The sequence below is a fragment of the Mixophyes fleayi genome, chromosome 4, assembly GCF_038048845.1.
Source record: "Mixophyes fleayi isolate aMixFle1 chromosome 4, aMixFle1.hap1, whole genome shotgun sequence".
Lineage (NCBI taxonomy): Eukaryota > Metazoa > Chordata > Amphibia > Anura > Limnodynastidae > Mixophyes > Mixophyes fleayi.
Window position 1 is genome coordinate 9,478,515 of NC_134405.1, and position 72,089 is coordinate 9,550,603.

Here is a 72,089-nt window from a genome sequence, read left to right on the forward strand (position 1 = left end):
AACAATTTTATTTAGTGTACACAAAGCTCCAATCAAAAACTCAAATTATGTTTTAAAATTTTGTTTGCAAAATTTATGAAATGATCAGAACTTATGAGATGACATTTTTTAAACTTAGTCTGTAAATCTGTGCTCCGATTATAAATGTTTTCTCCACTTTCTTTTTTTATCATTGCTAAAAGAATCCTATGAAGCATCTCTTACTTAGAGAACGTTAAATATATGTGAGATCAGGTATCAGTACACACCTTAAATTCTATATATAGGTGCATGGAAAAATTAAAAAATAGATTATATACATAATACATAATTACAGTATCTGTCTTTGGTGCGGATGCCTCTTCTCTCTATCTATAGAAAAAAAAACCTCAAACATCTATCTCACACTCACTTTTTAAAAACAATATTATTTCCAGCGCCAAGGATTGATACCAGAGCTAACACTCTTAGGAAGCCGTCAGCTACTCCCAAACATGCCAAAATGCAGTTAAAACACAATTTATCCAAATTTACCATCATTGCAACATTACTTGGAAAAAATATAGAATTATAAACAGAAAGACTCTTTGAAACATGAATGATTGCAAGAACTAAGCCAAAATGTTATTAAATGTAATTTAATGCAACAACAATTAGTCATAATAATCCCTGGTAACATGGTAATTAGACTGTGACATACTGGAATAGTAAAAATATACCTAAAATAAAATAGAAATTAAAACACAGGAATTGAAGAATTGGACCCACATTCTTTCTGCCGTAATCTGTGGCATAGTTAAAGGCTTGAAAAATTGTACAAATTCTCAGGTGAAAAATTAATACCCAAAATGACAATTTTAACAGGTAAAAATGTAACATTTACTGTGTAAAGTACAAAGGCCTCAGGGGATTTTTTCATTTTCAATGCATAAGACAGAACAAAGTATCAATATTCGTTATTGCACAATTCAGTTGTACAAATAATCTAGTTACTCATCAACAAAAAATTCACCTGTAACTGTTCAATCAGGTCTCATTGTCTCAATAATTTCATTCCCAACATAGTATTGATTATTCTCACCAATGTAATATTGTTTACATGATCTATCAACCTTTGGAGTTTTCTGTATCTGCACATTTCAGGTACAATGGTTAATCCCTTTTGCTTGCACCTCTGTGGTAAAAATAAATGGTTGAAAAATAAGAATTGTATATCCCTTGATTGAAAGCTATATGATACACAGAGATAACTAGTTTATAATACATATGCTACATTCAGATCCTCAGAGTGACTCTCGTCTATGAATCCTCTGCTGAGTGACAAGTGCTTTCCTTTCAATTAAACACTTGCTGAATTCAGCATATTTAAATGGTCTTTCTCCTGTAAAAATCCTCTTGTGTTCAACAAGAGCTGAACTTTCTGTAAAACACTTGCTACGTTCAGAGCATTTAAATGGTTTCTCTCCTGTGTGAATCCTCTGATGTCTAAGAAGATATGATTTTTGGGTAAAACACTTGCTACATTCACAGCAGTTAAATGGTTTCTGCCCTGTGTGGACCCTCTTATGTGCAACAAAATTTTACTTTTTGGTAAAAAACTTGCAACATTCAGCACATTTATATGGTTTCTCTCCTGTGTGAATCCTCTTATGTGCAACAAAATGTGTATTATGGGTGAAACACTTGCTATATTCAGAGCATTTAAATGGTTTCTCTCCTGTGTGAATTCTAAGATGTGTAACAAGATTTGACTTTTTGGCAAAACACTTGAAACATTCAGAGCAGTTATATGATTTCTCTCCTGTGAATGGCTTCATTCTTGTGTGAGTCCTCTGATGTATGATCAGTTATTATTTATAAAAAAAACATTTGTATCATTCAGAGCACAGATAGGGCTTTCATATTATTCTTGAGCAACAACTTACTTGTAGGTTTTTTCAATTCAAATATTAAATAAGATTGTGTGAATTTGAAAGAGATTATGAAGAACTGATGATTGTATTCTGTATGACTTGTAGATGAGGGTATATTTTTGGAACACTCAGATGTTCAGAGTACAAGGTGCTTTCCGTAATGTCTTCTGTTTTAGTGTGATCCTGATCAATTCACCTGTGATAATAAAATATGGTGATATTTAGAAGTCTAACTATTACATTAATGAATTTACTTTAACAGTAGTAAAGTTAAATTGCACAGGGAACATAAATATATTTAATAGACAAATAAATATAAATCAATCATTATCCATTGTTTTTACTTTTGTGTACGTTGCCACACAAACATACATACTAAAACAAAACTATGAAGTCTTACCTCTATGCTCACACAAGACAAGAAGCTGTGATAAATCCCCATATTAGTTTAAGTACTCACCACCCAATAGCTATTAAATTAAGTATTTTACATATTTTGTTGCAGGTGTTGCTCATGTGATCAAAACTCACAATAAGTACTCTATAGAAGAAAAAGTGTTCAAAATGTGGAAGGAAATCATGTGGCCAAAACTTAAGGTTGGTCCTACTCAGTACTAGAAAGATATATCTGTTAAACTGGTCTCAGAGTGTATTTTTATTTATAGAATTAATGACAAAATAACATACTAAATTCGGTTGGCTCATTAAACTATTTGGGCCTTAATCATAAGCAATTGTGCAACAAAAGATGGCCTTTAAGATTATGGGGGAACTAAATTATTCCTGTAATTACATATATGATTTATACAATTTAGGAGAAAATCTACACATTTTCATCAATATATTTGCAAATATATTATATGTATGTAAATATTTATAATGCCTTATTTTGATATAAAAATTTACTAATGACAACAGAAAGTACAGAATGGAAAATTCACAATAGTGTAACTTAATAATTATAATTCTGTTAGGTTGTAATACTAACTGTATAAAGATTGTAAAGACAAAGACACACCAAACATGTATAACAATACAATATCTACAACATAATAATTTATACAATTTTGTTAATGTATAATTATATTCTTATGTATAATATAATTACCTTACTCTGAAGATTTCTCCTTCTATCTCTTTCCTTCCTGATCCTTCTTACTGTTCCATCCTTCCAGCTCTCCAGCCACCAACTCACTAACACTGGGCTGATACTGCCTATTTATAGTCATTCCTCCCCATCTCTCTTCAATAGTTCCCAGGATGACCAGAAGGTTCTCAGACTGTTTGTCTCCAGGTCTCTCATGTAAATCTCACTGACATGTAAATGAGATATAAACATTCTTAAGGTCACTGAATACAAAGGGAAATTCTAATTAGACCTCAGCAGGTGGTAAAATCTTCTAATTAGATCATCACAGTCTCTGCCATTCTGTTATGTCAACAAATGGACCTTTTGTTTAGGATTTATATATTATCTAGACAGATATTGAGAGCAGAAATGTATGTTCTGAATATCAGCAGTAACACTGACAACAATATTATTCATTGTTAAAAATAACCCATAACAAAATATATAAGTAAATTCATTTGTTAAGACAGATTATTAATGACATTCATCTAAATTAAACCAGAATGATAGACATTAAATAACCTTATTTAAAACAATCAAATTCATTTTACAGAATAGAAAACTCCTTTTCAATTGTTAAAAAGCAGGTGATAGCCCCCTAAGGAAAATGATGCAAAGATTTATGCATACAATGATTAGAAATAGCCGTTAGGAAAATATATCAGATAAGTTAATGTCAGACGAGTTCAGAGAACAGGTTTTAATAGCTCACTGTGCAATGTCAATCATTCATAGATTCCAAGAATGTCAGGAGACAGTCAGTATAAAGGTGAGTAGTGAGATCTAAAATCCTTCAATTACCAGTTTTAAATTTTAAGTTTAAAAATGTATTAATTGGTCCACACATAACAAGATAAATATTGTATTGCTATCAAGTTCTGATTAGTGCACTGATCTTCCAGTGATATATGGAGGTCTTCTGTAGCTATTAAAGGATGTAAATCAGCAGCACAAAGTACATTATTATTGGTCTTTGCAGCTGGTGATAAATGAGGTTTGATGAGATGATAAACAATATAGATTTCCATAAACCAGCGGTATAAACGCTCTATTCTCAGAGCTGGATTAAGGCTTCGGGGGGCCCGGGGCACTTAAGACAGGGGGGCCCCTAAAATCTAAAATTAAGGGCATAGGGACACATCCTGCATTACATCACCTACAACCCACAGTATGACACTTACAGCTCTACCAGAGGGCTCGCTTAGGTTGTCTGCATAAGAAAAATCATTGCTTCCACAAACTAAAATACTGTACATTAAAACAATCACCAAAACACCACATTAAAATGGGTATTGACACCACACATTAGAACTAGCAATGCTATCACACATTAAAAATACCATTGATAACATACACTAAAACTAGCAATGATATCGCACTTTAAAAATAAATTTTATAATGCACATTAAAACTAGCAATGATACTGCAAATTAAAATACCATTGATAATGCATCATTGGGCATGGCCAGGCCACCTTCCTACAGACAAAAAAAACCTGCATTGTTGTGTACACCATTGAACGGTCACCAAAAATTGGGATTGTCCCACTAGAATCGTAACATTTCACAGACGTTGCTGCTCTCTCCTACCTGTTCTTCTCACTTTCACCACCTGTGCTGCAGGTTTCTTTAGTGGCTTGTCTGGATCCTGGAATGTTGGGGGCCCTATTTGGAAAAAAATATGGGTACATTTAGAAAATTACAGCCAGCCCCGGCGTTAAATCAATACTACCCACGATTAATAATTAGGCCTTCCTCCAGCCCCAACATTAAAATAATAGTATTCACATTTAATAAATAAACCTATTTCCCTCCCTACAAACAGCCCCAGCAATAAATTAATAGTATTTACATTTCAGAAATATACCTATTTCCTGAACCCGTCACTGCCATTAAATAATACATAGGCACATTTAATAAAGAGACCTCATTCTCCCCAAACTCACCCCCACATTCAGTAGCGCCCAAACCACCCCATCTTAAATTAATAGTCCCCACTATTGTGCCTCTCTCTCCCCTTTTTTCCTGATACTGTGCCTCTCTCCCCCCCCTTTTTCCCTTATACTGTGCCTCTCTCCCCCCTTTTTCCTCAATATGTGCCTCTCCCCCCTTTTTTCTCATGCTGTGCCTCTCTCCCCCCTTTTTTCTCATGCTGTGCATCTCTCCCCCCTTTTTCCTTACTGTGCCTCTCTCCTTCCCATTTTCCTTACTGTGCCTCTCTCCTCCCCTTTTCCCTTACTGTGCCTCTCTCCTTCCCATTTCCCTTACTGTGCCTCTCTCTTTCCCATTTCCCTTACTGTGCCTCTCTCCTTCGCATTTTCCTTACTGTGCCTCTCTCCTTCCCATTTCCCTTACTGTGCCTTTCTCCTTCCCATTTCCCTTACTGTGCCTCTTTCCTTCACATTTTCCTTACTGTGCCTCTTTCCTTCCCATTTCCCTTACTGTGCCTCTCTCCTTCTCATTTCCCTTACTGTGTCTCTGTCCTCCCCTTTTTCCTTACTGTGCCTCTCTTCTTTCCTTTTTCTTCATAGTGTGCCTTTCTGCTTTATTCCCTTTTTTTACTTACCTTTCTATTAGTTTCTTTCTTTTCTTCTCTTCTGTCTTCTCTCTTCTTGCTTCCTCTCTGCGCTGCTCATCACTGAATGACCGTGCACGTGCCCCCTGTGCCCCCCCTTAATCCGGCTATGTCTATTCTATATCTAAGCAGTCGGTGATCAGTGGGATTTTTTTAAACAAAAAGTAATTAATATTAATTAATTCCTCCGTGCTGTGTTATAAATACTTTATCAGCACCTAGTAAAATGGCCAATCAGTTCTTATGTATATCTATCGCTTTATGTGTGTTGTTAGTTACAGAATTATTGGCACACTAAATTCATTATCATGTATACAGTGGTTGGTTCATTAACCTATTTGGGTCTAAATCTTAAGTAATTGTGCAACAAAAGTTGGTTTTTATGAAGAATATGTGAGATCTAAATTATTCCTGTCCTAACATATATGACTCATACAAATAAGATAAAAATCTAGAAATGTCCATAATTATATTTACGAATATGTTACAAATGTACAATAATATTTGTAATGGTTCATGTATATCTAACTACACTGCAAGCATAGGAAAAAGCAGATACAGTGTATTATCAGGATATATAAAGTTCAACACATGTAATCCCAGTTTTGTTTTACAATATAATATTTACTAATAGATAATACAATGTACAGAATATGCAATGTAAAGTAGTGTACTCTAATAATTATACTGCTGTTAGATTACAATACTATCCAGATAATCATTGTTAAGATAAAATATATACGATATGTATTACAAAACAATATCTATAACATAATATCTATAAATGTTTGTATTTGTCTCAGTATATTATTGCATAATAACATTATGTCAGAACACATTTATAACAATACAATATCTACAACACAGTATCTCCAAATTTTTGTGTATATATCAGTATATTCTTATGCATAATATAATTACCTTACTCTGAAGATTTCTCCTTCTATCTCTTTCCCTCCTGATCATTCTTACTGTTCCATCCTTCCAGCTCTCCAGCCACCAACTCACTAACACTGGGCTGATACTGTCTATTTATAGTCATTCCTCCCCATCTCTCTTCAATAGTTCCCAGGATGACCAGAAGGTTCTCAGACTGTTTGTCTCCAGTGGGCAAATGTATCAAGCTGAGAGCTTTCCAGCGGGTTTGAAAAGTGGAGATGTTGCCTATAGCAACCAATCAGATTCTAGCTATCATTTTGTAGAATGTACTAAATAAATGATAGCTAGAATCTGATTGGTTTTTCAAAACCACAGGATATCTCTCAGCTTGATACATTTACCTCAGGTCTCTCATGTAAATTGAATTGACTTGTAAATGTGGTATACACATTCCTAAGGTCACTTACTACAAAGGAAAATTCTAATAAGACCTTGGCGGGAGGTAAAATCTTCTAATTAGAGGATCACAGTGTCTGACATCCTGTTATGTCAACAAATTGATCTTTTGTTTAGGATTAACTTACTGTCTAGGCAGAGGGTGTGAGCAGAAAGAAGTTCTGTATGTCAGCAGTAATTTCGATTTCAATGTGATTCACAATAATAAATATTAGACATAACACACACGTTTAGATCTCCAATGATTAAACCACAAGATATTGCAGCTGGTAGACATGGAATAGTCTGAAGAGAGCAGATATAATATGAATCAGAGTGGAATAAATTAATTCTGGCCATGCCAAAATGCCACATTGTACTTCTACTGTGTTAACTCTGACCGCTTCAGACTACAATTCAAACTCCTTACCCACAAAGGCCTCAGACATTCCTCACCCCCTACATATCCACCCTCACACACACTCCCTCCCACCCACTCCACTCTGACAATGACACCATCTCCACCTCCTTACTTATTATCTCTTCATGCTCCCACAATCAGGACCTTTGCTGTTCCCAACCTCTGGAACACATTCCCACTCCCAATTAGACTATCGATCAGTGTAAAGCCTGCAATCGTGCCCTTAAATCTCATGTTTTCATTCAATCCTACCAGCCCTCCTCTTGACTCTCGCACCTCCATACCCCCACCTCTGCTCACCCCACTTTGTTTCACCCACTCTGTGTCTGCCCATCCCCTTTTGAATGTAAGCTCTCATGAGCAGGAACCTCTAACCTAGAGTTTTCCTTATGCAATTATGTCAATTTGTTGTTTGTATTCATATACTACTGTCCCTTTTTGTACTTATGTTATTTTGTCATTGTGTTCGATGTTCTAACCCCCAGTGTACGACACTTCAGAACCCTTGTTATGCCTTATGAATAAAATATAATAATAATTAAAAAAGAGTTACCATGAAAAGGCATAATACAGCAAAGAACCCAGAGGTGATGTAAATGATAGCGACTACACACAGCTGACATCCCTAATATAATGTGAAAAGGGCCGTTATAACATAAATGTGAGTGACCACTAGAGGGTGCAACTAGTGGATTGTGTAAAGTTACTTGGATGCATAGGATTGAGGTTAGCATCTTCAGCTGCATAACATTCTGTACATATATAGGACCATGTACCCTCTACTGTAAGTCATAAGGATATTAGAAGTCACCAAGGTGATCCACAACAATATAATGGCACAATGCTGAAAGCAGGATACTTTTATACAAGACATATAAAGCCAAGGTGACTACTAATATCCTTAATAACATACAGTAGATTTACATATTAGAACCACTTGTATATTATATTCACATCACACTCTCTTTCCCCCTCACAACTCTTTCCCTTGGGAGAACCACAAACATGAGGGAGCACAGACATATAACTTGGGCTTCTTCTGAAAACATTTTTCAGGAGAGTGTATAGATACCAGCGATGGTATCCACCAGTGGGTTCTCTAATCACTGGGGCACAATTCCAAACTGGTGAAAGAAGCTGACTTATTTTTTAAAATCACACAATACAGTGAATAGTTCCAGTTTCCAGCCAGTTGATAACCCCAAAGCTTACAGAAGGCACCGGTAAATAACCGCTAAAATGTCTCTAGTGGGGTCACCCTGCTTTGTCCACAGAGAGCAGAACCATTTTAGAGATCAGTGACACCAAGGAGTGCAGCCAGAACAATTAAGACCACTTTGTATGTGCAAACAAAAGAAAATATAGTCCAGGGCTCTAAAGAAATAATATACAAATCAATATGTCCCGCTCAAATTGAATAATCAAATTGAATAATCAAATTTCCGCTCACTCACTGCGCTCGGCAAACGACCGTCGCCTCTCCTCCACTCTCATTACCTCTTCCCACTCCCGAGTCCAAGACTTTTCCCGAGCTACCCCCCTGCACTGGAATGACCTCCCTCGCTCCATCCGTCTCGCTCCCAATCTGTGCTCCTTCAAACGGGCACTCAAAACTCACCTGTTCCTGAAAGCCTACCAACCATCCACTTAACCCCTTATCCACTCTGCTTGTTCTCCCTCCTCTCCCCTGGTCCCTTTTTCTCCATTGCATCACTGCCTCCCTTCGTGCCTGTTTTGTCCTTCCTCCCTTAGGATGTAAGCTCGTATGAGCAGGGCCCCTCTCCCCTCCTGTCTTCATACCGACTCTTCTGCTCCGCCCTCACTCCATATGTCTGCCCGCAGTTTCCGGAGCATTGGTACTTAGTGTTTATTGTTCTGTGATGTTTACCCTGTATGGTCTACTGTTCGTATTATGTAAGGCGCTGCGAAAACCCTGTGGCGCCCAACAAATAAATGATAATAATAATAATAATATGTGTAGACATGAACATCATTAGGATTTTGTGCACAATATAGCTATTTTGGGATAAGCTCACCACATTGTCTGCTGAATTGTGACCGATTATATTCCTCTAAAGAAGCTACCTTGTTGGTAAGGAAACACATCAGGAACCAAATCACTTCTGCTCTGACAAACTCAAAGATTAGATCCTTAACTGGACTCACTGATTATCTCTGTAAAAGGACCGATTTCAGCTGTCATTCAAAGCGGTATGATTACAAACAGGAATGTTTTCCTTTAACATTGGAGCCATCTTGGTCGGACCACAGAACACACCTATCTAAAAGATCTCCTGGCACACTGCAGGGATCCCCTCTCGCTGGTGAATGCAGTTAGACTGGACCCATGAATGACAGCTACAACGTATGGGTCATCTACACTAAGAAGGAATAAACAACAGTCCTGTGAGAGTATTGCTTAATGTCCTATGGTCCTAATAAGAGTGTTTGTAATTAATTACAATCTAGAAAAGTGATCATCATTATATGAGATTGGTGAGAAGATTTCTGCCATTATCACATACTGGATTATGTGAGATTTATAGCAAACTGTGTTTAATTACAGCTCAATATATTTTTTAGATATATCTCTATTATATGTTTATATGAATAAAAGGTTGGTATCTCAGTTTTGAATTTGGTGAATTACAGCGCTGTTTTTTTTTTTCACCTACAAGAGATGCCTTGATGTTGGCAGGTGATCTTATCCCAACATAGCTGTGTTGTGTACAAAACAAATTCTCCTATTTTTGTATATGTTGATACATAGAGATTTGTTTACTTTAAAATACTGAACTATATAATTTTTCTTTTTAACATAACCATCTTGATTGTGGCATTTATTATAACACCTCTTGACGACATACGTCACCTCCCTGATGGTGATAGATACAGAGACATCACCGAGGCCGATCAATATTCCCTCTAAGGGGTACGGCCAAACATTATGTATTGGGATCCCCTGCACATGGATACAATGTATCCACTCACTGGCTACAGTCTCATGATCGATGTCACTGTACAGCACTGCAGCCATCCAGTCCTATGACCTCAGAGCATTGTATGACCCAAACCAGCACTTCCTCTTGTCGTTTTTTAAAATATGAGATTGTCAGACATGAGGCTCAGGGAAAAGAGGACTCTGCCCATGATAGCTGACATTCTAGAGAGAGGGAGTAATGACTCTGATATGGCAGAGTGTTCTGCTGTTTCTTCACTCACTCACATGGAACTCATACATGTATCCATACTAGCCATATGCCAGCTCATGAGTATCCATTTACATGTTGTTGTACTTACTTGTATTTATAGATCGGTTAATATGTTTATTATATTCATGTTTGTCATATCTGTAAGATGTATGTCATATTTATAAGCTGATTGTCCGGCACTATGGTATCTGTGGTACACTATATATAAATGATGATGATGATGATGATGAGAAATGTCTTCAGAAGTGTTAAAATACAAGAAGTTTTTGATGTAGGTGTCAATATCGAGAGCTAAAGATCAAATTGAAAGCAGTGATTAATCCAACCACATTCAGTATCATTGTGGGGTGTTAATGAAATGAAATTATAAGAAAACCCCGCATAATGTGCCCATAAAATGGGAATGATCTATGGGAAGGAAGGTTGTCTTCTGCATGAAAAGGGAGCCCATATAGGACATATCTATATGGGAGTAGACTTGGTGGGTACAGAATAGTTATTATTTATCTTTATTTTTTCATGCAAATAATGCAGTTCAAGTAGGGCAGTAATTTTATGCGGGGCCTGGAGGTGGTCTGAGGGGATTGGGAGGTAATGGAGCTGATGAATATGTATATATATATATATATATATATATATATATATATATAGATAGATATTATGGGGATATGTTAGTTTAGTGTACTTAATTAGCCACCATTACACAGTGAGTAGTTGTTGCTCTGGAGGACAGGAGACAAGAGACATAAGCTAGCAGGGAATACTATGTATCTTTCCTTCTACTGAGCAATTACTGATTGGCAGTAAGACCCTGGGACTGATTCATTGAGTCATGCTTACTGAGAGCAATGTGGTTTTAATTTTAAAAGGTGTATATATAAATATATACTCTAAATGAAATACATTCATTAGGATGTTTTTAATGTCTACCGAACATAAAATACATTTTTACAGTTTCTCCGGATTGCAAACACATGTGATATCATGCACACAAGACTGTCATCACTAGTAATCAGGACTTAACCTAGTCCTGTAGCTGAAGCAAGAGATATGGCAGTTAATCAAGTACCTGTGAGATGCCCAAAGCTTGAATCAGATATGGCTCCGTGCGCTCATGTTTGTCACGCCATTACTGTACATACAATAAGGATGAAAGCTAGATCCCCACACTGTTCCCTCCCAGAATTTATAAATTGTAGTAAGTGTCCTGTGAGTACATAGATTAATTTAACGTTGCTGCGTTTAGTTGCGTATGGTCCAGTTCTGGTTGTGCATATATTAAATGTGCTGATTATACACACAAAATCGCCATTTACGCTCCTTGGTGAATCAGGCCCCCTATGTTTGTATTTCAGTTTACGCAAAATAACCACATAACTAATACATTTGCTGTAAGTTACAAACGTGTTCTTGCTGTGTTTTCATTATTGGTTGTCATACAGTCAGCATGGATGACCACCTAATTATCACCCCTTGTTCCATCTTCTAAAATGCAGAAGAGTATATAATACCGTATTTCCCCATGTATAAGATGCAACTTTTTCCCCCAAATTTTGGGTCTAAAAAAAAGGTGCGTCTTATACACTGCAAGTCTTACTTATCTCAATGAAGAAGTGGGCACCTGGATGTGAGAGAGGAGAGAGGAGTCCCCGCCGGAAGTCCCGCCGTGTAACCGGAAGTAGCGGGTCCGCCAGGCTGTTCCAACTCCAGCCCCTAGTCTCCAACGGAAACAGGCCACAATTGCCGTGATAGGCGCTCCGAGAGGTAGAGGTAAGGCACTCAGCTAGAAACCACCAGGGCCAGGGGGGACTCTCAAAAGTCAGGGGCACCCAGGAATTTGGAAACCGCCAGGAGGGCAGCATGCTCAGAGCATGAGATGGCGTGGGACGTTCAGCAGGCAGTGGTAGACCCCAGTCGTCTCAGGAAGCTTTTTTTTTCATTTTGGGCCCCAAAATTAAGGTGCGTCTTATTCATGGGTGCGTCTTATACTTGGGGAAATACGGTACTCATTACTACTGAAAAATATATTAGTTCCACAATCAAAAACAGAATCTACACATTTATCAATATCTGTTTTTATTAAACATCAGTGTGATAGAAACAACTGTCAGTAACATAAATTGTAATTACAGATATTGTGTGAACATGGTCCTTTAGTCTATATACAGGTCAGTGATGTCTGATGTCGATCACTGTGGAGTATAAAATAAATAGTTTTGAAGGACGTTAGCAGGTACCCTGGGGAACAATGTGTCCTCCTTGGGAGTTATCTAATAGCAGAATGTGAAGAACAAGGATTTGATGTAACCCATAGCAACCAGATATCAGCTATTAGCAACCTGCTCTCTTCAAACCAGCAAATGTGATTATCTGATTGGTTGTTGTGGGGTACAGAAACCAGTATTTTACATTCAACATTTACTAAATAACCCTTTCTGAGTACATAGTTGTCATAACAGAGGGAGATAAAACAGTAATAGAAAGTATGATGTAAAGAACACAGAGGCTATAACAAAGTCCAATAGGAGCACATGTAGTGTATAACAGGGCAGTGTGCAGTGTACCTATAGAAATATTCAGTACTGATAGCTCTGTCTGACATAGAAGTAATCCCAGTACTGAGAAGAGCTGCTGTAACTCTCTTCTAGAAAGTTCTTCTATATACTAGTCCCAGCACCAGCATGAGCAGAACAGCCGTATATTACAGAGTGTGATGTCACATCATCATTGTCTAGCTCTAATAATATACAGCTCTAGGTCATAACAGGAAAATCACGACAGGTGGGAAAATGCCCCAGGTCCAGTTACCAGACTGATCTAGTCTTTAATGGTTTATATCTCTTGTGAACCTTCTGATGTACAACAAGATTTGATTTATGGGTGAAACATTTGCTACATTCAGAGCATTTAAATAGTTTTTCTCCTGTGCGAATCCTCTGATGGACAATAAGCTTTGATTTGTATGAAAATGTTTTGTCACATTCAGAGCACAGATAGGGCTTCTCTTCTTTTAGACTCATCGTATGTTTTACAACAAATTAGTTGTAGAAATTTTCTCCTATTCAGAAATGAAGTTATCTGCTTAAAAGAAGAACTGATGACTGTAGTATAGATGACTTGTAGGTGAGTCTTTTGGAACACTGAGATGCTCAGAGAACAAGGACCTTTCCAAGCTGTCTTCTGTTATTAATGGGAATCCTGCTCATTAATTCACCTGTAAGCAAAATGAATGTTAAGATTTAGCAGCCTAATCATTACATTAATGAAACTTCTTGAACAATAGTAACGCTATATTGGATACAGAATACAAAAATGTTTTATACACTAACAACTATGACTCAGACATTGACCATTGTTTTTATTTTTGTGAACAGTGATACAGAAACATACATACTTAAATGAAAACTGTGAAGGGCTATCTGTGCTAAATACACTCCCCACAGACTCACTATTATTTAACAATTTACATCTTTAGATGTAAGTGCTTCTCCTGTGAATAAAATTCACAACAAGTACACTAAAGAAGAACAAGTGTTAACATTTAGACACTCTCCAGTAATGTAATATATAGTCAGTAATTCATGTAACCTAAAGGGGGTCCTACCCAGTACTAGAAATGTGTATCCAATAAGGAGTACATATATGTATATCTTCAGAAGAATAACCTTTGTGGTGTTAACTGATTACACAATATTAGTAATAAACAAATAAAAATGAAATAAATTAACACCATACAGGAGACTGCTCTTTCCATATACACCTGTCCCAGGTATACATCCACAAAGCATTACACAAGAAAAAGCACCAAACAGTGCAGTATTATCAAACAAATTTAAATATAAAGTGATGTGCTCTAATCAATATTTATATACCTAAGGAAATTAGATATAAAGCTTATCTGATATATGTGTCGTCTTCTGCAAACAATTGGCTGAAGGTTCTCTTCAAAAAAGTTTTACTCTTAAAATAAAGATAGGTTCATGTATATCTGGCTACACCTGAACCATAGGGGAAAGCAGATATATATAATGTAGAATGTATTATCAGGATATATAATGTTCAACACATGTTTTCCCTGCTTTGTTTTTCAATGCAATATTAACTAATAGATATTATAATGTACAGAATATACAATGTACAGTAATGTACCCTAATAATTATAATGCTGTTGGATTACAATGCTATCCAGATAATCATTGTTAAGATACACATGTAATCCCAGCTTTCTTTTGCAATACAATATTTACTAATAGATAATACAATGTACAGAATATACAATATATATATATGCATAATAATTATAATGCTATTAGATTACAATACTATCCAGATAATCATTGTTCAGATAAAAACATATATGATATGTATTACAAAACAATATCTATAACATGATATCTATAAATGTTTGTGTATGTCTCAGTATATTATTGGGCATAATATAATTACCTTACTCTGAAGATTTCTCCTTCTATCTCTTTCCCTCCTGATCATTCTTACTGTTCCATCCTTCCAGCTCTCCAGCCACCAACTCACTAACACTGGGCTGATACTGTCTATTTATAGTCATTCCTCCCCATCTCTCTTCAATAGTTCCCGGGATGACCAGAAGGTTCTCAGACTGTTTGTCTCCAGGTCTCTCATGTAAATCTCATTGACATGTAAATGAGGTATAAACATTCCTAAGGTCACTGACTTCATGGGAAATTCTAATTAGACCTCAGCAGGTGGTAAAATCTTCTAATTGGATCGTCACAGTTTCTGGCATCCTGTTATGTCAACAAAGGACCTTTTGTTTATTATTGACTTATTGTCTATGCAGAGGGTGTGAGCTGAAAGACCTGTTCTAAATATCAGAAGTAACTTTGATTTCAGTATGATTCACCATGAAAAATGAGACATAACACACACATATATGGATCTCCAATGATTATGATAATATTTTTAGCACTGTGATGTATGTTTATATTTAGTGTAGGAACTGGCCTGAAAGGGGAGACTTCTGAGTGAGTTTGTCAGCTTAGCATGTATTACAATATGTGACACTCCCTGTCGTTCAACACAGAGTACAGCTAGAATATCATTAATATTATGGTTGGTGAGTGCAGAGGATCCTGTGTTTATGTAAAAAGATCCTGTATATTACAAGCAGGATAACACTCAGGATGATTACACAATCATATTAGGTTAATACATTTGAGCTGCGAGTTAATGCAAAAGACCAGAAAAATTGACAAATGAACGACCTCTGGATTAACTCGGTGCTCAAATATATTAACCTAATAAATATGATTTTTTGTTTATTCTGAGTGCTATATTGTGTTCCCTGTCTCTGCCCCGGATCTGTACAAGATACAAGTGAGTGCTGCTGCCTTTATTATGTGTATACTATATAATATATGGTATAATATATATATTAAGTGATGTAAGGCTAACTGTCCTGTTTTCCCACCTCTCCTATGTCCTATTATCTCTCCCCTGGTAACACTCAGAGTAGACATGTCCACTTTAGAATACAATTCAAACTGCTTAACTACAAAGCCCTCAATCACTCCTCTCCGCACTACATATCCAAACTCATTTCCACACACTCCCACCCACTTACTCCACTCAGCCAATGACAGCAGCTCAACCTCCTCACTGATTCCCTCTTCCCACTCCCACCATCAGGATTTCTCCAATTCTGTTCCCAACCTCTGGAACACATCCCCACTCCCAATTAGACTATCAATCAGCTTCAAAACCTTCAAACGTTCCTTAAATCTCATGTTTTCATTCAATCCTACCAGCCCCCCTCCTAACTCTCCCACCTCCACATCCCCTACCTCAACTCACCCCACTCTGTTTCACCCACTCTGTATCCACCCATCCCCTCTAGAATGTCAGCTCTCATGAACAGGGCGATATCTCCTAGTATTTTCCTTATATAATTATGTTGTTTTGTTGTTTAAATTTATATAATATTGTCATTTTTGACTTGTCGTTTTGTCATTGTGTTTCATACTCTAACCTCCTGTGTGCAACGCTACAGAATCCTTGTGGTGCCTTATAAACAAAAGATAATAATAATGAAAAGAAAGAGTGAAAAAAAAGGGCATAGTTGACAAATATAATGTAGCGAAGAACCCAGAGGTGATGTAATTGATAGCGACTACATGTTGCTAAAATCCCTAATATAATGTGAAGAGTGTCGTTATAACATAAATTATTTTGGTCAACATTATAGCAGTGTAGACAATATCTCAGTCAACATTATGATTTAGACATTTTACATTTCAAAGCTTCTTCAAATTCCATTGTAGACATTTCTACTACATCCCTCTAATACATTTGCTGTATGATAATAATGATAACTGGTCTTTGCAGTGTTTTTATTATTGGCTCTCATATTATCAGCATCACACAACCCCATAAATATCACCTCTGGTTCCATCTTCTAAAATATAGCAGAGTGTACAATATTCATTAATACTGAAAAAAAATGTCAGATCCACAATCAAAAACAGAATTTCCACATTTATTATGATCAGATTTTATTCAACATCAAGTGTTATAGAAACAGCCGCCAGTAAAATAAATGGTAATTAAAGATATTGTGTGAGCATGGTCCTTCAGTCTATATGCAGATCAGAGCTGTATGATTTAGATAACTAATAAAATACAAGTAGACTGGGGAGCAATGTCTCCTCCTTGAGGCTTATTTAATAACATGGTGTGAAGAACAAGGATTTGCTGTAACCCGTAGAAACTAGATATCAGCTATTAGCACTCTGGTGTCATCAAAACAACAAATGTGATGATCTGATTGGTTATTAGGGAATACAGCAACCAAGATAGCAATTGAACGGTATGAGGGAAACATTAAGGAGATGTAACAGAGACCAATAGGAGCACATGTAGTGTGGAACAGGGCAGTGTGCAGTGTTAGTTTAGATATGTTCGGTATTCATAGCTCTGCCTGTCATAGAAGGAATCCCAGTACTGAGAAGAGCTGCAGGAACTCTCTTCTGGATAGAACGTTCTTTATTCTACTAGTCCCTTTACCTGCATGAGCAGAGCAGCTGTATATTACAGAGCTCAGTAAGGGCTGCCCCATTGTCATTGTGTGATTGTGTAGTGCAGCCCTAGATCATTACAGTTAGACCATTCCAGATGGAAAATGCCCCCAAGTCCCCTTGCCAGACCCCTCTAGTCTTCTCTGACATATAACATGGCCTTGATGTTATATATAACACTTGCCAGATTGAAAAAAAAATAAAACTGCATATCCCCTATATGGATATTATGGTGATAGAACAACATAACTTGCTTATGATACATATGCTACATTCAGATCCTCAGGGTGACTCTTGTGTATGAATCTTCTGGTGAGTGACAAGTGCTCTTCTTTTAATTTAACACTTGCTGCTCCTGTGTGAATCCTCTGATGCTGTATAAGAGCTGGCTTGTGGGTAAAACTCTTGCTACAGTCAGAGTATTTAAATGGTTTGTCTCCTGTGTGAATTATCTGATGTGCAAGAAAACATGAATTATGAGTAAAACACTTGGTACATTCAGAGCATTAAAATAATTTCTCTTCTGTCTGGATCTTCCAATGTTTTTCAAGAGATGACGTTTGAATAAAACATTTGCTACATTCAGAGCATTTGAATGGTTTCTCTCCTGTGTGAATCCTCTCATGTCTTACAAGACTTGAATTTTTGGTAAAGCACTTGCTACATTCAGAGCATTTATATGATTTCTCTCCTCTGTGAATTCTGTGATGTGCATCAAGATTTGACTTTTTGGTAAAACACTTGTAGCATTCAGAGCATTTAAATGGCTTCATTCTTGTGTGAGTCCTCTGATGTATGGTCAGTTGTGATTTATAAGCAAAACTTTTGAGACATTCAGAATATAGACAGGTCTTCTAGCACATTATTCACCAGCAGCTTATTCGTAGAAGGTTTCTTTTATTAAAAAAAAAATAAGACTGTGTAAATCCAAAAGAGTTTATTAGGAACTGATGTTTGTAGTCTTTATGACATGTAGATGAGACTATACTATTGGAACACTCATGTTCAGAGTACAAAGTCCTTTCCCAAAATGTCTTCTGTTTTTAGTATGATCCTGTTCATTAATTCACCTAAGAGAAAAAAGTGTGTTAATGGTTAATTTAAATGGGTTCTCTCCTGTGTGAATCCTGTGATGTTTTACAAGATCTGATTTTTGGGTAAAACACTTGTTACATTCAGAGCATTTGAATGGTTTCTCTCCTGTGTGAATCATCTCATGTCTTACAAGACTTGAATTCTTTGTAAAACACTTGCTACATTCAGAGCATTTAAATGGTTTCTCTCCTGTGTGAATCCTCTGATGTGCAACAAGATGTGAATTCTGGGTAAAACACTTGCTACATTCAGAGCATTCAAATGGTTTCTCTCCTGTGTGAATCCTCTGATGTGCAACAAGATGGGAATTCTGGGAAAAACACTTGATACATTCAGAGCATTTAAATGGTTTCTCTTCTGTGTGAATCCTCTGATGTGCATCAAGATTTGACTTTTTGGTAAAACACTTGTAGCATTCAGAGCATTTATATGGCTTCATTCTTGTGTGAGTCCTCTTATGTAGTTGTGATTTACAAGCAAAAGCTTTGTGACATTCAGAGCATAGATAGGACTTCTAGCGTATTAGTTACCAGCAACTTATTTGTAGAAGGTTTCTTCTATTAAAAAATAAAATAAGATTGTGAGAATTCGAAAGAGTTTATGAAGAACTGATGTTTGTAGTCTGTATGACATGTAGATGAGACTATTCTTTTGGAACACTCATGTTTAGAGTACAAAGTCCTTTCCCAAAATGTCTTCTGTTTTTAGTGTGATCCTGTTCATTAATTCACCTAAGAGAAAAAAGTTTGTTGATATTTAGAAGCCTTATACAATAATTAATCTATTTTAACAAAAGTAATGTTGTGTACAGAAGACAAATATATTTTATACACAAGCAAATATGACCCAACCATTTGCAATAGTTTTTATTCTTGTGTATATTGCCACATATATTCCTAAATAAAACTGTGGAGACTTATCTGTACACTCACAGATGACAAAAAGCTGTGATACATCCCTATAGGAGATTAAGTACTCTCCACATACTCACTATTACATTAGAAGAAAAACAGATCAAAATGGGGAAAGAAATCTTGTTTTTCAATATTTACTAATGATAATACAAATTACAGAATATAAAAAGAACAAATGATTACACTAATAATTATAATTGTTAGGTTGCAGTGCTAACAATACAAACATTGTAAAGACATAGACGCACCACACATATATAACAATACAATATCTACAACATAATATATGCGCATTTGTGTTTATGTATCAATAAAATTACCTTACTCTGGTGATTTCTGCTTCTATCACTTTCTTTCCTGATCTTTCTAACTATTCCATCCTTCCAGCTCTGCAGCCACCAACTCACTAACACTGGGCTGATAATGCCTATTTATAGACATTCCTCCCCATCTCTCTGCAATAGGTCCTGGGATGACCAAAATATATTCTCAGACTGTTTCTTTCCAGGTCTCTCACTTTCTTGGCATGTAAATGATGTATACACATTTCTAAAATCAAATACTATAAAAGAAAATTCTAATTAGACCTTGACTCATGGTAAAATCTTGCATTCTAATTAGATTATCATAGTATCTGACTTCCTGTTATGTCAACAAATAGACCTTTTGTTTTTTATGTATGTATGTATTGTCTAGGCAGCCCTAACTCTGATTTCAATGTGATTCACTGTTAAAAATAAGCCATAATATAAAGTATTATGCAATAAATACACGTTATCCTCAAGATAAAGACTCAGATCTTGTACATCTTCGACCAGCCAAGAACAGATTTTCAAAATCAGATGAAGAACACTGAGTAAGGCGCTAATAATATGGGAAAGATACCAAGGTATTAAAAGTAGAATTAAAATGACATGCATACATTCTAAATAAACACTGTGAAGGCTTTCTCTGTACATCCTTACAAGATACAAAGCTGTGATATATCTGCACAGGAGATAATGGGCTCATCACCTACTTACTATTAATGAAGCAGTTTACATATTTAGTTGTAGGTGGTGCTCCCGTGGACAAAATAGTCAATAAGTACACTTAAGAGGGCACTCTGGAGTCACACAATATATTATTTTATATATAGTCTAAATTAAATTATATATATATATATATATATATGTATATACATTATAATATATAAATAGAAATAATATGGAGTAATTCCTCAATATAGTACATAATCATCTCTATTAATAGAATTATCATAGCATAAAGAAAATTGGGTGCATGGTTGAAGCAATTAAGCTATTTGCTGACATTTATCATATGATGGCCCTATAATAATTAAGTTAAGTTCACCATTGTTTTTATATTTCTTTACTGTGATAATTCTAAAATGCTTCCTAGTATAGGCAGATCTGTCTGATGTTACTATTATTCAATTTAAAGCAAATATGTATTATTCTCACATAATAAAGAGATGACATCGGTATAAATACCAGTAAATTATCCCAGTTATTCTCATCTTTATATCTTATTTGATATGTTTCTCTATGAGGAGCTCTCCCAGGACAAAGTGTTACTATTACAGGGAGGAAAGATAAAATATTTCCATATTGAATACTCTCTCAATCCTCACTAATGTTGTGACAAGAACAAATCATTTAGAACAAATATTTATTTATATCTAATAAAACGTTTTTTTGTTTGTCAGACTGTTCTTTATCCAAACAATTTATTAAAATGAAAATGACAGTGTGATCAGTAGTAATAGAAGATATATGTGAGAATGTAACACAGGGGGAAGGACGTCTCCCCTTAGGTCATCGTTAAGTAATTAGTATTCTATATTTTTCCACAATATTGTATTACATTTACCTTAGTGGTGCAGTGTCTCCCACCAATAATCTCTTATATAATTGTAGGTTCAGGTCACTTCTTACTTTATATCACATCTGACAGCTTCTACTATAGTAAGTAGAATTATTTCCATTATTCCATAAAATAAGCACTAAGATAACAATTTTCAAAACAGTGTAAAACACTTCTCTATATAGAGCAAAATAAAACACTTTTCTATATAAATTAAAAAATAATTTTCTTGGTCAGTCTTCTCATCTGGTCACACTTGTGGCCCCTTATGTCTAATATGGGGATGGAATCACTGATACAAATACATAGAATATGGATGTGATAACTTAGTAACTCCCTCAGGGTGTAGTTATAGATTTTGGAATAAAACAAAATTATATTTTGGACATCTGAAGGGATGTAGTTTGGACACACACTAATATACATGACTATGAATGGGAATTTTCTGGGAATTTATAGGAAGAAAAGAATATAAAAAAAAAAAATATTTTCAGAAATAATATTCTTGTTCATATTAGCTACCTCTCTTAAAAAATATATTATCTGTAGCACTCATAATGTTATGATATACAGTACATATATTACACAAATTACAAAAGAGTACTTGTAGATAACATATAAATATATTACACTCATGATACTGCAGCTCTAATAGAAAAAGTATAGATATATTATATACGTGATACCACATACTGATAGAGAATATATAGATATATTACACACATGATACCACAGTACTGATAGAGAATATATATTATTGTCAAACTATACTTATTATCATGTAATCAATGTTTGGCTCATAAAATTATTTGGTCCTTAATCTTAAGTAATTATGTAACTAATGTTGGCTTTTATGATTATGTGAGATCTAAATTATTCCCGTCCTTACATATATGACTCATACATTTTAGGTGTAAATCTAGAAATGTCTATAAATATGTTTTCTGATATATATTACAAATGTACAATAATATTTGTAATGGTTCATGAATATCTAACTACACTGCAACCATAGGAGAAAGCAGATACATATAATGTACAGTGTATTATCAGGATATATAAAGTTCAACACATGTAACACAGCTTTGTTTTACAATACAATATTCACTAATGGATAATACAATGTGCAGAATATACAATGTACAGCAGTGTCTAATAATTATAATGCTGTTAGATTGCAATACTAACTGTGTAAACATTGTTAAGCCAAAAACACATCCCATATATATTGCAATACAATATCTATAACATAATATCTATAAATGTTTGTGTGTATATAATATAATTACCTTACTGTGAAAATTTCTCCTTCTATCTCTTTCCCTCCTGATTATTCTTACTGTCCCATCCTTCCAGCTCTCCAGCCACCAACTCACTAACACTGGGCTGATACTGCCTATTTATAGTCATTCCTCCCCATCTCTCTTCAATAGTTCCCAGGATGACCAGAAGGTTCTCAGACTGTTTGTCTCCAGGTCTCTCATGTAAATCTCATTGACTTGTAAATGAGGTATAAACATTCCTAAGGCCACTGAATACAAAGGAAATTTTTAATTAGATCTTGGCTGGAGGTAAAATCTTTCATTCTAATTAGATCAGCACAGACTCTCTTATGTCAACAATGGACCTTTTGTTTATGATTTGTCTATTGTGTAGGCAGAGTGTGAGAAGAAAGACCGGTTTTAGATATCTACAGTAACTCTGATATCAATATTATTCTTTGTTAAAAATAACCTATATCTCAAGATATAAGTAAATTATTTCTAATAAATGCAATTGTAATGGCAGACTATTAAGGATTGTGAAGATACCGGGTTTATCTGGCCCAGTGCTACCCAGTACCTTCTAGGATTCGTATGGTCACTCAGGCAAAATGCAGTTATAAAAATACAACAGTATATTTATTGTTATACAAACAACACTAGAATATTATATACACATAGTAAATAAATGCCAGTCAGATTTACCACATCATCTGTCCCTTACCCCAATAACTTAAGGAGATATAGTCACCTGCTGTCCAGACTTCATGACCCATGGATCCCTCTCAGCTGCATATATAGACTTGAGTTAGAAAACGACAATTCAAAACTCCATCTTGCACCTTCCTGAATGAAATCCAAGCATGAGCACCCCTCCCCCCTGGAGTTGTTCCTTATATATCACAGGTCTAATTTCCACAGTCTTTCCCCTCCCTGGGCAAACCCCTGCATCTATTCTACTTAACCATTGGTCAGTGCTGGACTAAAGGGGGGGGGGGGTTTGGACAGGGGAGTGAAGATGAGCTGTCCTTTCAGAGAACCTCCCCTGTTAGATGGCCTGTCTTGACTAGCCTGGTGAGAACAATGGCCACTAATTAGTTTTCCTACTCAGGCACATGGCAACCTGATCCCTACCCATAATCCCCCTGGCTTTACTTTAAATACAATGAATAGCAACCTTACTTCAAGTTATCAATATACAATAATCAATATACATATGTACACTGAACTACAATGTCCCCTTAGCCACATGTTATTGGACAATGCAGTTATAGTCTGGTGAGCTGGGGAAACAAAAGAAGGCTATAAAAAGTATTTGCTATAATTCACATATCACACTCGTTTTGTCACATTCCTCCCCTACTTTTTTTAGCCCTTGTTTCCCAGTGGCTCCCTAGCCCCAAGTAATCATTTCTTACAAGTCCAAAGTTTCTGGCCTGCTGTGGTTTCTCCTGGGTCTGATGGTAAGGTAGATAGCAGTACACAGTTCCTCTTTCTCCCACCAGGGTCCCATGGCTGCAGGCATATCTTCCCACCCAGCTGGAGTGGGGGTTTATGCTGTCCTGTGTCATAAGATGAGTCAACAATAAAACTGGGCCACTCCGGTGCACACATCCATGGTAGGAGAGTTGTAGTCCACCATCCCTTGGGTGCCTTGTCCACCCTTAATTGCCCAACTGAAAATAGTCCCTTGGCCTGTCCTTTGTTTCTGGAGGCCATGCTCCCCTCCCCCACATATCCGAGGGAAAACTGCCAAGTGGCAGGAAAACTTTCTGGCACCTTGTCCGTTTGTTTCTGGCAAAGATCCAATCCCCCCTCCCCCAAACACTCAAGAGACAACTGCCCAGTGGCAGGCAAGCGTGGGGGCTCCATTAATTCTTTGCTTATGGGGAATCCTCTGTCCCCCTCCCAAACCACATGTGGGTGCCCCTGTAAGTATGTTGGTGTGCATCTCCCCTCCCCTGCTACCACATCCAACTGTTGCACTACTTCCCTCACCTCTGGCGCATCGGGGTAGTGTGAATCCTCATTGGACACAGACTTGTCCTCCTGGCAGCAAAACAAAGTGGATGGTCCAGTGCAGGCCTCTGGTATTGGGTCCTGGATTCCCAGATTTGGAGCTGGAGTGCGATGCATCAAAGCTGGTGGGGCTGGTGAATCTTGCTGTACTGGTGCCCTCTCAGACACCCACTCAGTCAACATCTCCTCATCTGCCAATTCTGCATAGGGGAAGGCATAAGTGTAATTTTCCCAGGGCCCCATGGTAGTGGCCTCTGACATGACAATTCCTTTATCCTCTCCCATTAATTCTGTCCTACAGTCTGTAAACATGATTTCTGCTGAGATCATATGTTGCGCAAGTTTATGATTCTCTTCTGTCACAATTGGGTAAAGCTGTACATCACTTGCCCCGGAGAGCACACATGCGGTATCCTGCGTTACTTCCTTAAACAAATTCTTTTCAGGCACAACAGGGATGGATAACTGGTCTTTTCTGTAATTCTGTTCTAACTCAGACACAGTCTCAGGTTCCAATAACACTGGCAAATTATCAGAAGATGCTACTACATGGTACTTACTTGGTAGCTCTTTTCGATCCAAGTCACCAAATGGGAGAATTTCTCCTAATCCTTTCTGAGTAGTCGGAGGTACAGCATCCTCACCAAGCAGTTCTTCTCCAGTCTCCCCCAAGATAGTAGCTTGGGCAACTGTATTTAATCCACTGGGATGGACCTCCCCCTGATTAACAGACTGAGCAGCCATCTTTTTAGAGTGTGACAAAAGATATTCCAATTGGCATTTTTCAGTATTCACTCGATAACACTGATCCTGCCACATTTCAGTGTCTGTAAATCCTTGCCGCCATACCTCATCCTCTGCTTCTTCAAAACTCTGTTGCAGACATTGCATTTGTTCCCAGAGAGGTATGTGGGGACCTAAAGTGAGCATCCATTTTCTATAAACACTAAAGGCATTGATGGGATTCTCCTGATCTTTTAACAAACGTTTCAGGATATCCATGTGCGTGCAGTACAGGTAAGGTACACCCCGGATCTGGCATTCCACTATCAGCTCCTCCATACTCATTGTCTCTAGTGGATCTGTAGAATCTGCTAATGGGACAGATTCTATTAATACATTTGCAGGGGATTCATCAGGCATGTCCCTGTGCTGTAATAGTCCATTTACGTCTTGTTTGTATTGCTGATTATTGTTGTATCTGGATTCTCCCTTGGCCAGATTCTGCATAATACAAATAACTTCATGTGTAAAATCATCCCATGCTGGTTCATCCCGAAAATTACAGGCACTTGCCTCCTCTTTCAACATTAGGAACACATCCAACAGGTTCTCCAATTTCTCCTGTAGACTGGCTCCTTCCCACATAATAATCTTTGGGCACTCCTCATCCCAATAATCCAAAATGTGCTGCATTGTGGTGGGGTGGTGCAACACATCCATATCCCCATCCTGCAGACACTGCCACAGTCCTTCATCCCAGTACACCTTTCTCCTGGGTGTACTAGACTGCTTCATCCCTTCCTTTGGGAACTTTTTCAACACTGAGCTGTGATCTGCTCTCTTGCTCCTAGAGCTCACACCCATTTTACTTCCAGGGATCACCTCACTGTGATTTCCTCTCTTTGAGACACGGTTCCATCTTCCGCTCTCCTCTGGCGGGGTGCGCTTCCCCTTATCAAATCGGCACTTAGACGGCATCTTCCCTCGCCTAAAGCCCACAACGCTTTTCGTGACACTTTCTACCTTAAAGCCTTTAGGAGTAAGTTCAGGATAATGTGGTAACTGGTTTCTAGTGCTAACTGCTTTGCAGAGCCCTGGAATGTATCACGATACAGTTCCCCTGCAGCTCTACCCAGATAGGACCTGGGACTGAGTGACCCCACTGCTTGCCACCAAAAATGTGAAGATACCGGGTTTATCTGGCCCAGTGCTACCCAGTACCTTCTAGGATTCGTATGGTCACTCAGGCAAAATGCAGTTATAAAAATACAACAGTATATTTATTGTTATACAAACAACACTAGAATATTATATACACACAGTAAATAAATGCCAGTCAGATTTACCACATCATCTGTCCCTTACCCCAATAACTTAAGGAGATATAGTCACCTGCTGTCCAGACTTCATGACCCATGGATCCCTCTCAGCTGCATATATAGACTTGAGTTAGAAAACGACAATTCAAAACTCCATCTTGCACCTTCCTGAATGAAATCCAAGCATGAGCACCCCTCCCCCCTGGAGTTGTTCCTTATATATCACAGGTCTAATTTCCACAGTCTTTCCCCTCCCTGGGCAAACCCCTGCATCTATTCTACTTAACCATTGGTCAGTGCTGGACTAAAGGGGGGGGGGGTTTGGACAGGGGAGTGAAGATGAGCTGTCCTTTCAGAGAACCTCCCCTGTTAGATGGCCTGTCTTGACTAGCCTGGTGAGAACAATGGCCACTAATTAGTTTTCCTACTCAGGCACATGGCAACCTGATCCCTACCCATAATCCCCCTGGCTTTACTTTAAATACAATGAATAGCAACCTTACTTCAAGTTATCAATATACAATAAACAATATACATATGTACACTGAACTACAATGTCCCCTTAGCCACATGTTATTGGACAATGCAGTTATAGTCTGGTGAGCTGGGGAAACAAAAGAAGGCTATAAAAAGTATTTGCTATAATTCACATATCACACTCGTTTTGTCACAAGGATATTCCTCCAAATTAAGACAGAATGATACATATCACAGAATATCATTTATATCTATCAAATCTGTTTTCTACACCATAAAAAAAACCTAAATTTCATTGTTATAAAGCAGGTGATAGCACCCTCAGGAACATGATTCAAAGAGTTATGTTATTCAATTATTAGAACTAGCTGTTAATAATGATAATATATCAGATAAAGTAATGTCACCTGATTGCACTTTGCAATGTCATTCATGGAATCCGGGATCATAAGCAGACAGTCAGTATAAGGGTGAGTAACATTGAGATCTAAAACCCTTCAATTACAAGTGTCCCAGCATAAAATGACTCATCATACATATCTAATTTCTCAGATCTTATGTCCCTCCTGGTACCGTGAGCTGACACAGCTCAAATGCTGAAAGCAGAGATCTACTTCTGTAAATAATGTGACCAATCCTTAGGGAGACTGTAGTAAGACCCTTGACATGTTTCTGTGCTGTTGGACTTTCATCAGAAGGATGAATCCAGGTGACACAGTCTCAGTATTTATATGTGATGTATTCATCACAACTGATCACTAATCACCTGTACAACGGAAAGACGAATGTCCAAATTTGTAAGGATAACTACAAGGCTCTATGATATTACAGATATAAAATTCAAACATATATTAGTATTAAAAGGATTATTTATATATATATATATATATATATATATATAGCAATTAATCTGACTTGCATCTACTATCAAAATATCAGTAAAACAGATAATCACGTATGGAATAATAACAGCTCAGAGTAAGGTGCTGATTATCAGCGTATGTACAAAGTTGTGAGAACAGAGAGAAACTCTGATTAGATTCATAAACCAATGTGATTTATATAGTAATAGATGAAACAACTGTGACAAGAGGCACAACTAAATGTATCACATATATGTATCACAATAACCTAAGTGGAAGCAACAATGTGTCACATTCCATCACATAAATACAATGGGAGCGTCGATGTATCACATGTGTCAGATGAAGTAAATAAACACATAAGTCAGCGGCAGCAGATAAACAGATGCTCCTCATTCAGCCACAAGTCTACATTGGCAAATGATAACATTAATGATAAGTAATATAAAAGTTCTAATAAAAAATACAAAATATTTTTAGCTAATTAATGGTTTTTATTGTAAAATTCAAAATACATTAATTGTTTGACTTTCAATACAGTTCGCTATTAATTACACTGAGGCAGAGAGTTTGCTATTCAATTTCTATCAGGACTAGTGGGATCTCCTGTGCAGTGCTGGATTTACCGCTATGCAACCTAGGTAACCTGCCTAGGGCCCAGCAGTCCCCAGGGGGCCCGGAGGGGGTGGGGGCACCAGCCCAAAAAATCCAAAATTGCTGCAGATAGATAAAAAAATTACCTGATTGTGGTGTCACCCAGCAGCCTCCTCCCCTTCTCTCTGCTCCATTGCATTCCACTGATTGTCGGGCGTGAGCGACATAGCTTGACCTCATCATGCCCGACAACAAGACTCACAGAGGAGAGGCGCGTGTGACAGTGACGTCATCATACCTGACAACAAGACTCACAGAGGAGAGGCGCGTGTGACAGTGACGTCATCATGCCCGACAACAAGACTCACAGAGGAGAGGCGCGTGTGACAGTGACGTCATCATGCCCGACAACAAGACTCACAGAGGAGAGGCGCGTGTGACAGTGACGTCATCATGTCTGACAACAAGACTCACAGAGGAGAGGCGCGTGTGACAGTGACGTCATCATGCCCGACAACAAGACTCACAGAGGAGAGGCGCGTGTGACAGTGACGTCATCATGCCCGACAACAAGACTCACAGAGGAGAGGCGCGTGTGACAGTGACGTCATCATGTCTGACAACAAGACTCACAGAGGAGAGGCGCGTGTGACAGTGACGTCATCATGCCCAACATCAAGACTCACAGAGGAGAGGCGCGTGTAACAGTGACGTCATCATGCCTGACAACAAGACTCACAGAGGAGAGGCGCGTATGACAGTGACGTCATCATACCTGACAACAAGACTCACAGAGGAGAGGAGCGTGTGACAATGACGTCATCATACCTGACAACAAGACTCACAGAGGAGAGGAGCGTGTGACAGACAAGAAACAAAATAGAATAGAAGATGAGAAAACAGAAAATAGAAAAGAGTAAAACAGAAGAGAAGAACACAATACAAAGGTAATCAAACTAACGGAGGCAGTGGCACACTATGATAAAGGAGAGCACAGTGTGAGGTCAGGGTTATCATATTCCCTTGTTCAACCAACAAGGGGGATTTATATATTTCTTTAATATGTCTCCTGTCAGGGGAGAGGGTCCTGCAAACTAAATTGTGTATGTAGGGACCCCCCATGAGGGGATAGAAAATAGACTAAAAAGTTTACTGTAGACACACACAGTTTTGTAGGGTGAAGTATTTATCACACAGTGAGAAAGATTATATACAGACTGTAGTTTAGTTTTTTTATAAGCCATCCGGTAACTCAAGGATATAACAGCTATGAGGTGACTCTCCAGGGTAGTAGGGCCAATAGTGAGCATAGTAGTGTGTTCTGTAAGGAGGGCACCAATATAATTTAAATGTTTGCATCCTTTTTTCTGACAATATTGCACTACATACTGATCTCTTATTCATGCTTATGAGAAGCCGTCACACTTGGATGTAGTTTCAGGTATGTGCCTGATCCTTAGTTTATTTCCCTTTTTTTCTTTTTTTAAACTCTTTATTTTTTACAAGAGGAAACAGCATAGAAAATAGCAAACAACAAGTAAAAACCAACTGTGTTAAGACAACAAGATGTCTCCTCTTATTCTAAAGTTTTATAGTAGAAGGAAGGGGTAGGAAAGAGACAGGAAACAAAATGGGTTAAGGAGGGGGAACGGGGGGGGAGGGTTGGGAAGGACAGGCACGTGTATCACCATACCTATTACAAAGGAGGTTGTAAGCAACATATTTACAGAATAACGACCTATAAAATAAATAAGAAAATAAAAAGTAGACGGCAAGATAAATGGATCTCTTACCCATGGCGCACGACGACCAACCTGGAGGATCCGGAGACGGCCCAGAGTTTATGTACAATTAGAGGACGAGAGAGCCAAAGGGGGTAAACAGCTACGGCTTTGCTGGAGATACCATGGGGCCCAAACCTTGTCAAAGTTGTAGGATTTATCGTGAAGGTAGCATGTAATACTCTCCATGCTTGCGATATGCCAGATGTAGTTCCGTAAGGACTGCATAGAGGGAGGGTTAGGATCTTTCCAGTGTTTGGCTATTAGGGATTTGGCTGCAGCTAGTATGTGGGATATCAGCTTGTTGGAAGGGGCGGTCTAATCAGGGATAGGGCGAAAGAGAAGGAACAACCGGGGATCCTTAGTGATCTGTTGTTCAGATACGGAATTAATAAGTGCAAGGACCATGTTCCAAAAAGGGATTATACGGGGACAGGTCATGTGGGGCTCCGAAAACAGGTGAAGGACACCCCTATCTATTACCTTCGCATTTTGCATTTTATAAAGGGGTGCCTATGGTACTTACCTTTTTGAATATGGAAGTGGCACCTTTCTAGTCTCTCTGGAACAGGCTTGTGCATGTGAGACACCAAGGAACAATCCAAGCAAAATTGTATTGATTTCCATAAGCATTGTGGACTATGGGATAAGATTTAAACATTGCCAATTTCACTTTTTTCTTTGGCATTTGTTCATATATGTGTTGAGTGTACTTTTTGTGATGTGCAGCTTATTGTTAGATTTTCATTAATGACTCATGTAGTGTCTCTTGGTTTGTGGATATGATATAGCTACCTTGCTTCTAATCATTAGACTTTCTATGCATTGAGGGTCAGCGCCCATGTCTGCATCTTTTATTTTGTTTTTAGAGTATTTATTCTATAGGGTTTTTATGGTTAATCCCTGTTAGATACAGACATGAACTGATGGCCCTGTGCACGGAATCCACAATTAACTATAATTTTTATACTCCCTTGACCTTGTCTTCTCCTGCTACTGCTTCAGCTCTAGTTTCACCAACTTAGCCTTCCCATTCTCTGACCACAACCTTCTTTCCTTCAGGCTCACCCTACCTCATGCCCATCCCCCCTGCACCCAAATCCACAAGGACCCAAAAACACCTAAAGTCTTTTAAACAAATCAACATCACATTGTCACTACAACACTTATTTTCTCCTATGCCTGTATTATCCTGCCCTAGTAAGGATGCATCTTTCTACAACAAAACACTCACTTCAGTCCTAAACAATGCAGCTCCAGTTACCACATAGTGTCTCTGTCAATCCAGCCTCTTTCTCCAACTACCCCCCTATCTCTCTCCTCCCCATTGCCTAGAAACTGCTTGAGCAATTAATGTGCAAACACCTGTCTCACTTTCTCTCCTCTCTCTCCATTCTTGACTCTCTGGAATCAGACTTCTGCCTCCAACATTCTACTGAAACAATTCTCACAAAAATGATTAATGATCTACCAACTGCAAGGTATAAGTGTCATGTCTCTTAATTAACTGAGACCAAGAAATGAATAGATAAACATCTCCTTTAAACAATGTGTGAACAAAGTACATAGAACTAACAAATCACAAGTCCAGTAAATCATATAAATCATAAGTCTATATGTATATTGGACTTGTGATATGTTAGTCCTATGTACTTTTTTTACACCTTGTTTAAAGGTTGTATAAAGGTAGCGCCTAGAGATGTTTATCTATTCTTTTCTTGGCCTGAAAAAGATATAAGTTCCACAATCAAAAACAAAATCTCCACATTATTAATATCAGCTTTTATTTAACATCAAGTGTTATCAGTAACATAAATGGTAATTACAGATATTGTGTGAACATGGTCCTTCAGTCTATATACAGGTCAGCGCTTTCTGATTTGGATCACTGCGAAAAAAGTAGCCGGGGAAGCAATGTTTTCTCCTTGAGGCTTATTGGAAAACATGGTGTGAAGAACAAGGCTGTGCTATAACACATAGGTACCAGATATCAGCTATTAACACTCTGATGTCATCAAACCAACAACTATTGTGTTATGATTGATTGTTATAGGATACAGCAACCAGGGCTTTACTTGCACCATTTTACTAAATAACCCTTTCTGAGTACATCGGTCTCATAACAGAGGGAGGTAAGACAGTAATAGAAAGGTATAAGGGAAATAATAAGGAGATGCAAAAGAAATACTTTCCACATTCAAAATATAATTGCACATCCCGTGTAGGGATATTATGGAGATATAAAGTGATAATTTGGTTATGATATATATGCTACATTCAGATCCTCAGGGTAATTCTCATGCATGTATCTTCTGGTGAGTGACAAGTGGTTTCCTTTCAATTAAACACTTGCTGCATTCAGACTATTTAAATGTTTTTTTTTTTATGGGAATTACCTGATTTTCAATTAGAGCTGACTTGTGGGTAAAACACTTGCTACATTCAAAGCATTTAAATGGTTTCTCCTAGGTGTGAATGTTCTGATGTGCAACAAGAGCTGAAATATAAATAAAATACTTGTGACATTCAGAGCATTAAAATAATTTCTCTCTTGTGTGAATCCTTTGATGATTTTTAAGAGTTGACAATTGGGCAAAACTCTTGCTACATTCAGAGCATTTAAATGGTTTCTCTCCTGTGTGAATCCTGTGATGTGCAACAAGACTTGAATTCTCGGTAAAACACTTGCTACATTCAGAGCATTTAAATGGTTTCTCTCCTGTGTGAATCCTCTGATGTCTAACAAGGTGTGACTTTTTGGTAAAACACTTGAAACATTGTGAGCATTTAAATGGTTTCTCTCCTGTGTGAATCCTCTGATGGCTTGCAAGATGTGACTTTTTGAAAAAACACTTGGAACAATCAGAACAATTAAATGGTTTCTCTCCTGTGTGAATCATCTGATGAACAACAAGATGTGACTTTCTAGCAAAACTCTTGCTACATTCGGAGCAATGAAATGGTTTCTCTGCTGTGTGAATCTTCTTATGTGCAACAAGAGTTGACTTTTGGGTAAAACACTGTCCACATTCAGAGCAATTAAATGGTTTCTCTCCTGTGTGAATCCTCATATGTGCAACAAGAATTTTCTTTAGGTTAAAACACTTGGAACATTCAGAGCATTTAAATGGTTTCTCTCCAGTGTGAATCCTCTGATGTTTTACAAGATCTGACCTTTTGGTAAAACACTTGAAACATTCAGAGCACAGATAGGGTTTCTCTCCTGTACGATTCATAATGTATTTCATCAGCAATGACTTAATTGTAGAAGGTTTTTTCTGTTCAAAAATGAAATTAGCTTCTGTAGATTTTCCACAGGATAAGAAGAATTGGTGTCTGTAGTCTATTCCTTTTTGGATGAGGATTATTTCTGGAACTCTCAGCAGTTCAGAGGACAAGGTCCTTTCCGAGATGTCTTTTGATTTTAGTTGGAATCCTGTGAGAAAATAAAATGTTTATAATGATTCAATGAATGGATCTATGTTAACAGTGGTAGTGTTATATTGTGTAATAAACACTCAAATATTTTATACACTAACAAATGTGACCAAGTCACTGACCATTGTTTTTATTGAGAAGACTTATCAGATCTGTGCACCCACATAAGACAAAACACTGTGATATATATCGAGACAGGAGGTTATGTACAAGTTACCAATTCACTATGAATTAAGTTTTAATAGTAAATGCAATTCATAGTGTGCAACCTGATTTGTATTTAAACTTGTATTTTTTTGTATATTTATTGTTTAATTTGGGAATAGCCCGTACAACGCTATTAAATGTTATAAACTATGTGACCATGAACACGGCTGCTATATATGGACAAGAATGTAGATCCATCAAACAATGGTGATTCTTCATTGCTTTGTTATTAACTTGCTGTGATTTCTTTGTATCATGTACTGAAACCAGGGTATGATGACACCATTTGTACAACACACCTTCCATTGTAAGTTTATTTATTGAACTGCAACAAGATCTCTGGCTCTCAGTCTGCTGTGGAATCTTGGGTTGTAGGTGGTATTGACACTGAACTGTGTACTTATTACAATAACCCAAAATGTAATAAATAGACCTCAATTTTTTACAACTTACACATGTGATATGGATAACATATTTATTTTACTTTTACAAAAGTAATTTACATATTTAGTTTTAGGTGACGCTCCTATGACCAATATTCAGAATAAGTACACTAAAGATGAAAAAGTGTTCAAAATGAGGCAGCCAATCATGTGGCAGAAACTTATTGTGTGCTCCAAACCAGTTGAAGAAAGTTATACCTGATAAAGTTGCTACTGAGGGCATATATATATATATATATATATATATATATATATACACACTTTTAGAATTTATGCTATAAAAAATTCAACGTAAGCCAAAGTGATTATGCAACTAATTTGGTTTATAAGATTATGGGAGAACTAAATTATTTCTGCCCTTTAATATATGACTCATACGAGTTAAGTGAAAACCTAGAAATGTCCATCAATATATTTATACATATATTAGAAATGTATATTAATATTTTTGATTATTCATGAACATGAATAGTTATTATACATTATTATACTATTTATTTTACTTTATTATAACATGAATATTTATTATACATTATTATATTGTTTATTATACTTTATTATAACATGAATAGTTATTATACATTATTATACTGTTTATTATACTTTATTATAACATGAATAGTTATTATACATTATTATACTATTTATTTTACTTTATTATAACATGAATAGTTATTATACATTATTATACTGTTTATTATACTTTATTATAACATGAATAGTTATTATACATTATTATACAATTTATTATACTTTATTATAATATGAATAGTTATTATACAGGCAGATAGGAATAAACCCCCTGTATTATTAGAAGGGATGGTTTTCTCAAAATGGGATAAATGAAAGAATAAAATAGAAACATTGATCCCAGATAGAGGAACTGCCAAACATTCACAGGAAAATGGAATTGCACTAATTATTGAAAAAATATAGCAATAATTATCTCAAACCCACTTTATACTACAGATACAAATGTCAAATGAGATAAGTGGGATTAACAACTATATTCCTCCAATCCTATATTCAGTATAATCCCACACACCAAAATAGAGGATTGTTTTGGTGCAGATAGCAATTTTTAAATTAAATTTTATTTTAAAATTATATATACATAATAATTGGTTTTATATTTCACTCTTTCTTTTAACTATTCTAATAAAAGTTAATTTGCATTTATTATTTTGGAGAATATCCCATATAGATAAAATCATACAAGCTGATAGTGCATCTTACTGAACAACTTCTTTTTCTTTATCCTATCATAAGAAAGTGTAAGATAGCACCTGAGTAACAAAGATCTGGAAATATACATGAAAATCATTAGTATACATGAGATAAATGATATGAAATAGCCCAGGATACAGCTTTCTGTGATTAGTGCGACAGTCTTTCTCTCTTTTTTATATTCATGAATATCTAACTACACTGCCAACCATATATGAATGTACTTACATATAATGTACAGTCTATTATCGGCATATTTAAAGTTCAAGACATGTATACTCAGCTTTGATTTACAATACAATATTTACTAATAGATACAACAAATGCAGAATATACAATGTACAGTATCATCATCATCATCAGTAATGTAACAGTAATGTACATTAATAATTATAATTCTGTTTGGTTATAAAACTAACTATATAAACAATGTTCTGACAAAAGCATATCTCACATTTACAAATATAACAACAACATAATATCTCCAAATGATTGTGTATATATCAGTATATTCTTATGCATAATATAATTACCTTACTCTGAAGATTTCTCCTTCTATCTCTTTCCCTCCTGATCATTCTTACTGTTCCATCCTTCCAGCTCTCCAGCCACCAACTCACTAACACTGGGCTGATACTGCCTATTTATAGTCATTCCTCCCCATCTCTCTTCAATAGTTCCCGGGATGATCAGAATGTTCTCAGACTATTTGTCTCCAGGTCTCTCATGTAAATCATGTAAATGAGGTATAAACATTCCTATGGTCACTTACTACAAAGGGAAATTCTAATTAGAGATTGGCAGGATCTTGCATTCTAATTAGATCTTCGCAGTCTCTGACATCCTGTTATGTCAACAAATGGACCTATTGTTAAGTATTCACCTATTGTCTATGCAGAGAGTGTCAGCAGAATTACCTGTTTTAGATATCTGCAGTAACTCATTTTAATATTGTTCATTCTTAAAAATGAACTAACACAAAATATAGTACTGTAAAAAAAGATATTGCTCAAGCGCTGCAATTACCAAAGAGAGAGATGATCTGTATGTGTTGTCCTCAGCAATGATAAGTGATGGTTAGGGGAACAAGATACAAATATTTAACAAAGTTATTCAAAGTCATACAACAAAATATGTTGCAGGTAAATGGTGTCCAAATGTATCAATAGTTCAAATAGTATATAAATATACATAAACTGATTTGTAAAGGCAGATTATTAATGATATCTATCTAAATTACGCCAGAATGATAATACACTTAAGCTGGGTAAACACTACAAAAACTTTTAGTCAATTTGTTGTCTCTAACGATTGTATAAATTACTGAAGTCCTGATCAGCAGTCGATTCAGGTGTACACACTGTACCCAATTACCTTCATATCTCTGCTCTTCATCTGTCATAACCATCGGCTACAAGTGACAGCTGCCCTGGGTGTCAGTGGATAAAGCAAAATGCTCAATGAACTGTAAGAAGCTAAGATTTTAATTTCCGCACTGCTACATAAGATAACAGTGTTTCAGCAAAGACTGACTGCAGGTCAGACACCAGCTCCGTCCGCTGATACTGATAATCATGCCGGCACCTGTGACTTATGTCCAGACTCTCTGTGTCAGGAGTATAATTTATGTGCTGCAGTAACCTCTATCGACTTTGCTACAATTAATTTCAAGTGGAATCACATTGTTAGATTAATTTGAATAAATATAATAACAGGTTAACAAAATAAATTGACGAGGATCTAATGAGATGTATTTTTACCAATTTTATTTCGTGTACAAAGCACCAATCACTTTTCACTAACTCATTATAATTTAATATTTCACTTTCAAACCTTATTAATTGGCCAGCACATAGGATATGAAATGTTATTAATAAAATAAATTAAGCAAAATGTTTTTTTCAATCTTAGTCTGTTAAACAGTGCCCTGATTAGTATCTTTTTCCCCTTTTTCTTTATGCATTATGGCCAAAATAATTCTGGGGAGCAGCTCTTAGTTATAGAAGAATAAATATATGTGAGATGAGTTATCAGTCCACACATTAAATTGTATATATAGGTGCATGGAAATACTCAAAAATAGATTATATACATAATACACTAGGCGGTACAGAATTTGTCTTTGGTGCGGATGCCTCTTCTCTCTATCTATAGATGAGTAAACTACAAACATCTATCTCACACTCACTTTTAAAAAACAAGACTGTTACCAGCACCAAGGATTGGTACCAGAGCTAGCACTCTTAAGAAGCCTTCAGCTGCTCACAGACATACCAAAATACAATCAAAACACAATTTATCCAAATTTACTATCATTGAAACATTACTTGCAAAAATATAACATTATAAACAGAAAGACTGTTTGAGACATAAATGATTCTGAGAACAAAGTCAGAATGTTACTAAATGTAATTTATTATGACAACAATTAGTCACAGTGCTTATTGGTAAATGGTTATTAGACTGGGAGATATTTTAATGGTGGGTGGGGAACATCATTTAAGACTGAATACTTAATTCACTAAAAAAAAAGAAAATCTTAGATTGTTATTAAATGTAATTTAATATGACAACAGTCACAATACTTATTAGTAACAAGGTTATTAGACTGTGACCTTCTGTAATAGTAACAATATACTTAAAATGAAAACGAAATAGAAGGCAGGAAATACAGAATTGGATGCACATACTTTGGCATAGTAAAGGGCTAGAAGAATTAAACAAATTCTCAGGTTAAAGGCTAATACCCAAAATTACAATTTTAACAAGAAATAATGTAACATATACAGTGTCCAGTACAAAGGCCTCAGGGTATATTTTCATTTTAAATGCATGAAACAGAGAAAACATCAAGTATCCATATTCAGCATTGTACAACTCAGTTGTACAAATAAACTAGTTAGCCATTTACAGAGAACGTCACCTCTGACTGTACAGTCCAGTCTCATTGCCTTTGATATTTCCAGTCACTGCATAGTATTGATTATTCTCACCAATATAATATTGTTTACATGATCTATCAATATTTAACGTTTTCTGCATCTGCACATTTCAGGGACAATGACTAATCCCTTATGCTTGTCTCTGCAGCACCTCTGTGGTATCTCTAAATGCTGGAATTACACCATACTGACTATCAGTGGACGGCAAAGTTTTAAAGTGAGACATTTTTTCTCTTCTTCTCTATATCATGTAAGTAATGTATGAGTAGGACAGCAGTATAATGCAGAGCTCTGCAAGGGCTGCCCTATTGTCATTGTGTGATTGTGTACTGCAGATTTATTTCTTTACACTTAGACCATCCCAGAGGGAAAATGCCCCCAAGTCCCCTTGTTAGACCACTCTAGTCTTATCTGACATTTAACAAGACCTTGATGTTATATAAAACACTTACCACATTTTAAATATAAAAATGATATATCCTCTGTTTGTATATTATTTGATACATAGAGATAACTTGTTGGAAATAGTGGCGCTATATAAATAAATGAATGATGTTGATACATATACTACATTCAGATCCTCAGGGTCACTTTCATGTATAAATCCTCTAGTGAGTGACAAGTGCTTTACTCTCAATTAAACACTTGCTACATTCAGACCATTTAAATGGTTTCTCACCTTCACCCCTGTGAGAATCTATTGATGTTTAGCAAGATCTGACCTTTGGGTAAAACATTTGCTACATTCAGAGCATATAAACGATTTCTCTCCTGTGTGAGATCTCCTATGTGCATCAGGATTTTAATTTTTAGCAAAACATTTATTACATTCAGAGCACTTAAATGGTTTCTCCCCTGTGTAAGATCTGTGATGTTTTACTACATCTTATTTTTGGGTAAAACACTTGCTACATTCAGAACATTTAAATGTTTGTTTTTTCCTGTGTGACTCCTCTCATGTTTAACACAAACTGATTATCTCTAAAACACTTGCTACATTCAGAGCATTTAAATGGTTTCTCTCCTGTGTGAATCCTGTGATGTGTTACAAGATACCACAGTACTGATAGAGAATATATAGATATATTACACACATGATACCACAATACTGATAGAGAATATATAGATATATTACACACATGATACCACAGTACTGATAGAGAATATATAGATATATTACACATATGAAACCACAGTACTGATAGAGAATATATAGATATATTACACATATGACACCACAGTACTGATAGAGAATATATAGATATATTACACTCATTATACCACAGTACTGATAGAGAATATATAGATATATTACACACATGATATCACAGTACTGTTAGAGAATATATAGATATATTACACATATGATACCACAGTACTGATAGAGAATATATAGATATATTACACATATGACACCACAGTACTGATAGAGAATATATAGATATATTACACTCATTATACCACAGTACTGATAGAGAATATATAGATATATTACACACATGATATCACAGTACTGATAAAGAATATATAGATATATTACACACATGATACCACAATACTGATAGAGAATATATAGATATATTACACATATGACACCACAGTACTGATAGAGAATATATAGATATATTACACTCATTATACCACAGTACTGATAGAGAATATATAGATATATTACACACATGATATCACAGTACTGATAGAGAATATATAGATATATTACACATATGATACCACAGTAATGATAGAGAATATATAGATATATTACACATATGACACCACAGTACTGATAGAGAATATATAGATATATTACACTCATTATACCACAGTACTGATAGAGAATATATAGATATATTACACACATGATACCACAATACTGATAGAGAATATATATAGATATATTACACACATGATGCCACAGTACTGATAGAGAATATATATATATTACACACATGATATCACAATACTGATAGAGAATATATAGATATATTACACACATGATACCACAGTACTGATAGAGAATATATAGATCTATTACACATATGATATCACAGTACTGATAGAGAATATATAGATATATTACACACATGATACCACAATACTGATAGAGAATATATAGATATATTACACACATGATGCCACAGTACTGATAGAGAATATATATATATATTACACACATGATACCACAGTACTGATAGAGAATATATAGATATATTACACACATGATATCACAGTACTGATAGAGAATATATAGATTTATTACACATATGATATCACAGTACTGATAGATAATATATAGATATATTACACACATGATACCACAGTACTGATAGATAATATATAGATATATTACACACATGATACCACAGTACAGATAGAGAATATATAGATATAATACACACATGATACCACAGTACTGATAGAGAATATATAGATATATTACACACATGATATCACAGTACTGATAGAGAATATATAGATATATTACACACATGATATTCTCTAAAGGCAGTATTTACAGAGAATATATAGATAAAATACACATAACTTTCCACCACAGTACTGTTAAATAATATATATTATTGGTAATCTATATTTATTATCATGTTTATTTATTTATTCGTTTGTTTATATAATTACCATGATATATATATATATATATATATATATATATATATATATATATATATATATATATATATATATATATATATATCAATGGTTGGTTTGTGAAACTATTTGGGTCCAAATTTCAAGTAATTGTGCAACAAAAGTTGGATTTTAAGATTATGGTAGAGCTAAATTATTGTTGTACATATATTACAAATGTACATTATTATTTTGTCATGTAAACTTCTTTGACTTGTAAATAAGATATAATAATTCCTAAGGTCACTTACTGCAAAGGAAAATTCTAATTAGACCTCAGCAGATGGTAAAATCTTCTAATTAGATCATTGCAGTCTCTGACATCCTGTTATGTCAACAAATGGACGTTATGTTTAGTATTCACCTATTGTCTATGTAGAGGGTGTGAGCAGATAGATCTGTTCTACATATCAGCAGCAACTCTGATTTCTATATGATTCACAATAAAAAATTAGACATAACTCACACATATAAATCTACAATGATTATGGTAATATGTTTAGCACAGTGATGTATGTTTATATTTAGTGTAGGAACTGTCCAGAAAGGGCAGAGTTAGGTGTGAGTTGGTCATCTTACCATGTATTATAATATGTGGAATTGACATTCCCTGTTTTTCGATACAGATTACAGCTTGAATAGGATTAATAATGTCGTTGGTGAGTGCAGAGGATCCTGTGTTTATGTAAATAGATCCTGTATATTACAAGCAGGACAACACTCAGAATGAGCACAAAATCATAGTTATTAGGTTAATCCAACTGAGTAACGAGTTGATACAAAAGTCCACAAAAAGGGGCAAATGGAGAAAAGGAGGATCTAATTAGAAGATTTTACCACCTGCTGAAGTCTAATTACATTTTTCCTTTGTAGTCAGTGACCTTAACAATATTTATATCTTATTTACAAGTCAGGGAGGTTTACATGAGAAGCTACTTTGATTAAATAAAATGTACACATTTTATGACACAACAAGTGACATAAGGACGACCTCTGGATTAAATTGTTTTCTCAAATGGATTAACCTAATAAATATTATTTTGTGCTCATTCTGAGTGTTGGTGTGCTTGTAATATACTATATTATGCTCCCTGCCTCTGCCCCGGATCTGTACAAGATACAAGTGAGTGTTGCTGCCCTTGTTATGTGTATAATATATAATATATGGTATAATATATATATTAAGTGATGTAAGGCTATCCGTCCTGCTTCCCCCACCTCTCCTGTGTCCTATTACCTCTCCCCTGGTCTCACTCACAGTAGACAGTTCCGCTTCAGAATATAATTCATACTCCTTACCTACAAAGCCCTCAAACACTTCTCTCCGCACTACATATCCAACCTCATTTCCTCACACTCCCTCCCACCTGCTCCACTCAGCCAATAACAGCAGCCCAACCTCAGTACTGATTATCTCTTCCCACTCCCACCATCAGGATTTCTCTTGTGCTGTTCCCAACCTCTGGAACACATCCCCGCTCCCAATCAGACATTAATCAGTGTCAAAGCCTTCAAGCGTTCCTTAAAACTCATGTTTTCATTCAATCCTACCAGCCCCCCTCCTAACTCTCCCATCTCCGCATTCTCCACCTGTACTCACCCCACTCTGTTTCACCCACTCTATATCCACCCATCCCCTCTAGAATGTCAGCTCTCATGAGCAGAGCGGTCTCTCCTAGTGTTTTACATATATATTTATGTTGTTTTGTTGTTTAAATTTACATAATCTTGTCACTTTTTTACTTGTCGTTTTGTCATAGTGTTGTATGTTCTAACCTCCTGTGTGCAATGCTACAGAAAAGTTGTGGTGCCTTATAAATAAAAGATCATAATAATTGAAAATAAATAGTGACCATGAAAGAGCATAACTAATAAATGTAATGTAAATTATAGCGACTACACTCAGCTGAAAAGGGCCGTTATAACATAAATGTGAGTGACCACTAGAGGGTGCAGCTAGTGGATTGTGTAAAGTTACTTGGATGCATAGGACTGAGGTTATCATATTCAGCTGCATAACATTCTGCACATATATAGGATCATGCACCCTCTACTGTAAGTCATAAGGACATTAGAAGTCACCAAGGTGATCCACAACAATATAAGGGCACAATGCTGAAAGCAGGATACTTTTATACAAGACATATAAATCCAAGATGACAACTAATATCCTTAATAACATACAGTAGATTTACATATTAGCACCACTTGTATATTATATTCACATCACACTCTCCTTCCCTCTCACATCTATTTTCCCTGGGAGAACCACAAACATGAGGGAGCACATGAATTTAATGTGTCCTTCATCTGAAAACATCTCTCAGCAGTGTAAAGATACCAGGGATGGTATCCACCAGTGGGTTCTCTAATCACTGGGGCACAACTCCAAAAGGGTGAAAGAAGTTGATTTTTATTTTAAAACTCACACAACACAGTGAATAGTTCCAGATTCCAGGAAGTAAATAAACCCAAAGCTTACAGAAGGCTCCGGGAAATACCCGCTAATTGTCTGTATCACTGATCTGTGGATTTAGCAACCATACAGTCTGTGACAGTGATTTGTGGTAACAACCAAGTCAATTGTCCTCTGTCGAAATAGGGAACAGTTCTGTGTCTCACAGCCTGGCATACTGACTAACACCACGGGCTAAAACGATGATGGAAAGAACAGACTGACAGAACCTGAATTCCTGCTCAGCCTTCCAATGAAGTAGCCCACTCTCAGTATACACCCTAGATGTATACCCTGCTGTAGTAATTTACCCCATAGTGATCTATATGGTGCTATGATGGTGCTCTGGGCTGATTTGGGGCTCTGCTTGTCCTATCTGTCCCTACACAATAGGACTCACTGAGAACATAATCAAACTGCCTCCCAACCCACATAAGCTGGAATGCTTGTTATGTGCCAGTCATTAAACAATAAGCTCATATTATCTATGGCTCACACCTGGCTGCATTTTCAGAAACCCCTTGGTAGATAATATGAAAATATAAACATTGAATTACGCAGATAACTAACTTTTACCACACAATATCCCATGTATTATGTTCCTTATAAACAAATTTGTATAATCCTGCGTTCTTACACCAAGTTGTTACACTACTGCACAGTGTATGAATATTTTGCGGTTATACAGAAGAAAGGGGGTGTGAAGAATTTGTTTTTTGTAGTTTACCAGTGGGGTCACCCTGCTTCCTCCACAGAGAGCATAGACATCTTGGTGGTAGCATTTATTATAGACTTTACCTCCTCTGGCCGATATACTTCACCTCACGGTGATAGATTTAGAGATAACAGGATGAAGGAGGCAGATCAATATTCCCTCTATGGGTACAGCCAAACACTATTTATTGGAATCTCCTGCACATGGATACAAAGTATCTGCTACTGTCTAATGATCACGGTCACCTTTTTGTGTCTTACTGGACATTATGGCCAGTGATAAGAGGGGGGCAGAGGGAGAGGAGAGGGAGATGGAGATGGAGGGGACAGAGGAAGGTGAGAGAGGGTTAGAGGAGACAGGTCAATGCAGGAAGACGAAGTCAGGGAGGAATGTGAGATTTTGTCATGACGAGAATTGTGTTAGTGCACAATATTGTTCCCTGCTACAAAATAATTTTAGGGAACCTGGCAGCCCGTACTCCGCTCAGGTGGCGTCATCAATTATGGGGTTAAATATGTGAGGCCGTGAACGCGGTGGGGCCATTAAAACGGTCAGTGGCTCACTGCCGCAAAAGATTTTCAGATATAAAGAGGAGCCTTAAGGAAAAAATGGCTGAGGAAAGGAAGGCAGCAAGACGAGCAGGTGGTGGATCCCCCACTTTGTGTGGAATACACTACATATGAGGAGAAGCTGTGGGAGATATATGCCCCGGGAAATTGTAGAGGGGGTCAATGTGCAGGATACAGATGCACCTTCATTTGGCCAACCAGCTGGTGAGTTATTTGCAATTTGTCCTCTAACAGTTATGCAAGTACACGTGACTTTTTATAAAAATTTATTTGTTTTTTCCAAAAACATTTTTCAAATATACTGTATATATTTCAAATGATTGTCGCTGCAAAATACTTTTTTATGCTTTTTATGCTTTTTCTAATACATCTAGATTCGCCTGTAAGAAACTCCGCTCCGAATCCAACGTCTACTCCTCCACCTTCTGTGAGGGATTGTGCCCCTGAAGAACAAGCAGGTGCGTGTAGTCTGTTTGGGGGGATAAACAATGGTGTTAGATGTTTTTATGTGCAATGTTGGTGAACATGTTATATATATTGATTTTTATATGGTTTGCAATGAAAACATCATGTACTACACAGAGGGAGAGCTAAAAAAGTAATAGCTTACCCAAGAGCACTGCCTTGCAGTATTTTGCTGCCAGCACCATCATATTTGTGTTTCCAAAAAATTTGCTTTTCTATCCCCCTCACCCAAACATAGTCCAAATGTGGCAACACTACAGAACCCCTGTGGTGCCTCATAAATAAAGGATAATAATAATTTTAGAAACAGAGTGGCCATGAAAGGGCATAAATGGCAAATCTAACAGAGCAAAGAACCCATAAGTGAAGCATATGAAAGCAACCAAAAGTAGCTGACAACCCTCATATAATGTGAAGAGTGTCATTATGACATAAATGTGAGTGACCACTAGAGGGTGCAGCTGGAGGATTGTGTCACAGTGGAAGTATAATACTTTTATATAAGACACATAAAGCCAAGGTGACTACTAATATCCATATTACAGGTAAATTGTACAGCGACGAATAAAAGTCTCAAAATTCAAAGATTATTTTATGAGATCAGTAAATATGCCTCGTTGGAATTTGATGAATCCAAGTTTCTGCAACGTTCTTTTATCTAAGCTTGTTGACTCACAAGGAGTAAGCTTGGACTGCTTTATCATAGAAGTGCTACTGTGTATTTTTAAGGTTAACGTCTGTTAAAAATAGGTCATGAGAAGGACTGGATGAGCAGTGATCTAATTTGGTTCCCTAAATTTGACATTTTTAAGGTTGAAATTGTTCTAGGGCATTGATGCTGTCCTTGTGAGAGACCTCAAATGTAGCTTTGTGTACTTCTCAGAGTATCCCTGGTGGTAAGAACCGATTGTCATGATAAACTCTTCCCCTCCAAACATCTCTGACCACATCAAGAGATAGACCTCAGCTCAACCACAGAGCTCTACTTCTGACCTTCCACTCTCTCTCGCTCTTTAAACCTTGTTCCACTCCCATCTCTAAGACTTCTTCCAATCTGCTTCCAACCAATGGAATTCCTTTCAAAACTCATCTCTGCAAGCTTGCCTACCACACTCCCTCCTAGACCATCATGTCCACTCCAACTATTTCCTCTGTCGACCTCATTCACTCATGTCCTACCTGCATCAACTGTCTCTCATTACTCCCTCTCTCTAGAATGTAAGCTATCATAGGAGGAGTCCTTTATTCCCTAAACCTCATGTATGTCAATCTCACATGACTTTGATATGGCAAAGTCTTCTGCTGTTTGTTCACTCTCACACATGGAACTCATACTTGTATCCATACTAGCCGTATGCCAGCTCATGAGTATCCATGTACATGTTGTTATACTTAAATGTATTTATGTATATGTTAAAAAGTTTATTATATTCACATTTCTCATATCTGTAAGATGAACGTCATATTTGTAAGCTGATTGTCCAGCACTATGGTATCTGTGGTGAACTATATATAAACAATGATGATGAAGATGAGGAATGTCGTCAGAAGTATTAAAATGAAATAAGTCTGTGATGGAGGCTTCAATTTCGAGAGCTAAAGATCAAATTAGAAGCAGTGATTAATCCAAGCACATTCAGTAATGTTGTGGGACGTTAATGAAATGAAACGATAAGAAAATCCCTCATAACGTGTCCATAAAATTGGAACGATTTATGGGAAGGTTATCCATAATGGCCATTGCTATATGGGAGTGTTGGGTACAGAATAATTATTATTTTTTTATGCAAATAATGCAGCTCAAGTAGGGCAGTAATTTTATGCGATGCCCTGGAGGTGGTCTGAGGGTATTAGAGCTGATGGATATGTATATATATATATATATATATATAATGGATAAATGTGTGTTAAGTTTACTTCATTAGCCACCTTTACACAGTGAGTTGTTGTCGCTCTGGATGACCGGAGACAAGGAAAGACAGCAGCTAGCAGGGAATACTAGGTATGTTTTCTTTTACTCAGCAATTGCTGATTGTCAGTATGATTATGTGCCTGATTCATCAAGTCATGCAAACTGAAAGCAATGTGCGCTTTAATTTAAAGTTCCCAGTAATCGGCTCTGCAGACTCTCGAGTGCAACAATTAACCGATCTGAAAGACCTATTCAATTAATGTCACCTGCTAATAATATAGGCATTAATGATAAAAAAAAAATTAAAAAGTGTATTTTTTTTTTTTCCCCAAATGAAATTCATTTATTAGGATGTTTTTAATGTCTACTAATCATAAAATACACTTTTACAGTTCCTCCTGATTACAAACACATGTTATATCATGCATACGAGACTGTCATCACTAGTAATCAGGACTAAAACTAGTCCTGTAGCTGGAGCAAGAGATGCAGCTGAAAATCAAGTACCTGAGAGATTCCCAAAGCTTGACACGTGTTTGGCACTTACTGTAAAAATAATAATAAAATAAGGAGCACACTCATTCCCTGCCCCGTTCCCTCCAAGAAATCGTAACCTATAGTAAATGTTCTTTGTACATTGCTGCGTTTAGTTGTGAATGGTCCAGTTCTGGGCATGTGCAGATTAAGTTAGCGGTTTATACGCAAAAAATCGGCATTTATGTTCCATGATGAATCCGACCCAGTGTTTATATTTCAGTTTAGGCAAAAAAACAGATAGCCAATACATTTGCTGTATGTTACTAATGTGTTCTTTGCTGTGTTTTCATTATTGGTTGTCATACTGTCAGCATGGATGATCACCTAATTATCACCCCTGGTTACATCATCTATAATGTAGAAGAGTGTACAGTGCTCAATACTACTGAATATAGATAATAGTTCCACAATCAAAAACAGAATCTCCACATTTATCAATGTCAGATTTTATTAAACATCAGTGTGATAGAAACAGCTGCAAGTAACATAAATGGTAATTACAGATATTGTGTGAACATGGTCCTTCAGTCTATATACAGGTCAGTGCTGTCTGATGACAATCACTATAGAGTATAAAAAAATACTTTTGATGGTACCCTGGGAAACAATATGTCCTTCCGGGAATTATTTAATAACATGGTGTGAAGAACTAGGATGTGCTGTAACCCATAGCAACCAAAAATCAACTATTAACAGTCCAGTGTCATAAAACCAGCAAATGTGATGATCTGATTGGTTGTTATAGGATACAGCAGCCAGTATTTTACATTCAACATTTGCCAAATAATTCTTTCTGAGTATATAATTGTTATAACAGAGGGAGATAAGGCAGTAATAGAAAAGTATGAGGGAAAGAATGTAGAGGCTATAACATAGATCAATAGATCAATAGTACTGAGAAGAGCTGCTGAGACTCAGCTCCCAGCACTTGCATGAGCAGAACAGCCGTATATTACAGAGATTAACAAGGGCTGACACGTCATTATTATCTAGATTTAGTTATATAGAGCTTTAGTTCATATCAGGAGTAACATGCCAGGTGGAAAGATGTCCCCAAGTCCAATAACCAGACAGCTCTAGTCTTTTATGGTTTATATCCTCTGTGAATCCTCTGATGTCTAACAAGATGCGATTTCTGGATAAAACACTTGTTACATTCAAAGCATTTAAATGGCTTCTGCCCTGTGTGAATCATCTGATGTTTTACAAGATTTGTTTTCAGGGTAAAACATTTGCTACATTCAGGGCATTTAAATGGTTTCTCTCCTGTGTGAATCCTCTGATGTTTATCCAGGCTTGATTTCTGGGTAAAACACTTGCTACATTCAGAACATTTAAATGGTTTCTCTCCATTGTGAATCATCTGATGTCGTACAAGACTTCCTCTGTGGCTAAAACACTTGCTACATTCAAAGCATTTAAATGGCTTCTGCCCTGTGTGAATCATCTGATGTTTTACAAGATTTGTTTTCAGGGTAAAACATTTGCTACATTCAGGGCATTTAAATGGTTTCTCTCCTGTGTGAATCCTCTGATGTTTATCCAGGCTTGATTTCTGGGTAAAACACTTGCTACATTCAGAACATTTAAATGGTTTTTCTCCATTGTGAATCATCTGATGTCGTACAAGACTTCCTCTGTGGCTAAAACACTTGCTACATTCAAAGCATTTAAATGGCTTCTCTCCTGTGTGAGTCCTCTGATGTTCAACAAGAGTTGACATGTGGGTAAAACACTTGCTACATTCAGAACATTTAAATGGTTTCTCTCCTGTGTGAATCCTCTGATGAACAATAAGGTTTGATTTACATGAAAATGTTTTGTCACATTCAGAGCACAGATAGGGCTTCTCTTCTTTTAGATTCATCATGTGTTTTACAACAAATTAGTTGTAGAAAGGTTCTCCTATTCAGAAGTGAAGTTAACTGCTATACAGAAGAATTGATCACTCTAGTATATATGACTTGTAGGTGAGTTTTTTTGGTACACTCAGATGCTCAGAGAACAAGGACCTTTCCAAGATGTCTTCTGTTATTAATGGGAATCCTGCTCATTAATTCACCTGTAAGCAAAAAGAAAGCTAAAATTTAGCAGCCTAATCATTATATTAATGAAACTAGTTTAACAATAGTCATGTTATATTGGACATGGAATACAATTTTTTTTTATACTCTAACAACTATGACTCGGACATTGACCATTGTGTTAATTTTTGTGTACATTGAGACAGAAACATACATACTTAATAGAAAACTGTGAAGTCCTATCTGTACACTCACACAAGACAAGAAAGTTGTGATATATCCACAAAGGAGATAATAGACTTGCCACTGACTTACTATTATTAACAGTGTACATATTTAGATGTAGGTGTTGCTCACGTGAGTAAAATTCACAACAAGTACAAGAAAGAAAAAAAAGTGATAAAAATTAAGCACTCTGGAGTAATTTAAATATATATTTAGTAGATCATGTGGCAGCAACTTATAGGGTGGTCCTGTCCAGTACTAGTAAGGTGTATATAATAAAGTGACCACTAAGTGCATATCTACATATACTCACAAGAACAAATTTTGTGACACTAAGTGATTACCCAATATTAGTGATAAACAAATAAATATCAAATAAATAAACACTATACAATAGGCTGCTCTTTCCTTGACACCTGTTCCAGGTATATATCTTCAAAGAATCACACAAGAAAAAGCACAAAACAGTGCAAGAATAGCAAACAAATTTAAATAAACAGTGATGTGCTCTAAAAAATATCCGTGCACCAAAGGAAATTAGATATAAATCTTATCTGACATATCTGTTCTCCTCTGCAAGTATTTGGCTATAGAATCTCTTAGGAAAAGTTATGTTGTGCTTATAAAAAAAATGTAAGGAATATCATAGTGTAGCTCTAAGATTGGTGCTTTTTAAAGTGTGATTATATATACGCACACACATATATAAATATATTGTTAAAGATAGAAATATTGCCACACTAAATTCAGTATCATGTATACAATTGTTTGCTCATGAAAGTATTTGGACTTTGATCTTAATTGTACAACAAAATTTTGCTTATAAGTTTACGGTAAAACACATTTATAACAATACAATATCTACAACATAGTATCCCCTAATATTTGTGTATACTGCTGTTAGATTGCAATAATAACTATATAAACATTGTTAATACAAAAACACATCCCATGTGTACAATAAAATATCTATAACATAATACCTATAAATGTTTGTGTGTATATCAGTATATTCTTATTTATAATATAATTATCTTACTCTGAAGATTTCTCCTTCTATCTCTTTCCCTCCTGATCATTCTTACTGTTCCATCCTTCCAGCTCTCCAGCCACCAACTCACTAACACTGGGCTGATACTGCCTATTTATAGTCATTCCTCCCCATCTCTCTTCAATAGTTCTCGGGATGACCAGAAGGTTCTCAGACTGTTTGTCTCCAGGTCTCTCATGTAAATCCCATTGACATGTAAATGAGGTATAAACATTCCTAAGGCCACTTGCTACATGGGAAAATTCTAATTAGACCTTGGCAGGATCTTGCATTCTAATTAGATCTTCGCAGTCTCTGACATCCTGTTATGTCAACAAATGGACCTATTGTTAAGTATTCACCTATTGTCTAGGCAGAGAGTGTCAGCAGAGTGACCTGTTTTAGATATCTGCAGTAACTCATTTTAATATTGTTCATTCTTAAAAATGAACTATAATAAAATATAGTAATGTAAAAAAGATATTGCTCAAGCGCTGCAATTAATAAAGAGAGAGATGATATGTATGTGTTGTACTCAGCAATGATAAGTGATGGTTAGGGGAACAAGATACAAATATTTAACAACGTTATATAAAGTCATACAACATAATATGTTGCAGGTACATGGTGTCCAAATGTATGACTAGTTCAAATAGTATATAAATATACATAAACTGATTTGTAAAGGCAGATTATTAATAATATTCATCTAAATTACGCCAGAATGATAACACCCTTAAGATGGGTAAACACTACAAAAACTTTAGACCAATTAGTTGTCTCTAACGATTGTATAAACGACTGAAGTCCCGATCAGCAGCCGATTCAGGTGTACACACTGTACCCAATTACCTTCATATCTCTGCTCTTCATCTGTCATAACCATTGGCTACAAGTGACAGCTGACCCGGGTGTCGGTGGATAAAGCAAAATGCTCCATGAACTTTGTAAGATTCAGAAGCTAAGATGTTACTTTCCACACTGCTACATAAGATAACAGTGTTTCAGCAAAGACTGACTGCAGGTCAGACACCAGCTCCGTCCGCTGATACTGATGATCATGCCGGCACCTGTGACTTATGGTCAGACTCTCTGTGTCAGGAGTATAATTTATGTGCTGCAGTAACTTCTATAGACTTTGCTACAATTAATTTCAAGTGGAATCACATTGTTAGATTAATTTGAAGAAATATAATAACAGTTTAACAAAATAAATTGCCGAGGATCTAATGAGATGTATTTTTACCAATTTTATTTAGTGTACAAAGCACCAATCACTTTCCAAAAATTCATATTATAATTTAATATTTCACTTGCAAACTTTACTAATTGGCCAGCACATAGGATATGAAATGTTTTTAATGAAATAAATTAAGCACATATTTTTTTTTCAAACTTAGTCTGTTAAACAGTGCCCTGATTCGCATCTTTCCCCCTTTTTCTTTATGTATCATGGCCAAAAAAATTCTGGGGAGCAGCTCTTAGTTAGAGAAGATTAAATATATGTGAGATGAGTTATCAGTCCACACATTAAATTGTATATGTAGGTGCATGGAAATATAAAAAAATAGATTATACACATAATACACTAGGTGGTGCAGAATTTGTCTTTGGTGCGGATGCTTCTTCTCTCTATCTATAGATGAGTAAACTACAAACATCTATCTCACACTCACTTTTAAAAAACAAGACTGTTCCCAGCACCAGGGATTGGTACCAGAGCTAACACTCTTAAGAAGCCTTCAGCTACTCACAAACACACCAAAATACAATCAAAACACAATTTATCCAAATTTACCTCACTGAAACATTACTTGCAAAAACATAGCGTTATAAACAGAAAGACTGTTTGAGACATAAATGATTCTGAGAACAAAGCCAGAATGTTACTAAATGTAATTTATTATGACAACAATTAGTCACAGTGCTTATTGGTAAATGGTTATTAGACTGGGAGATATTTTAATGGCGAGTGGGGAACATCATTTAAGACATAACACTTAATTCACTAAAATAAAGAAAATCTTAAAATGTTATTAAATGTAATTTAATATGACAACAGTCACAATACTTATTAGTAACAAGGTTATTAGACTGTGACCTTCTGTAATAGTAACAATATACTTAAAATTAAAAAGAAAGAGAAGGCAGGAAATACAGAATTGGATGCACATACTTTGGCATAGTAAAAAGCAGGAAGAATTGTACAAATTCTCAGGTGAAAGGATAATACCCAAAATTACAATTTTAGCAAGAAATAATGTAACATATACAGTGTCCAGTACTGAGGTCTCAGGGTATATTTTCATTTTAAATGCATGAAACAGAAAAAACATCAAGTATCCATATTCAGCATTGTACAACTCAGTTGTACAAATAAACTAGTTACCCATTTACAGAGAACGTCACCTCTGACTGTACAGTCCAGTCTCATTGCCTTTGATATTTCCAGTCACTGCATAGTATTGATTATTCTCACCAATATAATATTGTTTACATGATCTATCAATATTTAACGTTTTCTGCATCTGCACATTTCAGGGACAATGACTAATCCCTTATGCTTGTCTCTGCAGCACCTCTGTGGTGTCTCTAAATGCTGGAATTACACCATACTGACTATCAGTGGACGGCAAAGTTTTAAAGTGAGACATTTTTGTCTCCTTATCTATATCAAGTAAGTAATGTATGAGTAGGACAGCAGTATAATGCAGAGCTCTGCAAGAGCTGCCCTATTGTCATTGTGTGATTGTGTACTGCAGATTTATTTCTTAACACTTAGACCATCCCAGAGGGAAAATGCCCCAAGTCCCCTTGTTAGACCACTCTAGTCTTCTCTGACATTTAACAAGGCCTTGATGTTATATAAAACACTTGCCACATTTTAAATATAAAAATGATATATCCCCTGTATAAATATTATTTGATTCATAGAGATAACTTGTTGGAATTAGTGGCGCTATATAAATAAATCGATGATGATGATACATATACTACATTCAGATCCTCAGGGCTACTTTCATGTATAAATCCTCTGGTGACAAGTGCTTTCCTCTCAATTAAACACTTGCTACATTCAGACCATTTAAATGGTTTCTCACCTTCATTCCTGTGTGAATCTACTGATGTTTTGCAAGATCTGACTTTTGGGAAAAACACTTGCTACATTCAGAGCATATAAATAATTTCTCTCCTGTGTGAGATCTCCTATGTGCAACAGGATTTTAATTATTAGCAAAACACTTATTACATTCAGAGCATTTAAATGATTTCTCTCCTGTGTGAATCCTGTGATGTTTTACAAAATACCACAGTACTGATAGAGAATATATAGATATATTACACACATGATACCACAGTACTGATAGAGAATATATAGATATATTACACAAATGATACCACAGTACTGATAGAGAATATATAGATATATTACACACATGATACCACAGTACTGATAGAGAATATATAGATATATTACACACATGATACCACAGTACTGACAGAGAATATATAGATATTACACACATGATACCACAGTACTGATAGAGAATATATAGATATATTACACACATGATATCACAGTACTGATAGAGAATATATAGATATAATACACACATGATACCACAGTACTGATAGAGAATATATAGATATATTACACACATGATACCACAGTACTGATAGAGAATATATAGATATAATACACACATGATACCACAGTACTGATAGAGAATATATAGATATATTACACACATGATACCACAGTACTGATAGAGAATATATAGATATATTACACACATGATACCACAGTACTGATAGAGAATATATAGATATATTACACACATGATACCGCAGTACTGTACACATAACTTTACACCACAGTACTGTTAAAGAATATATTTTATTGCTAAACTATGTTTTCTATCATATTTATTTATATATATACAAGTTAACCCGTGCATGATACTCATGCATTTTTTTGTCAAATAATGTCAGTATACCAAATTTCAGGTCATTCGGATGAGCCCTTTCTGAGAAAATAGTTTTTTCCACAGACACACACACACACTAACACACTAACACACTAACACACGCCGCTACACATGCAGGGGCGGATCTAGAAAATGTTTGTTCCCCGGGGGGATGTTAGGGCGGGGCGATTTAGGCCCCGCCCCTTTCCGACTTCTGAGGCTGCCGGGGGCTGCACAGTATGTGCAGGTCCGCTCGGCAGTGACAGGCAGGGACAGTGTGCTGCCCGGCTGCTCTGATTGTGTTTAAAACACAGCAGCACACTGTCACTGCCAAACGGACCTGCACATACTGTGCAGCCGTCGGCAGCAAACCCCTGCCAGGGGTGGGCGATTGCAGCGATCGCACCCCCCCTGGATCCGCCACTGTACACATGTGTGTTCATGAGGTAAAATTACCTCACGAAAATGAGTTTGACCCCTCAACTCGTCAATAATGTCAGTATACCAAATTTCAGCCCTTTTTAAGGTTTTTTTTCCACACACACTAAGAATTTAGTAGGTCAGGTAACCCGTGCATGATACCCATGCATTCTAGTCACATCAAGCTACTTAAGGTGTTAAAAACTCCCCACTATCACCCCCGGCAACCACCAACCACTCCCAACTGTCACTTCTCCTTCAAGAAATATATAGGTCAGTGTATAACTCTGCCCAGCAGGTGGCGCTGCAGATGGGTTGTTTTTTTTCACACACACACAGACAGACTAACACACGCCACTAGACATTTATATTATATATATATATATATATATATATATATCTCAATTGTTGGTTCGTGAAACTTTTTGGGGAAAAATTTTGGATTTTAAGATTATGGGAGAACTAAATTATTCCTGTCCCTACATATGACTCATACAGTGTAATTGAAAAGCTATAAATGTTCATCATTATATTTACACATATATTACAAATGTACATTATTATTTTGCCATTTCTCCCCATCTCTGTTCAATTGTTCCCAGATGACAATAAAGTATTCTCAGACTGTTTGTCTCCAGGTGATATTTAAATTAGGTTCTCATAAAATGTGTTTTCTTTCATCAAAGCGGCTTCTCATGTAAACCTCCCTGACTTGTAAATAAGATATAAATATTCCTAAAGTCACTGACTACAAAGGAAAATTATAATTAGACCTCAGCAGGTGGCAAAATCTTCTAATTTGATCATCACAGTCTCTGACATCCTGTTATGTCAACAAATGGAAATTTTGAATAGGATTCACCTATTGTCTATGCAGAGGATGTGAGCAGATAGATCTGTTCTATGTATCAGCAGTATCTCTGATTTCGTTATGATTCACCATAAGAAAATTAGACATAACACACATATATAAATCTCCAATGATTGTGATAATATGTTTAGCACAGTGATGTATGTTTATATTTAGTGTAAGAACTGTCCAGAAAGGGCAGAGTTAGGTGTGAGTTGGACATCTTACCATGTATTACATTATGTGGAACTGACATTCCCTGTTTTTGAATACAGAGTTCATATTGAATAGCATTAATAATGTCGTTGGTGAGTGCAGAGGATCGTATATTTATATAAATAGATCCTGTATATTACAAGCAGGATAACACTCAGAATGAGCACAAAATCATATTAGGTTAATACATTTGAGGAACAATGTTGCTCAAATGGATTAATCTAATAAATGTATTTATGTGTGTAATCTGAGTGCTTGTCTGATTGTAATATACAGGCTCTTTTTTACTATATGGTGCTCCCTGCCTCTGGCCCGAATCTGTACAACATACATGTAGGTGCTGCAGTGCTTATTATGTGTATACTATATCATATATAGTATAATAATATATAATATATATTAAGTGATATAAGGCTATCTGTCCCGTTTCGTCCAACTCTCCTGTGTCCTTTTACCTCTCTCCTGCTAACACTCGCAGTAGAAAGTTCCACTTCAGAATACAATTCTAATTCTCCTGGATCTCTCTGTTGTATTTGACACTGTTGACCACTCTCTCCTCATACAGACGCTACAATCCCTAGACTTGAAGGCACTGTCCTATCCTGGTTCTCATCCTACCTATCTAATCGCTCTTTCAGTGTTACTTTCTCTGGATCCACCTCTGCTCCGCTTCCTTTATCAGTTGGAGTTCCACAAGGCTCAGTCCTAGGTCCTCTGCTATTCTCTATCTACACCACTTCTCTTGGAAAACTAATAAGCTCCTTTGGATTTCAGTATCATCTCTATGCGGATGATACACAAATTTATCTATCCTCTCCTGATCTTTCACCATCTGTGTTGTCTCGCGTTACTGACTGTCTTTCTTCCATTTCATTTTGGATGTCTTCTCGCCAACTGAAACTCAATCTCTCAAAAACTGAATTAATAATATTCCCCCCCAAAAACAGAAGCTTCCTGCCTGACATTTCTATTTCTGTTGATAACATAACCATAAATCCCACCCGCAAGCTCGTTGCCTAGGTGTAATCCTTGATTCACAACTGTCGTTTATTCCCCACATCAACTCTTTATCTAAATCATGTTACATACACCTAAAGAACATTTCCAGAATATGCACATATCTGACACAAGACACCGCAAAAACATTAATTCATGCACTCATCATCTCCTGCATCGACTATTGCAATTCCCTCCTTACTGGTCTTCCCAAGGTCAGACTTGAACCCCTACAATCTATTTTGCACGCAGCGGCTAGATTGTTTTTCCTTACAAACCGTTATTCCTCTGCTGAGCTTCTCTGTCAATCTCTCCATTGGCTGCCTGTATTTCAACGAATCCAATATAAAATTCTCAAGGTCATCAACAAAATTGCACTGACATACATTTCCTCACTTGTCTCGAAATATCTCCCTACTCGACACCTCCGTTCTGCACATGATCTACGTCTCTCCTCCACTCTCATCACATCCTCCCATTCTCGGTTACAGGACTTTTTCCGGGCTGCACCCAGTTTGTGGAATTCCCTCCCACGCACAGTAAGATTTTCCTCTAGTCTTCAAATCTTCAAGCATTCACTGAAAACCCACTGAGAACCCTCTTCAGACAAGGTTATGAGATTCCTCAACCATCATCTTAATTTCCCTAGATTACCCTATTACCATCCTCTACACTGCTATCGCAAGACAACAACCCTCTGACCAACATTGCCACACACACTGCACACTCAGTACTTTTACCTTTGCAGTCTAGCTGGTCCATTGTGCAATATGATGTAGCACATGCCCTTGTGTTTCTAACTCCCATTGTCCTATAGATTGTAAGCTTGTGAGCAGGGTTCTCTTACCTCTCTGTCTGTCTGTATTACCCAGTATTGTCTTATCAATGTTTGTTCCCAATTGTAAAGCGCTACGGAATTTTCTGGCGCTATATAAATAAATGTTGATGATGATGATGATGATGATGATGACAATTCAAACTCCTTAACTACAGAGAGTGACCGGGAAAGGGCATAATTAACAAATATAATGTAGCAAAGAACCCAGAGGTGATGTAAATGATAGCGACTACACATTGCTGACATCCCTAATATAATGTGAAGAGGGCCGTTATAACATAAATGTGAGTGACCACTAGAGGGCGCAGCTAGTGGATTGTGTAAAGTTACTTTGATGCATAGGATTGAGGTTATCATCTACAGCTGCATAACATTCTGCACATATATAGGACCATGCACCCTCTACTGTAAGTCATAAGGATATTAGAAGTCACCAAGGTGATCCACAACAACATAATAGCACAATGCAGAAAGCAGGATCATTTTTTACAAGACATATAAAGCCAAGTATGACTACAAATATCCTTAATAACTTACAGAATATTTACATATTAGTACCATTTCTCACTCGGGCACAACTCCAAAAGGGTGAAAGAAGTTGATTTTTATTTTAAAACCCACACAATACAGTAAATAGTCCCAGAGTCCAGGAAGTCAATAACCAAAAATCTTATAGAAGGATCCGGGAAATACCTGCTAATATGTCTATATCACTGCTCTGTTTGATTTAGTGGGATTTAGCAACCAGACAGTCTGTGACTGTGATTTGTGGTATCAACCAAGTATATTTTCCTCTGTCGAAATAGGGAACAGCTCCGTATCTCACAGCCTGGCATACCGACTCACATCGTGGGCTAAACCAATGATGGAAAGAACAGACTGATGGAACCTGAATTCCTGCTCATCCTTCCAATGAAGTAGCATACTCTCAGTATGCACCCTAGCTTTATACCCTGCTGTAGTAATACTCCCCATAGTGATCTATATGGTGCTATGATGTGTGGGCTGACTTGGGGCTATACTTGTCCTATCTGTCCCCACACAATAGGGCTCACTGAGGACATAATCAAATTGCCTCCCAACCAGCACAATCTGAAACCCTTGTTATGTCCCAGTGATTAAACAATAAGCCCACATTATCTATGGCTCACACCTGGCTGTATTATCAGGAACCCCTAGGTAGATAAAATGCAAATATAAACATTGGATTACACAGATAACTAACTTTTCCAACACAATATCACATGCATTATGTTCCCTATAAACAAATGCATATAATCCTGCCTATATACTCCAAGTTGTTACAATATTGCACATTGTATGAATATTTTACTGTTATACACAGAAGAAAGGGGGTGTTTAGAATTGTCTTTTGTGGTTCTCCAGTGCAGGTATATGGGCAGATGTACACACAGCTGTTCTTACAGAAGACTATACTGAGCACTTCATTTATGTACTACTGTCTGCTTACTGGTACATATGGATTGAATTTACATTCATAAACTTTGTCCGTTTGCTTCCATTGCTCACTAATTAGCTACAACTAAGCTGTGTTGAACGGAAGTTATTAGGTCCGGAGATTATATATTTTTTGCTACATCGATTTCGGAAGGTACTCCTATAATAAGCTGTGCTTGCAGATGAACAATTATAGGAGTACCTTATGAAATTTTACTATAGCAGCTATTGAGTGGAGTAATTACTGTGCACAGTAACTAACATCTTTACTCCTCGATTTAACAGTCTGTAGACTGTATAGAAGACACTTCAATATTTGGGAATCAACCTCTTAGTTCTTCATTTTATATTTAGTTTTTATTGTGTTTTATTAATTATAATAAATTTGTATTATTTTTAGCTTAGCGCTCTCTTTTTCTTTTTTGTTTTCTATAGGAATTTGTATTCAGGCTCCAGTACCCATGTAAGAGAGCTGTAGCTTTATAGATCACTGGTTTTACACTGTTATTAAGTCATTTAGCACCCGTCTTGTTTTTGGTTTTTTTGGGTTAATAAAGTAAACTGACAAGGAACTGACGAGTTGACTTTTCAACAATTTTATTTAGTGTACACAAAGCTCCAATCAAAAACTCAAATTATGTTTTAAAATTTTGTTTGCAAAATTTATGAAATGATCAGAACTTATGAGATGACATTTTTTAAACTTAGTCTGTAAATCTGTGCTCCGATTATAAATGTTTTCTCCACTTTCTTTTTTTATCATTGCTAAAAGAATCCTATGAAGCATCTCTTACTTAGAGAACGTTAAATATATGTGAGATCAGGTATCAGTACACACCTTAAATTCTATATATAGGTGCATGGAAAAATTAAAAAATAGATTATATACATAATACATAATTACAGTATCTGTCTTTGGTGCGGATGCCTCTTCTCTCTATCTATAGAAAAAAAAACCTCAAACATCTATCTCACACTCACTTTTTAAAAACAATATTATTTCCAGCGCCAAGGATTGATACCAGAGCTAACACTCTTAGGAAGCCGTCAGCTACTCCCAAACATGCCAAAATGCAGTTAAAACACAATTTATCCAAATTTACCATCATTGCAACATTACTTGGAAAAAATATAGAATTATAAACAGAAAGACTCTTTGAAACATGAATGATTGCAAGAACTAAGCCAAAATGTTATTAAATGTAATTTAATGCAACAACAATTAGTCATAATAATCCCTGGTAACATGGTAATTAGACTGTGACATACTGGAATAGTAAAAATATACCTAAAATAAAATAGAAATTAAAACACAGGAATTGAAGAATTGGACCCACATTCTTTCTGCCGTAATCTGTGGCATAGTTAAAGGCTTGAAAAATTGTACAAATTCTCAGGTGAAAAATTAATACCCAAAATGACAATTTTAACAGGTAAAAATGTAACATTTACTGTGTAAAGTACAAAGGCCTCAGGGGATTTTTTCATTTTCAATGCATAAGACAGAACAAAGTATCAATATTCGTTATTGCACAATTCAGTTGTACAAATAATCTAGTTACTCATCAACAAAAAATTCACCTGTAACTGTTCAATCAGGTCTCATTGTCTCAATAATTTCATTCCCAACATAGTATTGATTATTCTCACCAATGTAATATTGTTTACATGATCTATCAACCTTTGGAGTTTTCTGTATCTGCACATTTCAGGTACAATGGTTAATCCCTTTTGCTTGCACCTCTGTGGTAAAAATAAATGGTTGAAAAATAAGAATTGTATATCCCTTGATTGAAAGCTATATGATACACAGAGATAACTAGTTTATAATACATATGCTACATTCAGATCCTCAGAGTGACTCTCGTCTATGAATCCTCTGCTGAGTGACAAGTGCTTTCCTTTCAATTAAACACTTGCTGAATTCAGCATATTTAAATGGTCTTTCTCCTGTAAAAATCCTCTTGTGTTCAACAAGAGCTGAACTTTCTGTAAAACACTTGCTACGTTCAGAGCATTTAAATGGTTTCTCTCCTGTGTGAATCCTCTGATGTCTAAGAAGATATGATTTTTGGGTAAAACACTTGCTACATTCACAGCAGTTAAATGGTTTCTGCCCTGTGTGGACCCTCTTATGTGCAACAAAATTTTACTTTTTGGTAAAAAACTTGCAACATTCAGCACATTTATATGGTTTCTCTCCTGTGTGAATCCTCTTATGTGCAACAAAATGTGTATTATGGGTGAAACACTTGCTATATTCAGAGCATTTAAATGGTTTCTCTCCTGTGTGAATTCTAAGATGTGTAACAAGATTTGACTTTTTGGCAAAACACTTGAAACATTCAGAGCAGTTATATGATTTCTCTCCTGTGAATGGCTTCATTCTTGTGTGAGTCCTCTGATGTATGATCAGTTATTATTTATAAAAAAAACATTTGTATCATTCAGAGCACAGATAGGGCTTTCATATTATTCTTGAGCAACAACTTACTTGTAGGTTTTTTCAATTCAAATATTAAATAAGATTGTGTGAATTTGAAAGAGATTATGAAGAACTGATGATTGTATTCTGTATGACTTGTAGATGAGGGTATATTTTTGGAACACTCAGATGTTCAGAGTACAAGGTGCTTTCCGTAATGTCTTCTGTTTTAGTGTGATCCTGATCAATTCACCTGTGATAATAAAATATGGTGATATTTAGAAGTCTAACTATTACATTAATGAATTTACTTTAACAGTAGTAAAGTTAAATTGCACAGGGAACATAAATATATTTAATAGACAAATAAATATAAATCAATCATTATCCATTGTTTTTACTTTTGTGTACGTTGCCACACAAACATACATACTAAAACAAAACTATGAAGTCTTACCTCTATGCTCACACAAGACAAGAAGCTGTGATAAATCCCCATATTAGTTTAAGTACTCACCACCCAATAGCTATTAAATTAAGTATTTTACATATTTTGTTGCAGGTGTTGCTCATGTGATCAAAACTCACAATAAGTACTCTATAGAAGAAAAAGTGTTCAAAATGTGGAAGGAAATCATGTGGCCAAAACTTAAGGTTGGTCCTACTCAGTACTAGAAAGATATATCTGTTAAACTGGTCTCAGAGTGTATTTTTATTTATAGAATTAATGACAAAATAACATACTAAATTCGGTTGGCTCATTAAACTATTTGGGCCTTAATCATAAGCAATTGTGCAACAAAAGATGGCCTTTAAGATTATGGGGGAACTAAATTATTCCTGTAATTACATATATGATTTATACAATTTAGGAGAAAATCTACACATTTTCATCAATATATTTGCAAATATATTATATGTATGTAAATATTTATAATGCCTTATTTTGATATAAAAATTTACTAATGACAACAGAAAGTACAGAATGGAAAATTCACAATAGTGTAACTTAATAATTATAATTCTGTTAGGTTGTAATACTAACTGTATAAAGATTGTAAAGACAAAGACACACCAAACATGTATAACAATACAATATCTACAACATAATAATTTATACAATTTTGTTAATGTATAATTATATTCTTATGTATAATATAATTACCTTACTCTGAAGATTTCTCCTTCTATCTCTTTCCTTCCTGATCCTTCTTACTGTTCCATCCTTCCAGCTCTCCAGCCACCAACTCACTAACACTGGGCTGATACTGCCTATTTATAGTCATTCCTCCCCATCTCTCTTCAATAGTTCCCAGGATGACCAGAAGGTTCTCAGACTGTTTGTCTCCAGGTCTCTCATGTAAATCTCACTGACATGTAAATGAGATATAAACATTCTTAAGGTCACTGAATACAAAGGGAAATTCTAATTAGACCTCAGCAGGTGGTAAAATCTTCTAATTAGATCATCACAGTCTCTGCCATTCTGTTATGTCAACAAATGGACCTTTTGTTTAGGATTTATATATTATCTAGACAGATATTGAGAGCAGAAATGTATGTTCTGAATATCAGCAGTAACACTGACAACAATATTATTCATTGTTAAAAATAACCCATAACAAAATATATAAGTAAATTCATTTGTTAAGACAGATTATTAATGACATTCATCTAAATTAAACCAGAATGATAGACATTAAATAACCTTATTTAAAACAATCAAATTCATTTTACAGAATAGAAAACTCCTTTTCAATTGTTAAAAAGCAGGTGATAGCCCCCTAAGGAAAATGATGCAAAGATTTATGCATACAATGATTAGAAATAGCCGTTAGGAAAATATATCAGATAAGTTAATGTCAGACGAGTTCAGAGAACAGGTTTTAATAGCTCACTGTGCAATGTCAATCATTCATAGATTCCAAGAATGTCAGGAGACAGTCAGTATAAAGGTGAGTAGTGAGATCTAAAATCCTTCAATTACCAGTTTTAAATTTTAAGTTTAAAAATGTATTAATTGGTCCACACATAACAAGATAAATATTGTATTGCTATCAAGTTCTGATTAGTGCACTGATCTTCCAGTGATATATGGAGGTCTTCTGTAGCTATTAAAGGATGTAAATCAGCAGCACAAAGTACATTATTATTGGTCTTTGCAGCTGGTGATAAATGAGGTTTGATGAGATGATAAACAATATAGATTTCCATAAACCAGCGGTATAAACGCTCTATTCTCAGAGCTGGATTAAGGCTTCGGGGGGCCCGGGGCACTTAAGACAGGGGGGCCCCTAAAATCTAAAATTAAGGGCATAGGGACACATCCTGCATTACATCACCTACAACCCACAGTATGACACTTACAGCTCTACCAGAGGGCTCGCTTAGGTTGTCTGCATAAGAAAAATCATTGCTTCCACAAACTAAAATACTGTACATTAAAACAATCACCAAAACACCACATTAAAATGGGTATTGACACCACACATTAGAACTAGCAATGCTATCACACATTAAAAATACCATTGATAACATACACTAAAACTAGCAATGATATCGCACTTTAAAAATAAATTTTATAATGCACATTAAAACTAGCAATGATACTGCAAATTAAAATACCATTGATAATGCATCATTGGGCATGGCCAGGCCACCTTCCTACAGACAAAAAAAACCTGCATTGTTGTGTACACCATTGAACGGTCACCAAAAATTGGGATTGTCCCACTAGAATCGTAACATTTCACAGACGTTGCTGCTCTCTCCTACCTGTTCTTCTCACTTTCACCACCTGTGCTGCAGGTTTCTTTAGTGGCTTGTCTGGATCCTGGAATGTTGGGGGCCCTATTTGGAAAAAAATATGGGTACATTTAGAAAATTACAGCCAGCCCCGGCGTTAAATCAATACTACCCACGATTAATAATTAGGCCTTCCTCCAGCCCCAACATTAAAATAATAGTATTCACATTTAATAAATAAACCTATTTCCCTCCCTACAAACAGCCCCAGCAATAAATTAATAGTATTTACATTTCAGAAATATACCTATTTCCTGAACCCGTCACTGCCATTAAATAATACATAGGCACATTTAATAAAGAGACCTCATTCTCCCCAAACTCACCCCCACATTCAGTAGCGCCCAAACCACCCCATCTTAAATTAATAGTCCCCACTATTGTGCCTCTCTCTCCCCTTTTTTCCTGATACTGTGCCTCTCTCCCCCCCCTTTTTCCCTTATACTGTGCCTCTCTCCCCCCTTTTTCCTCAATATGTGCCTCTCCCCCCTTTTTTCTCATGCTGTGCCTCTCTCCCCCCTTTTTTCTCATGCTGTGCATCTCTCCCCCCTTTTTCCTTACTGTGCCTCTCTCCTTCCCATTTTCCTTACTGTGCCTCTCTCCTCCCCTTTTCCCTTACTGTGCCTCTCTCCTTCCCATTTCCCTTACTGTGCCTCTCTCTTTCCCATTTCCCTTACTGTGCCTCTCTCCTTCGCATTTTCCTTACTGTGCCTCTCTCCTTCCCATTTCCCTTACTGTGCCTTTCTCCTTCCCATTTCCCTTACTGTGCCTCTTTCCTTCACATTTTCCTTACTGTGCCTCTTTCCTTCCCATTTCCCTTACTGTGCCTCTCTCCTTCTCATTTCCCTTACTGTGTCTCTGTCCTCCCCTTTTTCCTTACTGTGCCTCTCTTCTTTCCTTTTTCTTCATAGTGTGCCTTTCTGCTTTATTCCCTTTTTTTACTTACCTTTCTATTAGTTTCTTTCTTTTCTTCTCTTCTGTCTTCTCTCTTCTTGCTTCCTCTCTGCGCTGCTCATCACTGAATGACCGTGCACGTGCCCCCTGTGCCCCCCCTTAATCCGGCTATGTCTATTCTATATCTAAGCAGTCGGTGATCAGTGGGATTTTTTTAAACAAAAAGTAATTAATATTAATTAATTCCTCCGTGCTGTGTTATAAATTCTTTATCAGCACCTAGTAAAATGGCCAATCAGTTCTTATGTATATCTATCGCTTTATGTGTGTTGTTAGTTACAGAATTATTGGCACACTAAATTCATTATCATGTATACAGTGGTTGGTTCATTAACCTATTTGGGTCTAAATCTTAAGTAATTGTGCAACAAAAGTTGGTTTTTATGAAGAATATGTGAGATCTAAATTATTCCTGTCCTAACATATATGACTCATACAAATAAGATAAAAATCTAGAAATGTCCATAATTATATTTACGAATATGTTACAAATGTACAATAATATTTGTAATGGTTCATGTATATCTAACTACACTGCAAGCATAGGAAAAAGCAGATACAGTGTATTATCAGGATATATAAAGTTCAACACATGTAATCCCAGTTTTGTTTTACAATATAATATTTACTAATAGATAATACAATGTACAGAATATGCAATGTAAAGTAGTGTACTCTAATAATTATACTGCTGTTAGATTACAATACTATCCAGATAATCATTGTTAAGATAAAATATATACGATATGTATTACAAAACAATATCTATAACATAATATCTATAAATGTTTGTATTTGTCTCAGTATATTATTGCATAATAACATTATGTCAGAACACATTTATAACAATACAATATCTACAACACAGTATCTCCAAATTTTTGTGTATATATCAGTATATTCTTATGCATAATATAATTACCTTACTCTGAAGATTTCTCCTTCTATCTCTTTCCCTCCTGATCATTCTTACTGTTCCATCCTTCCAGCTCTCCAGCCACCAACTCACTAACACTGGGCTGATACTGTCTATTTATAGTCATTCCTCCCCATCTCTCTTCAATAGTTCCCAGGATGACCAGAAGGTTCTCAGACTGTTTGTCTCCAGTGGGCAAATGTATCAAGCTGAGAGCTTTCCAGCGGGTTTGAAAAGTGGAGATGTTGCCTATAGCAACCAATCAGATTCTAGCTATCATTTTGTAGAATGTACTAAATAAATGATAGCTAGAATCTGATTGGTTTTTCAAAACCACAGGATATCTCTCAGCTTGATACATTTACCTCAGGTCTCTCATGTAAATTGAATTGACTTGTAAATGTGGTATACACATTCCTAAGGTCACTTACTACAAAGGAAAATTCTAATAAGACCTTGGCGGGAGGTAAAATCTTCTAATTAGAGGATCACAGTGTCTGACATCCTGTTATGTCAACAAATTGATCTTTTGTTTAGGATTAACTTACTGTCTAGGCAGAGGGTGTGAGCAGAAAGAAGTTCTGTATGTCAGCAGTAATTTCGATTTCAATGTGATTCACAATAATAAATATTAGACATAACACACACGTTTAGATCTCCAATGATTAAACCACAAGATATTGCAGCTGGTAGACATGGAATAGTCTGAAGAGAGCAGATATAATATGAATCAGAGTGGAATAAATTAATTCTGGCCATGCCAAAATGCCACATTGTACTTCTACTGTGTTAACTCTGACCGCTTCAGACTACAATTCAAACTCCTTACCCACAAAGGCCTCAGACATTCCTCACCCCCTACATATCCACCCTCACACACACTCCCTCCCACCCACTCCACTCTGACAATGACACCATCTCCACCTCCTTACTTATTATCTCTTCATGCTCCCACAATCAGGACCTTTGCTGTTCCCAACCTCTGGAACACATTCCCACTCCCAATTAGACTATCGATCAGTGTAAAGCCTGCAATCGTGCCCTTAAATCTCATGTTTTCATTCAATCCTACCAGCCCTCCTCTTGACTCTCGCACCTCCATACCCCCACCTCTGCTCACCCCACTTTGTTTCACCCACTCTGTGTCTGCCCATCCCCTTTTGAATGTAAGCTCTCATGAGCAGGAACCTCTAACCTAGAGTTTTCCTTATGCAATTATGTCAATTTGTTGTTTGTATTCATATACTACTGTCCCTTTTTGTACTTATGTTATTTTGTCATTGTGTTCGATGTTCTAACCCCCAGTGTACGACACTTCAGAACCCTTGTTATGCCTTATGAATAAAATATAATAATAATTAAAAAAGAGTTACCATGAAAAGGCATAATACAGCAAAGAACCCAGAGGTGATGTAAATGATAGCGACTACACACAGCTGACATCCCTAATATAATGTGAAAAGGGCCGTTATAACATAAATGTGAGTGACCACTAGAGGGTGCAACTAGTGGATTGTGTAAAGTTACTTGGATGCATAGGATTGAGGTTAGCATCTTCAGCTGCATAACATTCTGTACATATATAGGACCATGTACCCTCTACTGTAAGTCATAAGGATATTAGAAGTCACCAAGGTGATCCACAACAATATAATGGCACAATGCTGAAAGCAGGATACTTTTATACAAGACATATAAAGCCAAGGTGACTACTAATATCCTTAATAACATACAGTAGATTTACATATTAGAACCACTTGTATATTATATTCACATCACACTCTCTTTCCCCCTCACAACTCTTTCCCTTGGGAGAACCACAAACATGAGGGAGCACAGACATATAACTTGGGCTTCTTCTGAAAACATTTTTCAGGAGAGTGTATAGATACCAGCGATGGTATCCACCAGTGGGTTCTCTAATCACTGGGGCACAATTCCAAACTGGTGAAAGAAGCTGACTTATTTTTTAAAATCACACAATACAGTGAATAGTTCCAGTTTCCAGCCAGTTGATAACCCCAAAGCTTACAGAAGGCACCGGTAAATAACCGCTAAAATGTCTCTAGTGGGGTCACCCTGCTTTGTCCACAGAGAGCAGAACCATTTTAGAGATCAGTGACACCAAGGAGTGCAGCCAGAACAATTAAGACCACTTTGTATGTGCAAACAAAAGAAAATATAGTCCAGGGCTCTAAAGAAATAATATACAAATCAATATGTCCCGCTCAAATTGAATAATCAAATTGAATAATCAAATTTCCGCTCACTCACTGCGCTCGGCAAACGACCGTCGCCTCTCCTCCACTCTCATTACCTCTTCCCACTCCCGAGTCCAAGACTTTTCCCGAGCTACCCCCCTGCACTGGAATGACCTCCCTCGCTCCATCCGTCTCGCTCCCAATCTGTGCTCCTTCAAACGGGCACTCAAAACTCACCTGTTCCTGAAAGCCTACCAACCATCCACTTAACCCCTTATCCACTCTGCTTGTTCTCCCTCCTCTCCCCTGGTCCCTTTTTCTCCATTGCATCACTGCCTCCCTTCATGCCTGTTTTGTCCTTCCTCCCTTAGGATGTAAGCTCGTATGAGCAGGGCCCCTCTCCCCTCCTGTCTTCATACCGACTCTTCTGCTCCGCCCTCACTCCATATGTCTGCCCGCAGTTTCCGGAGCATTGGTACTTAGTGTTTATTGTTCTGTGATGTTTACCCTGTATGGTCTACTGTTCGTATTATGTAAGGCGCTGCGAAAACCCTGTGGCGCCCAACAAATAAATGATAATAATAATAATAATATGTGTAGACATGAACATCATTAGGATTTTGTGCACAATATAGCTATTTTGGGATAAGCTCACCACATTGTCTGCTGAATTGTGACCGATTATATTCCTCTAAAGAAGCTACCTTGTTGGTAAGGAAACACATCAGGAACCAAATCACTTCTGCTCTGACAAACTCAAAGATTAGATCCTTAACTGGACTCACTGATTATCTCTGTAAAAGGACCGATTTCAGCTGTCATTCAAAGCGGTATGATTACAAACAGGAATGTTTTCCTTTAACATTGGAGCCATCTTGGTCGGACCACAGAACACACCTATCTAAAAGATCTCCTGGCACACTGCAGGGATCCCCTCTCGCTGGTGAATGCAGTTAGACTGGACCCATGAATGACAGCTACAACGTATGGGTCATCTACACTAAGAAGGAATAAACAACAGTCCTGTGAGAGTATTGCTTAATGTCCTATGGTCCTAATAAGAGTGTTTGTAATTAATTACAATCTAGAAAAGTGATCATCATTATATGAGATTGGTGAGAAGATTTCTGCCATTATCACATACTGGATTATGTGAGATTTATAGCAAACTGTGTTTAATTACAGCTCAATATATTTTTTAGATATATCTCTATTATATGTTTATATGAATAAAAGGTTGGTATCTCAGTTTTGAATTTGGTGAATTACAGCGCTGTTTTTTTTTTTCACCTACAAGAGATGCCTTGATGTTGGCAGGTGATCTTATCCCAACATAGCTGTGTTGTGTACAAAACAAATTCTCCTATTTTTGTATATGTTGATACATAGAGATTTGTTTACTTTAAAATACTGAACTATATAATTTTTCTTTTTAACATAACCATCTTGATTGTGGCATTTATTATAACACCTCTTGACGACATACGTCACCTCCCTGATGGTGATAGATACAGAGACATCACCGAGGCCGATCAATATTCCCTCTAAGGGGTACGGCCAAACATTATGTATTGGGATCCCCTGCACATGGATACAATGTATCCACTCACTGGCTACAGTCTCATGATCGATGTCACTGTACAGCACTGCAGCCATCCAGTCCTATGACCTCAGAGCATTGTATGACCCAAACCAGCACTTCCTCTTGTCGTTTTTTAAAATATGAGATTGTCAGACATGAGGCTCAGGGAAAAGAGGACTCTGCCCATGATAGCTGACATTCTAGAGAGAGGGAGTAATGACTCTGATATGGCAGAGTGTTCTGCTGTTTCTTCACTCACTCACATGGAACTCATACATGTATCCATACTAGCCATATGCCAGCTCATGAGTATCCATTTACATGTTGTTGTACTTACTTGTATTTATAGATCGGTTAATATGTTTATTATATTCATGTTTGTCATATCTGTAAGATGTATGTCATATTTATAAGCTGATTGTCCGGCACTATGGTATCTGTGGTACACTATATATAAATGATGATGATGATGATGATGAGAAATGTCTTCAGAAGTGTTAAAATACAAGAAGTTTTTGATGTAGGTGTCAATATCGAGAGCTAAAGATCAAATTGAAAGCAGTGATTAATCCAACCACATTCAGTATCATTGTGGGGTGTTAATGAAATGAAATTATAAGAAAACCCCGCATAATGTGCCCATAAAATGGGAATGATCTATGGGAAGGAAGGTTGTCTTCTGCATGAAAAGGGAGCCCATATAGGACATATCTATATGGGAGTAGACTTGGTGGGTACAGAATAGTTATTATTTATCTTTATTTTTTCATGCAAATAATGCAGTTCAAGTAGGGCAGTAATTTTATGCGGGGCCTGGAGGTGGTCTGAGGGGATTGGGAGGTAATGGAGCTGATGAATATGTATATATATATATATATATATATATATATATATAGATAGATATTATGGGGATATGTTAGTTTAGTGTACTTAATTAGCCACCATTACACAGTGAGTAGTTGTTGCTCTGGAGGACAGGAGACAAGAGACATAAGCTAGCAGGGAATACTATGTATCTTTCCTTCTACTGAGCAATTACTGATTGGCAGTAAGACCCTGGGACTGATTCATTGAGTCATGCTTACTGAAAGCAATGTGGTTTTAATTTTAAAAGGTGT

General features: G+C 36.4%; 1 protein-coding gene and 1 pseudogene across 1 annotated transcript; both read right to left on the reverse strand.

The window, feature by feature from the left end:
* Nucleotides 1–33,041: 33,041 nt before the first annotated feature.
* Nucleotides 33,042–46,704, reverse strand: LOC142149656 (uncharacterized; annotated as a pseudogene).
* A 2,443-nt stretch (nucleotides 46,705–49,147) lies between these two features.
* LOC142149658 (uncharacterized) lies at nucleotides 49,148–49,930 on the reverse strand. The gene has a single exon (XM_075204972.1). It carries the CDS (start codon nucleotides 49,928–49,930, stop codon nucleotides 49,148–49,150), a length of 783 nt encoding a protein of 260 aa, XP_075061073.1.
* Between the last annotated feature and the right edge of the window lie 22,159 nt (nucleotides 49,931–72,089).

Coding starts and splice junctions, on each gene's coding strand:
- LOC142149658 (XM_075204972.1), bottom strand. CDS start 49,930: ATGAATCTAAAAGAAGAGAAGCCCTATCTGTGCTCTGAATGTGACAAA.